This window comes from Rousettus aegyptiacus, unplaced genomic scaffold (genome assembly GCF_014176215.1).
Source record: "Rousettus aegyptiacus isolate mRouAeg1 unplaced genomic scaffold, mRouAeg1.p scaffold_m13_p_5, whole genome shotgun sequence".
NCBI lineage: Eukaryota > Metazoa > Chordata > Mammalia > Chiroptera > Pteropodidae > Rousettus > Rousettus aegyptiacus.
Window position 1 is genome coordinate 18,730,160 of NW_023416308.1, and position 72,089 is coordinate 18,802,248.

Here is a 72,089-nt window from a genome sequence, read left to right on the forward strand (position 1 = left end):
CACAGCAAGTCAGAGTCCCTGTCCTCATAGATACTAGAATCTAGAAGTTCTCAGGAAGGCATAAAACAAGTCTTTGTGGAAATACGGGGCGTCATAAAGGATCATAAAGATGTTCAGAGCTTCACAGGTGCAGTCGGAGGCCTCGGTCCACTGAGGGTCAGACAGGAAGGACTTCCCCGGGAGCAGTCATCCTCCCTAGGGCCTGGGGGTGAGGGGGAGGGCCTGTCAGGTGGGAGGAATAGCACGGGCAATGGACAGGGTGGTGTGGGCATGTCCTGTGAGGCCCTCGCAAGCCAAGCTTTAGAGCAGGTCAGGAAACTAGGAGGGCGTGAGAGGGCACGGGGTCCTAACTCTCCATTTTGCAGGTGGCCAAACTGAGGCCCCAAGGTCACCCAGCAGAGACTTGAGCCAGGGTGGATTTTGGTCGGCTCTCTTCCAGCCCAGCGCTGTCCTTGTGAGAGAGCGAGTTCACTCCAGGCGGGAGGTGTTCAAGTCGCCAGCCGAGTGGCCTGTGAATGCTGCCAACAGCCCGAGGCAGGAGGTGTAGGGGTCCCTCCACGGAGGAGGAAGCTGGAAGCTGGGGCTCCATGGGTTCCGTCACAGCTATCAGCGAAGGAGCTGAGATTCAAACCAGGAGCTAAATGCTGGAATCTGGGCTCGTGCCCTGGGGAGAGGGTGCACATAGAAGGGGAGGGGGTGGTATTGAAGGGGTGGCCAGGGGCAAGTCGCCCTTTAGGCAGAGGTTTTCCTTCAGTCCTTCCTGGGCCATGAGTGTCGCCCTCAGGCCTGGCTCCCCTCTTCTTTCTTCCTCCCCATTGTCTCTGGATTCTGGTTCCATTTCAGAATCTGACTTCACATGGCCCGGGCCCTTTTGTGCAAACTGCAAAGCCCTTTTCTTTGTGATTATAATTTTTTTTTTTTTTTTTTTGGAATCCAAAATCTCTTGACAGGAAAATCGGTGCTGGAGGTTGGAGAGGCTTATTTCCTCCTCCATGCGAAAGCCATTACGGGCTGTCCGGGCCGGAGCCCACGCATGTGTGCGCACAGACGGTCCAGCTCCCTTCCCTGTGCCTTGGAAAAGTGCGTCCAGCTGTCAGCCTGGAGCCGGCCCGGCGGAGGTAATGCAAACCAGGCCACGCTGGGAAGCGTTCTTTAATCAGGGCTCATGTCCGCCCAGTCCCAGCCCTGCTTTCATCAGGTGCCTGCCCTTTCACTTGGGGTGGGAGCTTCTTCATGGTGGCTGCAGATACAGCAGGGGCCTGGGCCTGGAGGGCCTGGAGGAGGTGTGTGTGTGTGTGGGGGGGAGGTATTGTGGGGGGAGCTTCCCGGATGGTCCAGGCCCCTCTGGATTGTCAGGTGAGTGTGGGCAGGGGGCGAGTGTGGGAAAGGGGCGAGTGAGTCTACAAAGAAGGTACAGGGAGGAGGGATGACTTAGGAGAGAATGGGAGGTTGAGGATAATGGAGGGGGAGCAGGAGGAGCAAGGAAGTGGAGACATGGAGAAAAACACACAAGGAGAAAGAGAGAGAGAGAAGAAAGGGACAAGTAGGGATATAGGAAGAGGGATAAACTGAGGAAGGATTGAAGAAGGGAGTGAAAAAAAATGGAGAGAGGTATACAAAGAAAGAAGAGCAAGTAAGAATGAGAGAAGAGACAAATAAAAAAAGATCCCGAGATTATTTTCCAGAAGTGTATCGGGAGGTGGCTAGAATCTGGGGCCTGGCCTCCGAGGGGCCTGGGTTTGATTTGCTCACTAGCTATGTGACCTTGGCCGAGTTCCTTCCTCGCCCAGACCTCGTCTCCAGATCTCAAGTAAACTGAGTGTGCCGGGACTTTGGTCTCTGAGGCTTCTCCAGGGAAGACCAAGGAAGTTGAAAAACGGGTGGGAAGAAGCCGGCTATGCATGAACGCGTGATGCTTGCAAAGGAAAGAACATTATTTTGTCACAGAGCCGGCCGTCTTTCACGGCCCACGGAATGGAAGGATTTCTCAGCCCCACAGGAGCGTGCTGCAAGTGCTTTCGAGAGAAGTTTGATTTCTATATTTACTTTGGTGCTTGTCCTGACGTCTAGCAGCTAGAGACTAGCTGCTTCCAGGGTCGACAAGACCGTATGTGTGTGCACGTGCGTGTGTGTGAGCGTGTTCATAGTCACCACAGGTAACACTCCCATCCCAAGATCCCACAGCGCTCGGAGTCCCCCATTGTCCCAGAGGACTGGATTCTTGTCCTGATTTGGGGAGAACCTCTATGAGCTATCAAGGCTCTACTGGTACCTCTAGCCGATGCCTGGGGTGGCCCAGCCAGGCCTTTGCCATCTCCCCCAAGGCCAGCCTCCAAGACCTAGAGGATCCTAGTCTAGGATAGTACTGAGGACAAGGAGGGCGGTGAGACGTGGAAAAGGGAGTCCGAGTTTGGGGCCCTGGCTGCTACCCCAGCTCTGGGCTCCTCTTCTTCATCTGTGAGATGGACCTCAGCTTCCTAACCTGTGAAATGGGCCTGACGATGCCCGCGGGCTGCCTCGCAGAGCTGCTGCCAAGGCGAATGCAGCAAGATGAGCTGCTCTGACCCCTGCCCCTCACCGCCCAAGCCCCTGAGCTGTCCTGCTTGTGGTTGTGCCCTACCTCTAGCCGGGGCCACGGCTGTGTGCTTACCTTGTAACCCTGTGCCCAGCGCATAGCAGGTGCCACCAAACATCAGTGCTTGCCCGCTGTGCCAGCTTCCTCTCGCCACGTTAGGGTCCAAGAATGACCATGCCTCCCGTGACCTGGAGACACGAGGCCAGGGTTTTACCCCCATCCCTCCACCAGCTCTCCGTGAGACAGTGGGTGCAACACCTGAAGCCTCAGTTTCTCCATCTGTAAGATGGGTCTAGGCATGGCTGTGTTGCCCACCTCTCTGGGTCGTAACGGGAAATGTGGTGCTCCGTCTGAGGTCTGGGGAAATTCATTCTCACTGCTTGTAGGAGCACTGGATCAGGAGTCTGGAGATCAGGGTCTGCGCCCAGACCGGCCACTGAGAATCAGTGGAATGTGGGGCCAGTCGGTTTCCCATGGGGGCCTCAGGTTTCCCATTTGGAAGTAGTTCACCTCCTGGTGTCTCCCACTTCCCAGCCCCCCGTTGCCCACTGGCTCCTGACTCTGGCCCCACGGCCCTAGCTGCCTTTTATGTTCTTATCTCCCCTCTCTGTTCAGCCCTCAATTCATCCCTCGGTGGAGGTCATGCATGGGAGAGGGGTCTCCCCCTCAGGCCCGGCTGGGCTTTATCTGTAATCTAATGCTGGCCCCAGGGGCAAGGGGTCAGGGCACCGCTGGAACGAAACAGAAGGCTATCTAGTTGAAGTCCTGGCAAAGAGAGTTGGGGGAAGGGGCCCTTGTTAGGGTGGAAGGAAAGACAGTAGTGGGAGGGTCTGAGGCCACTTTGTCTCTGTTTCTCAAGGGGGGGGAGGTGCCTCTCTAGCTCCAGGCCTATCTGTGCCAAAGTCACATGGCTTTGGGCAACTCATTCCACCTCTTGAAGCCTCAGTTTTCTCCCCAGTAAAATGGGGTCAGGGGAAGATCCAATGAACCCTGTATTCCTTATGTGACTCGGCAAGTCCTCAGCTCTTATATTTCACCAGAGGCCCCGAGTGGTGAAGTCCTAGCCAGGGAGAGGAGGTGCTGGAATTTAAAACAAGTCCTATGTGACCCCAAAGGCCCTGCATTTGCTTTCTGTGGTGAAGTGGTACAAGTTAAAGATCAAAATCCCAAATCAAGCTTTCCCTTGGTTCCAAGAAGAAGGTGAATCGTCTCCCACTCCACAGGTAAGAAGATCTCCTCTGGGCTGCTTGCTGTACCTCTTCCTTTGGCAGCTTGCAACTTTCCCAAAAGGTGGCGCTTGCAATCGCTCATAAAGGAGCTTTATAGAAATGACCATCACGAAAGAGGCAGTGAAGGGCATTTTTGGCAGTGGGAACAGCATATGCCAAAGGCACAGAGTCATGCAACAGGACGACATTTGTAGAGAAGGGGGTATGGTAGTTTTGTGTGTTGGGGTGATGGCTACTTGAGACAGTAAAATATGAGGGTGAGTCGGGAGGCAAGTCAGGCTGGAGCACCTTTCCGGTTGTTGGTTGATGGTTTAAAGCAAATTCCTTTTTAGAAAATTCTTCCTGGGGCTGGGTAAATATGCAATTCCTGGAACAAGTCTGGCCGAGACTAGTTTAGAAGTGGGTGGCTATGGGAATAACTCAAGCATGAGAGCAAGGTGTTCAGGTGAGGTAAGTTCAAGCCCAGAGACATTTGGGGGTGGAAATACGGCAGTACACCTGTAAGTGGAAAAGGTGATGGAGAGGCAGGAGTTGAGGGCCTGGATTTCTGGCTAGGGCCACTGGGTGAGGTCGAGCCTTCTATGAGATGGGGCTTTGGGGGTAAAGAAGTGAGTTTAGCTGAGTACTTGTCACGTTCGCAGAGTTGGCTAGCGTATCAGTTATCTATGACCACAATAACTCTGTGTGACAATGGCCACTAAAGCTCAGTGGGTTTTAGTGGTCAATGTTTATGCAGCTCCTATATTCATGAGGTTTGGCTGCTCTGGGATGGGCCCTGCTGATCTTGGCTGGGCTCGATCGAAGTTCTGGAGTGGGTTGGCTGCCAGCTGATCTAGGCTGGCTTCACCTGGCATGACCAGGGACTTGACTCAGCTCCACACATCCCATCTTCCAGCCTGAGCATTGTTCTCATGTTCTCAGCAGAGGTGCAAAAGAGAGGGCAAGTCCAATCGTGCAAGCAATTTTAAAGCCCCTGTTTGCATCTCGTTTGCTGGCGTGCCATTGGCCAAAGCAAGGGGCTGAGCCCAGTTAGAGGGGGAGGACTCTGCAAGGTCGCTTGGTCAAGGCTGCGGATATAAAAAGAGGTAACGAATTGGGGCCAATAAGGTGGTGGCATCCAAGACTGGAGATGTGAGGCGACTTAAGACACGGGTGAGGAGGAGGTTCCCCAGGCCAGTGGTGTGGCTAAAAGGAGAGCTGGACCCCTGGGCAACCCTCTCCTTCCTCTTTACCTTTCAACCCTCCTCTACCATCTCATGAGAGAGAAAACCTTAGAGCTCAGGAGGCTAAGGGAGGCCTCATTCGACATGCACACAGTAGATGCTCAACAAAATACCAGTGGCAGGAACACAGCTAGGCAGGCTGGGTGACTAACCCCTTGTCTGTCAGTAGGCAAACTGGTGTTAGTGTGCACTGTGAGAGGCTATGAAAGCTGGCATGGCCTACCCAGGAAGCACCCACCCCAGGCCCTGCTTTGAACAGCCACGATGGCACCTTTCCAGACTAGAATGACGTTTGACCCGAATGAGCTCACTAGTTGTCTCCAAGGTTCCAGACCCTTCTGATATATCTCATTCTATCCTCCCGATGTCCTCAGGAGGATGGAGATATCATCCCCATTTTGCAGGTGGATATCCTGGAGGTACAGCCAAGCCCAAGGTCACACGGCTGGCAAAATGGCAAAACCTGGAGTCCAGTTCAAGATGCCCAAATTTTGGCTCTTCCTGTCACAGCCCTGGGCCATGCTCTGGGTGGCTTGCTCCTTTGTCCCACAGCATGAAATCTGTGGTTCTCCTGGGGGATTGTTTAGTCAGGCTGCACGCCTGGATGACGACCCCCCACAGAGCCACACAGCCCTCCCCCTCAGTCAAAATGGATTTCCTTGGAGGGTATTTTTTTTTAAGGAGAGAAACAGCAGGAAAATCTCTCCCCTGCTGCTTCTTGTATTTCCTTTATAGTTTCCTTTGTTCTATATTTAATTTTTTGTTTTAAACCAGGTTGAAGAGAGATGGGTGCATCACCGATGGTTATTGATTTATTATTTATGGCAAATCATACATTGCTTTAATCGCATCTTCTGTCCTTTTCGTATTCTACATAGTTGAAGGACAACCCAGAGAAATCGTTCCAGGCATCAGAGGCTCTTGATGACGTTTCTATTCATTTCTACATGGCAACCTGTTGGAATAAAACCACTCTCACTTTTTGAGGTGTGCCGGCTCTAGGTTTCCTCACAGGGCAGAGATGTGAGCCTGGGCCTCGGCTAAGCAAGTAGAATGAGCCTGGGGTGACCTCTCCTTGATGTGACATGATGTGGCCTTCAGACAATGCTAAAGGGCGTCAGGAGGGGTGTCTGCATATTATCCCCATGGTTAAATGGCCCCCAACCTCTGTGTCTTCCGCTTACTCTGCTTCTTTCCCCTTCCACATCTGAGGGACCCCAAAACTTGCTTTGAGGAGCATCTCCCTGCCACGTCTTCCTCCACACCATTCATAACAAAATAACGACTGTCTTCTGAAATAATAATACTAACAGTAATATCAATCTACAACTAAGATCTGACATTTATTGAGAGCCTTGCTATAGGCTAATGCTAAATGCTTTATTCAATCATCTTAATCATATCGAGACCCTCGTGGTGAGTTCTTTGATTATCCCCATTTTACAGGTGAGACACCAAGGCCAAGTTGAAGTGAAGAACTTGACCAGGGAAGTAGTGGAGCCCGACTACTTGCTCTAAAGCCTGAGCTTATCTAGCAGTCTGTCTGGCCTCCGTGGAGGACCAGAGGAGGCAAAGGGTGGACCTGAAGGAACCTGAAGGGATTCGAAAGTTCACTCTGCAGGCACCTGATATGGGGCTGGCAGGCTTCCTCGCCACTCCCCAAAGGGTGTGTGCTGTCTGCCACTGGGGTAGGTCAGGGCACTGGCACCAGGGCTCTGTCCAGGGTGCTGTTCACTGCAGCCATCGCCCCTGTGAGAGGATTAAGTGATCACATCTGGGGCTGGTGGCAAGATGATTAGATTTACATTTCCAGCATCTCAGATGACGGCATGGAGCTCAGCCCTTCACAGACATCTGAAATCAAATTCTCATATGAATCTTCAAGAGAGTAGGCAAATGTGCTGGGTTAATTAACATGGCTGCATATTCTTTGTCACTCCAACCAACAAGAGGTGAGGTATATGTGCCTCCTTTTGAATTTGGGCTGGTTTATAACTTGCTTTGACTAATAAAAAGCGATGAAAGTAATGTTCTGAAACTCTTAAAGCCAGGTCATACAAAGCTCTGTGGCTGCCACCTGGACCTTATGGAATCTATGCTCTCGGTGCTCTGAGCTGCCATGTTGTAAGGAATCCCAAGCCACACAAAGGGGCCCTGAGGGATGAGATGCTTGTGGAAACAGAGAGAGGTCAAGGAGTCCTGAAGGGCCACATGTGTGCATGTGTGAGTGAAGAGGCAAATTTGGAAATGAATCCCCCAACCCTGCTGCTCTAGCCGCTGCCTCACGGATTGGAAATAAACCGTCCCTTTGAGCCCTTCCAGATTTCCTGACCCATGATACTATGAGCAAGATAAAATGGTTGTTTAAACCATTAGCCTTGCGGGTAGCTGTTCACACAGCCAAAGGTGACTGCAACAGTGAGTATCATTATTGCCATTTAAGAGGTAAGAAAAATGGCCTTTGGGAAGGGAAGGAACTGTCTGGGCCACACGAGTGGAATTAGAATTCAAGGCAGTCTGGCTCCTTAGGCCGTGCACCAGTCACTCTAGAAATTTATAACTTGTTCACATTTATTATTATAAATAATCAAAAATTGAGATAAGTCAAAGCAGAGGAAAGAGAGCAATCTTTGTTGACACCCCCAGCATGTGATAGAGACTGTTGCTGGGTGTCCTTCCTCTCACTCTTTGCCTGTGATGCTATCAGATGATTTATTGAGATATAGAGAGGCTGCAGATATGCACGGTGGTTGAAATGGAGATCAGGGGCTCTCAGGCTCTATCTCTCATCGTATGGCTTTAATTTTTACATACAACTGAACTGATATAATTGCAAAGACTGGGAGAGGCTAGGTAGAGGACTTGGGCCTACCACTTGCAGTCACTGCTATGGATCAAACTGTGTCTCCCCAACATTCATGTGTCGAAGCCCTAACACCCGAGTGTGATGGTATTTGGAGGTGGAGTGTTTGGGAGATCATTAGGGTTAGATGAAATCATGAGGGTGAGGCACTCATGATGGGATTAGTGCCCTTATAAGAAGAGATACAATACTTGCTTTCTCTCTTCCCGCACCATCCGAGGACACAACGAGAAGACAGCCGTCTACAAGCCAGAGAGGGCCCTCACCAGAATCCAACATGCTGGTAACCTCTAATCTCTGAATCCCCAGCCTCTATAACAGTGAGGAATAAATTTTGTGGTTTAAGACATTCAATCTATGGTACTTTGTTATGGCAGCTTGAGCTGACTAAGATGCTCACCAATTAGTCACACATACCCTGTAGGGTCATATCTGTTGGTGTCCCTCATCCTTATTTCAGCACAGTTGGATGTGTTTATGTTAACTTTCTTGTCCATTTTACAGAGGAGAAAACTGAGACTCAGCATCTTGCTGAGAGGCTAACAACGGGTCAGTGAGAGAGCTATAATTTGGACCAAGTTTCCAGTACCCTGAGCCATCAGGGACCATCCCAAGCCATTGTTTCCCAAATTATGTTCTTCAGATCATCAGTCATGAGGGATTCTGTGAAAAATAAATTTGGGAAAAGCCATACATGTTGGTTCTCTCTGGATGGTCAGCGAACATGAACATAACAAAGGCATTGACTAATCTTGTGGGAGAGACAGCAACCTTTAGTGCGTTTATATCTTCTCACTTTAACATGAGAAAGTAATTGTATATACCCTCAAAGCTGGCTGTGAAAACTACAACCGTGGCCATATACTGGAGATTTACCACGTGGTGGACCTTCGCTAAGCCCTTTATGCGCATGTGCCTCATTTAAATTACATGAGATGAGGTAATGAATGTGAAACCCCTTCGCAGCAACATGTCACATGGCTTTTCATCACTAGGGTGTAAGTGACTGAAACCACGGTTGTTAGCAGCGAGCAGGTCCTTCGGGGACACTGGGAAAAGCGGCTGGGCATCGGGTACGGTGTGCAGGGGATGGCATGCGTGAGGAGCAAAGGAGGAGTGAATGACGGAACAAACACCGAAAGATGTTGCTGAGATTTGCAGACGGGGCGCTGCCTTTTCCTCCTCTCTATATGGCAGAGAGCTCCAAGGTCATCTGTGCTCTGACCTTTTATTAAATGCATTTCACCAGGAGAAGCTAGAAAGTGAAATTCCCTATGTTTGCCTGCAGTTTTTGGTGGTAAAAAAAAAAAAAAAAAAAACAGAAAATCTGGTTCAAAGTAGCTTAAACAAAGCAAACAAACAATCAAAAGGACTTTACTGGCTTCCATAGCTGAAAAGCCTCTGTGCAGAATAGGCTTCAGGTACAGATGGATCCAGAGGCTCCATTCAAGGTGGTAGATATGGCCTCAGCAGGCCTCACGTCTTCATTCTGCATCAACCCAATGCCAACGGATGGCCTTCTGGTAACTCTCACTTAAGGAAGAAAAACCTTTTCTCAAGTCTCAGCACATCCCTTTTCATGGCAGGGGTCCCATGAGGTCCTATGACTTTTTCTGCACCAATCTTTGCGCCTGGGAGAATGGAGGAGGTTGATAGATTTAATCCAGTCATGTTCCCCACCTCAAGTGGAGGGTGGAGCCATTCCCGCCTAAACACACACACAGGGCTGAGGATGAGATGCCTGTGTGTCAGTGGGGGAAGCATTTCCCCAAAGGAAACATCTGGGCGCAATTGGTAGGGGAAGGAGGTAGATACGAGGATGGTGGTCAGCAAAGTCCCACTGCAGTCCTCAAGGGAGCTCCTGATCCGTAGCATCTGCCCTGCTCCGGAGGGTCCGAGGGACCAGATTTACCTCGTTCCATTCTCTTTGCCCCAGCATTAGGTCATCTCAACTCCGCCCACTGTCATCTTCCCACCATCTCTCCCAAATGGCCCCAGCAGGCCCGTTTGTCTCTTCTCAGATGACACTTTACTTTCCCAGCTTCACACGTTTGCTGCTGCCATTGCCTTTGCTCTCTGCTTTTCTGATGATCTCTCCCTTTCCCAATGCTTTCCACTCCTCAAAACCCTGTCTAGATGGCACCTCCTCCATGAGGTGCTTATGGAGAAATACTCTCTCTGGGGCTCTCAGAACACGATCTTTGCCCCAGAATGTGGCTCTCACAAGGGTGGGAGCTCATGTGTCTGGTTCACCATTGTGTCCCATATCCAGGACACCACCTAGCCCATGGGATGTACCCAAGAGATACTAGAGGAATCAGTGAGTAAATCCCTTTTCTCCCCTGTTGCACCATCAGAATCAGGAGACCAGAAATGCAGGAAAAGGAAAGAATATAGGTAATGGAATCAACAGATTAGGTTGGAATCCTGGCTCCCCCGTCTATTAGATATGGACTCTGAGCAAAACGCCCTATCTGAACTATTCTTTCTATATATGCAAAATGGCAATGATTATACTCCCCAGGATGACGCAAAACACTTGGTCCATGCTGGCTCATCATCGGTGCCCATTGATGGAAAAGAGCCTATGGGCCAGGGGCGCCTTACCCGGAACAACGAGAGAAGTTTCCAACACAGTGTCTTTTAGAATCCACGCAGCCATGGGCTCCCCTTGCCAGGTTTGGTTTGCACATATGCTGAAGATAGCAGTGCTGAATATGGTGATTACAGGCAGCCAATCAATTAGCCCGTGTTCAGGAATCTGATCATAGCAGTCAATTGGTGATTGCCAATCTGCATATTTATTCAGTGTCATTAATTATGCATCGTGTGGCATTAATCCCCATAATATGCATGTGTGCATGTTGTGGAACAGGGCTTCCGTCCTGTCCAGGGGAGGATGCTTGAGGAAACCATCGGAATGGTGTGTATGTGTGTGCGGACACGCTTCATATGTTGGCAGCCAATTGGCATTAGCCAGATCGAATCCTGCCTTTGCATTGGCCACAGAAACAGGGCCTGGTCTGATTCTTTACTTAAATCTTGGGCTGTAAACTGGTGGATGCGAGGACTGGTCCAGCCGCAGATGTGTTTTATTTAGCCCGAACACGATTTTTTTTTTTAAATGGATACAAAGTTTTTAGTGTGGGCACGACAGTTGCCATAGTCCTCACTCCTCCTCATTGTCTCGCACGCCACCTACTTTACTCCCTAAATTTCATGCCTGGCCTCTGCGGGCATTTGAATCAGCATTTCCTCGGCATTTTAAAAATTATTGTTTTCCTAATAAACTCTTTTCGACATTTTTTTTCTGCTTTTCCCCATCCCTTAGCGAAAACTTAATAGCACAGATAAATTAGATATCTGTTTATGTACTGTATGAAAGATTTTTGTCCCTAAAGAGCAAACTTCACCCCCGTTGGGAATATCTGTCTAGGTTATAAGGTCTCCGCTTGCCTCTGGTGGTTCCCATGGTGGGGTAGGGATAGAAAGGGGGTTGGCAATGAGGTGATTTGATCTAAATAATAATTTCTCTCTTATATTCCATTGGATCAACACTCCATATTGGCCCCTCTGTGTTCCTTATTTTCCCTTTAACTAGCTCTAGGAAGTCTAGATTCCATTCATGGGGTCATGCTGTTTCAACATACTCCTCCTCCCACAAGAGTGCCTAAATCCTCAAGAACCAGGTCCAATGTCCCCTGCACCAGAATCTTTCTGGCCAATTAAAACAACTATACATGAATATTTTATTGTCAGAGGAGGAAGGCTCTTAGGGAGTCACAATTTCTCAACTTGTATTTTCCAGATGAGCAAATGGAAGCTCAGAGAGGGCAAAGGACTGGCCCAAACCTGCACAGCAAGTCAGCAAGAGGTAAAAACCATGACCAGGTTTTAAGACCAATACCTCCAATCCACCTCACTTATTCCCTAAGGTATATTTATTCATCCTTGCATCCCTTGGGCCTGGCACAGAGGTGGTGCTTGTGGGGAGTCACAGTGCACATCAACACATTAAAACATTAAAAGCTCTGACAAGTCCTACAGGAAGACAAATAATATTAGTTTTGTATAGCGTGGCTTTCTTTAAATTTGTTCGATCACAGAGTGTGTTTGTGACTGTAAAACTTACTATGCGCCATGCATTTCATCAGCAAAATATATGACTGTTTATAGTCTTAAAATAGCCCCAAACTGGAAACGATCCAAAATCCATCAACGGTAAAATATATTCAAAACTTTAAATGGTCTTACTATGGAATATTATACAACAGTAAAAATGAATGAGCTATAACTCCTTACAACAACATAAATGAATCTTACCATGCAATGTTGAAGGGAAGAAGCCAAACACAAAATAATAATGCCATGGTTAATATTATTACGATTATTATTTCGTTTATATAAAATCTAGAAATAGGTAAAACTAAATCATGTTGTTCTCAGGTCTAAAGAAAACACAAGGAAATGATCACCAAAGTCAGGAAAGTAGTGAAATCTCATGGGGGGAGGGGAGAGAGTAAGCTGTTGGAGGGGCAAGTAGGTGCTTCTGAGGTTCTGTTTCTTGTCTGATGGTTACAGGGGTGTTTGCTTGATAATTAATCACTGAATAGTGCAAAACTAGATTTCTCTACGCTTTGCTGTGTGTTAGTTATATTTCACAACCAAGAGTACAAAAAAGGTAGTGCTGGCTTTGGCTCAGAAATGGGCCGTGGGGCAGGAATGGAGGCTGGGAGGCTAGGGAGGAGGCTGCCGTAGCCACCGAGGCGCGAGATGATGGCGGCCTGGACTGCGGTAGGGACGACTGAAACGGAGAGAAACAGAGGGAGTCTAGAGAGATTTAACATGATTTAGTGACCCCAACATGCTCATCGATCCTGTTTTTTAACCACACCCTCCAGGACCTCTTCGCCACAGTACTTGGTCATCAGAACCAGGAGGCCAGAAGGGCCTCACCGAGCATACCTGGCAGGGAAGAAGATGTGGAGAGCATTGGAGGACCCCATGGAAAAGCAGTCAGGAAAAGAGACAGGGGGATTGAGTGCAAAGAGAGAGTGGTGAAGAGGCCGTCCCTCATAGCTGTCAGCATGGGGGCCCCAGGCGCCCAGCATCCCATTAGCTGTTTCTTGGGATTATTTTATTGGCCAGCGCGCACAGGTAGGGTGGCAGGCTGGCCAGGATGACCTGTGCAGATGTGGTCGGAGTCAGGAGCAGCAATCAGCGGGTGGACCTAACCCCAGCCCCCAGTCCCTGAGCAGCTCTTATTTTCCAGCGCCTTCTCTCTGCCTCTCGGGGATGGCCACAGTGTTTTCTGTCTGGCCGGCCAGGCCTGGCTGTGCTCAGGAACACAGGCCCCTTCAGAGGTGCCCCCCAGTCGGCCGAGCCGTCCGAGCCCTGACAAACTCTTGAGGGAAGCGGGCGTCGTAGCCCCAGCTGTGTAAATGTTTTTGGTTTTCCTGCTGAGGCTGGGTGTTGAGTCGGTGCCAAGACAAGCCTCGCTTGAGTTTTCTTTGGCAAGGCAGCCCAGCTCAGGAATGTCAGGCGAACTTTCCAAATGGGATGGTTGTCGGTGGGACCTCAGGCTGAAAGCTGAGCCCTGGGTACACTCTGCCATCATCTAATTATTGCATCCCCAATTAGAGTCAAGACGCTGTGGCCCGGCCTGGTCAGATGGGAGCCATTTTCTCTGGTCACCCTCCTCCTTCTTGGAGGGGCTGGGGCCATGCAGGGGGTGCTCTGTGGGCTCCTCAAGCGGGCATGGGTGGGACGGTGGCTTTCGGCATCCAGAGGGGTGATGGAACTTTCATGAGATGGCTGTGAAGTTGGGAGAAGGGTCCATGTAACCACCGTGAGCTGTGAGTGATTTTTCTTGTTGAACTGCTTTTGGTTGACTGTCACTTGGATCTCTCTTGGTTGATCTCACAGAGGAGAAACTCTAAAGCAGGGTTTTCACACACGAATCCTCCCGGGGCAGGCAAACTACCTAAATGAGCGAAACTGGCCAGGAGTGAGGCAATACAGAGGGGTGGGGCTGGGGCTGGGGCTGGGGCAGCCGGGGGAGCTCACGCCTCGTCTAGCGGGGCAGATGCTTCTCAGCTCCAGACAGCTTTGGCTCTAAGTGAACGTGAATTTGATATGGCCTAAATTTCTGACGTTCTAAGAAAGACACAGAATCTGTATTTTATGTGAAATCTCCAGATCTTTAAATGTTGGCAACTAATTCAATTTAAAAAAAAATTGAAGAATCACTGTGTTAGCCAAACAAAACACATCTGGGAGCCGGATGAGGCCTCCAGACCACGCATGTGTGACCTCTGGTCTCTAGCTTCCTGACCGATGACTGCAAGCTGAGTGAACAGATGGAAATGACGACCTCACCCACAACAACAATAACAATAACGAAAACCTTTTGTCTGCACTCTGGGCTGACCCAGGCGTTGTGCTGAGCACTTTGTATGCTTCATTTAATTCTCACATCAGCCCGATGTGCAGATATCATCAGGCCCACTTTACAGATGGGAAAGCTAAAGTCTCAGAGAAGAGATGCAATGTGGCCAAGCTCACACGGTTCATAAGTGGCAGAGCAAGAACGGGATCCCAGGTCTGTCTGACTCCCAGCACTGGGCTGAAGCCAAGAGATTTGCTTTTGTTGTTGATGTTATTGTTTAATGAATTCACTCATATGTTCGACAAACATGTATTGAGCTCTTACTATGTGCCAAGCACTGTGGTAAGTGCTTTGCAAAGATTAAATGAGGGAATATATGCAAAGTATATAGAGCGTGTAGTTAGCGTTCGGTTTGTTGGCTCCTATTATTATTACTATGATCAAGATGCATCTACCTACACAGGGGGTGTCCTGCATGGGTCAAGGGGAGTACAGTGGGGAGGTGGCTGTACGAATACGAGTAATGTGTAGCCTCTTCTTCTGGAGACACCCAGCCTCGTGGGTCTCAGCTGAATGTGTCCAGTGACTCTCTCCATAACCCTGGGACTGACCTTCTCATCTCCAGTCTGTGGAATGGGCAACAGTGTGGCCCCAATCAGAATCACGGGGCAAAGAAGCTCAGCTCGTGTGGCAAAGCTCTAAATGGTGAGTGGCAGGAGGTGGCCTTGCCATCTCAGTTCCCCAGGAGACGACAGCGATGCTTGTGAAGGTGCTCAGCCCTTTGGAGGGTAGCGGGATTGGGGAAAAGCCAGCCAGCCAGCCCTGCAGTATTGGGGAGGCAAAGTCAAGGTACAAGAGTGGCACCAGCTGAGGTCTTGAGCCCTTCTCTTTGGAGTTAGGGGAGTTTTGACAAAGAGCAACCTGACATTTACAGTTTGCAAAGCACTTTACAGTTTGCAAAGCCTGACTGTGAATTCAGCCCTCCCCTGCTCATAAACATTCACTGGCTCCCCATTGCCTCCCGCATTGCACATAGTGAGCCCTGGATAAAAGTATGAATGAGTGAGTTCGCCTGAGCAAGTGAACACCACATATCTGCAGGCAGCCTCAGGCTGGGCAAGGCCTTATTGGTCCACCTGGTCATGGCTCCGTCTCCATGTGAAAAAGTAGTTTGGCCTCAGACAGAATTCCAGGAGGCCCCCAAAGCTGGTGATACCCAGTAGAGAGGCAAGGCAAACCTGAGTACTGACTTTCTGGTTTTATTTTGGTCCTATTTCTTGACTCAATTTTCTGCTAGGAGAGTGTCTCCGTCAGCTCGGGTTGCTTTAACGAAATACCAACTGTGTGGCTTATAAGCAGAAATTTATTTCTTAACGGTTCTGGAGGCTGACAGTCCAAGAACCAGGATGCCAACACAGCCAGGTTCTGGTGAGGTCGCAGACCGCCAGCTTCTCATTGTGTCTTCATATGGCAGAGAGTCAAAAGAGAGGAAGCCAGCTTTCTCCTGACTCTTAAAAGGACAGCAATCGCATTTATAAGGACTCTACCCTCATGACTTCATCTAATCCTAATTACCTCCCAAAGATCCCACCTCCTAATACTATGGGTGGGGTAGGGCTTTAACCTAAATTTTGGGGGGACACAAGTATTTAATCCCTAAAGAGAGTGAGCTCATCTCAGACCTGGAGCAAACACCAATCTCGATAATGACAATAAAAATTACTTGCATTTATTGAGAGCTTATTATGTGCTGGGCACAATGAAATGTCATTGGATCCTTACGTTTGTCCTGTTATTCGCACTCCACAGAAGGGGAAACTGAGCCTCAGAAGTCATGTAGCAGATGAGTGGTAAAGCCAGCACTTGGACCCATGCCCGTTTGCATCTAGCTACTGCTTTTACCAGCACATCCTGCTTACCCGCAGTCCTCGACAGAGCAGACGTCGTTGCCGTCCCCACATCACAGGCAGGAGAAGAGGCCCATCCACAGGGCCCCAGCAGTGTGGCGTGAACCCAGGACTCAGATCCTCCTCCCAGCACCAGCAGCCCACAGCCCCATTCTCCTGCCCTAGTGGGTTAAATGAATGGCTCCCACCCAACCATCAGATGTGATTACAAGCTGATCAGACATGAACTCTCCACCTACCACGGCCTATAGGGGCTAACAGAGACCCCGAGGCCAAGGGCGTGCACGGGGGTGGGTGCACAGCTCCTACCCAGGGTCTGTTCCAGAGCCCAGTGAGCCTCCAGAGGTAGGTGATTTGGAATCAGAACACATGGCTCTTCCAGGTATGTAATGAGCAGGGAGTGAGCTGATAGATATGCTAATTTCATTATTCATGTACATAATTACAATCTAGAAGTTGGCAGCTTTCTAGGTAATGACAGGAGGGAAGGGGAAATTTACCTAACTTTTGTAATATATGTGTGGTATTATTTAACTCTTAAATGAAGATCGGGAACCTAATTCATTCTACCCGGCTTGTGGATGTGAGACAGTGAAGGTGAACTTCACCGCAGCTCTGCTAGGTAATCCTTCCTTCCTTCGGCGAAGATCTACACTTGCCGGGCTTTGTGCCAGTCTGGAGGTTGCCACAGCGATGGAAGCTCAGTCCTTCCCTGGCATCTCATGGTGAAGCAAGAATTTGACAGCACTGTGAGAGAGGGACAAGAAGGAGGAAGAGCAAACAGCGAGAGGGCCTGGGGGCACAGAGGGAGAGGGAGAGAGGGAGTCAGGGAGGGCTTCCTGGAGGAGGAGCCATCTGCATTAGACTTGAAAGGTAATGGGTAAGAGTTATCCATGCTAAGAGTGGAAAAGCATTTGAGCTGGGTCATCGGGGGAAGAGCTTGGGCAAAGGCCAAGAGGTGAGACCAGGTGGCATTTTTGAGGATGGTGGTGGGCTAGAACAATGGGAGTGGAGAGGTGGTATATAGTTCTGAGAATAGGAGTCTCGAGATTCAAATCTTAAAGTCATATGTGTGCAGCCTCAGTAGGAACTCGCGTGTGAGGAGGCTGAAGTGTCTGGGGCCCGTCATCCCTCCCATACTTCCCACTGATAACACCTGGGAACGGATGGTGGGGGGAGGGGTCTTTGAGGCCCATTTGGTGCCCACTGGCCCGTGGCTGGGCAACCAGCTGGGGCAAGTAGGACCCAAGCACTGAAAAGGCCTCCAAAGTGAGTTTGGAGCCTGATGCTGTGAGCCGGGAGGGGGCACGGTTCCGGAGTGGGGCCCCTGAGGTCCCCAGCAGCCTGTGAACAAAGCCAGCTTTGGGCTTTCACCCAGCTGGATATGGGGGCTCTGGTTCCGTTGGGAGTGTGAAATTCTTGATTAGGGCCACAGTGGCCTGCCCCCTCCCCAGTGTTGCTCTTCCTGCCCTCTCCCCACTCTTTGGGGAGAGAGAGCAGCTGCACAAACACAGGCCAAGGCAGGGAGGCAGCCGAGATATGAGACGCGGTCTGTCCAGCAGCCCGACACCCCACACTTGCGCCCCATGGACGCTTTCCTGGGAGAATACGTGTGCATGCGGCAATTACGAATGTGTCGTACTGGCCAGCGGAGGATGGGAAGGTAACTGTGGGTGTGTGTGCACGTGCATGTGTTTCGTGGTTGTATATGCTGGGTGTGCGGCTGTGTGTGGAACATATGTTAGGATGTGAGTGTATTGACTGTGCATGCACGCAGGTGCGTAAACATGAATGACTGGGAGTGTACATTCATGTGGGTGTGTACGTTAAGTATGCACACATGTATGTGTGCGTGCACATGGCAATTAGGTTGAAATGAACACGTGAACATGCGTGGGATATGTATGCACACGCATGATTATGTTAGGCAATGTATATAAAGGATGGATATACATGTGCCACATGTGTGATTGTGTTGAGGTGTGTGTATGTGGACGGTATAGGTGTGTATGCATACGTGTGTGTGATTGAGTTTTCCATGTGTGCATAAGGGATCAGCGCATGTGTGCATACATGTGAGATTGTGTTGGCCTGTGTCTGTGTGTGCGTATAAATTATGAGGTGTGTGTGTGGGGGTGGTGGTGGTGTGCACTGGAAGGAGAGGGGTTTGTTCGTGATGTCGTGGTAGAAGAAGTACTGAATCAGGTCCCAGCCTTTGCCCAAGCCCCAGAGTGACAACCACATGGAATGTACCCACCTCCTGGGGTGCCCCCTGTACAACTGCCTGGCGTCTCCCCCATTACTGACCCCAGTTCCTCCCTCTGACTAGTCCTGTGTGGCTGCGTTCCTGGGAGGGGACAGTTTGTTTTTCTTCAAGTCCATCTTTCTCTAATTGTTTCCATGTATTTCCCTTGATTTGTAGTTTGAAACCCATCCCCACCCTACTCCGCTCCCCGACCCAGGGCCTAGCTCAGTTCTGGGAAGGCAGATGGGGGGTGCGTTTCATTGGGCCAGGAGAGGCTAGGTGAGGACCTTCAATGCACTGGGCACCTGATGGGGTCACTGACACCCCTCCAGCCACCTCCCAAGTCTCGCTTGATAGCCAACACTTTATAAAACAAGAGGACACTGGGAATTACTTTGTCTATTGATGAGACAGCTGCCTGAGGGTCTCAGAAGTTGAGCAGCCTGGAGACCAAGCCAGGATGAGAACCCAGATCTGATTTCAGAATCCAGGCTCTGTCATGCCTACAACGCTGCCTCTCGGACCCACGTCACTGCCCCCTTCTTAGCTACCCATCCTTGATAAAGCCTTCTTCTTCGGGAAAGGGGCAAAAATGAGCAAACGGCTGTTAGGCGGTTCAGGATGAATTTGTGGTAATCCAGGTTAAAATGGAGACCGAGGGAAATTTATAGGATTCCACTTTCTGCATCTCTCTGGATCCCTCATCGAGCCAGTAATATATTCCCCCTTCTTGCTAACACACTTTTTAAAATGTTAATAGACTGTAAATTACTTTTCTTTTTATACTTCTTAAAATAAGCGTTTCCTCTTGTAGATGGAAGACGACGCTGGAGTTACGGGCTTGGTTTTATTACTGTTGAGATGAGATGGACTGTAGAGAGCTCATACAGCTTTTATAGGAACTATTTTATTTATAAGAATTTTCCTAATGTCAGATGGATGTGACATGCCTGGCTTCTTTCTGCCCGGTCTGGAGAGGAGAGGAGAATTTAGCTTGGCTTGGGCTGGAGTTGCATTTCTTCACCCTGTTATAAGAGGAATTTATTCTTTAGCAGCTCTAGTATGATAATCTTCCAATTTCTCACTTGCATACTTCTGATGACGGGGAACTTACTTCCTATCCAGAGCCAGTCTCCAGTGCAAGCTGTGACTCCTCCTATACTAACATCTACTTACTGGTCATAGCTCCACTCTGAAACTAGAGAGAAGCTCTCCCCACTGAACATCTTGGGAGCCTCCCAGAGATTCGAAGGCTGCCCCCATGCCCCATTTGGGAACTTCTTTTCTTTGCATAAAATAGCCCCCTGGTTCTTTAAATAGTTCTCTATCGCTTTCTCATCTCACTCCTCCTCCAAAATGCATTCAGAATTCCTTTCTCCAGGATCAGAAGGACTATCCTAGCTTCTCTTAGTTACCAAGACCAGTATTTCCTGTTACCACTTCTGGAATATCCCCCATGCTGGTCATGTTTGTAAGGATTTCATGCTCAAATGACTTTTGGAAAGGCTGGGCTAAGGGAATAGAAGCAGGTTCTTTTGCAGCAGGACTTAGCAAAGCCTTTGTATGATTCATGCACACTGTGACTCCCCAAGGGGGTAAAGTACGCAGCATTTTATATACACAAGTGATTGGAGCCATGGATTTTCAAAGGGCATCCCAGAGGGTGTGTGTACCCAACACAGTTTTGGCATAGCTCTAGGGTAGTGAATGTCAAACAAAGGGATACTGCCCATTAGCTCTTAGTAAACCAGCATGTGGGTTCTGTCATAGTACGTCCCTACGGTGGTATCCGTTTGTTGTGGGTGGGTCGAAATGGCACTTGTGGAAGCCGGCACAGGGATACGTTCATATCAAATTCTCAGCGTGGTCATGTGCACCTTGCCTCCTCACTCCAGGCTCAGTTTTCCCATTATGAGCAATGAACAAGGTGAATCAGATAGTCTTTTAAGGTCTGGGGAATGTGGGTTTGGGCTCATGGAACAGTCATGTCAGAAAAGGAATCCAATTCTGCATGTATTACTTTTGAGACCTTGGCAATGACTTCCCTTCTCTGACCTTCAGACTACTTTTCTGTGATCTGCGGCCTATCTCAGTGCCTTCCGAACAGAGCAGATGGTGTCTGAGACCCGACACAGAGGAAATGCTAGAGAAAGGCCGATGGCTCATTCACAGTTTTTAGAAGGCCTCATCAGGTGCTATCTTTTCCTGAGCATCCTTGCTCCAGCCAGGCTGAACTTCCCACATGGCCTCAAACATGCTAAGCCTGTTCCTGCCTCAGGACCTTTGCGCGCAACACTCTTTCTGCCTGGAACACATTTTCAGGCTGTATCTTCATGGTGCATGCTAGATGTTCAATAAATAATGCCTACACTATTGTGAGATGAAGGTTCTGGGACCACCTAGGTCATATCCATAGTCTAGGAAGGCCTGAAATATGCCCTTTGTCCTGCCTAGAGGAAACAAGCAGCCCCTCCCATAATCTACCCCCAAATTCCCATTAGAACAGCTCCCCGAAGCCCCTGGGCAAGGAGTATGTCAGCTGTGGGGTTGCTGGTCACCCAACCCAGCCATGATTCCTGGTCTAGGTCACCTCTGCAAAGTGCAGATGACATGATCAGAGCAGACTGCTGTTCCCTTTCTCATTTGCTGATGCTGGCTGCCAATGCCACCGGCTTATTTCCTTAAAAATGATATTCCCGTAATTGTCTCCAACCGGATGTGATGCTGGTTCCTTATTCTTTCTTTTCAACTCATTAGAGCACATGCAGACATCGCAGCTGAAATAATTGAATGTCTTCTTTAAACCAACAGGCTGGAAGGAGGTGGTCTTGCCTCGCCTGGGTCGACAGGCCTCCTAACATGGTTTCATGAGACTAGTCTAGGGAACACCCTGAGAACAGGGCAATGTCTATGTCTCCGGAAGCCTCTGCTCACCCAAACATTACCTGCCAATTCTACCATTTGTTGCATTTTTGTGTTGAGGGGCATTGGAGTTGAGAGGCCGATGACCTGGGTTCAAATCCCAGCTGGGCCACTTTCAGGCTGTGTGATTATGGGCCAGTTGCTTAACCTCTCTGTGCCTTAGTTTTCTCATACATAAAAAGTGGAGGTGGTAGTTGTATCTCATGGGTTATAAGTAGAGCAGGGTCTGCACATAGTAGGAGCTGTGTCAGTGGCCACTATTACTGTCAAAGGCCCTTTTGGAGGGGAGTCATAGGTGCAGTGGGGAGGTAGATTTCATGGGGGATCAGTGTGAACTCTACCTACTTTGGGAATTAAATTTTTAAGTTAACTTTTTGACCCTTCAGGCTGATGCTCCTAGAAATGGGTGACTCCCATTGTGGCTGCAGAGAAACACAAAGTTCAAAAGACAGAACTCGTGATCAGAAAAGCTAAAGCAGCCAGAGTCCTAGGAGGTTATTTGGGATATCCCCGTGGCTTTTTAAGTAGGGGAACTGAGGCCAAGAGCAGAGTAAGAACTTGCTCGAGGTCATGCAGGTAGATAGATGGTGATAAACTCAGTGGAAACCTAAGACTTAATGAAAAATTGCCATAATAAAGAAGGCGCATTTATTGAGCACTTACTATGTGCCGAGTGTGCCCCTTATACTGTTTCACTTAACCCTTACCATAGCCCTGTGAATGAAGTAAGTCTGAGTACTGTCTCCATTTCTCAGATGAAAAAACTGAGTTTCTGAGGTTCTGAGCAGCATTCAGCTTGCAAGAGCAGAATCAGGACTGCAATCCCGGTGTGTCCAATCCAGAACTGGCATTTATACCCACTTGGCTCTCTGATGGGGAGCTTGGAGGCTGGACTCCCTTCTGCAATTCCACAGAAGATCTTTTGATTCTTTAGGTTTAGTATGTGGGGGCTCTGGAGATGTAGAGCCAGGACTACCAGGGGGAGACCTCACTCCTTAGCAAGAACAGGGTATCCTGCAAAAACTCCTCTCCTGACAGGCAGTCTCAGGAGTCTCTCTTGGCAAGGAGGAAAGCAGGGAGGTGCTCCCTACTCTTGCATGGGCTGGACCACTGGGGGTTTCCTTCCGCCCCAGCTGCTTCCCCACGCCTCTTCCTGCCCTATCCATCCCGGATGCCTCAGTGGCAGTGGCCATCTCTGCCAAGAGCCAGACTTCTTCCCCTTGTCAGCGTCATGGTGAAGAATTTTTCTGTTCTCACATAACTGTCTCAGTATGCATACAGCCCTGAGTCAGGGATATTGCACTGATGGGTCCCTTAAGAACTATCAGTGTTACCTCTGCCATCACCCTCATCCTCCAAAGGATGCTGGCATGTATGGGGATGAAGGGGACTGTCCTCAAAGAGATGGTTGAGGCAGGGAAGAAATTTTCTCTATTTTTCACGATATCCCAAAGTCTGATGGCAGCGCCCGGACACAGCAGGCTGGGGAAGCATTGCCTGACCTGCCTTCCTGTCCATGATTGCCACTTCCACTCCCTTAGTCTCCATCTCCCCACCGCGGACACCCCGGCGTACACCAGCCCCTCTGCAAATCCCAACCAGGCTGATTCCTTCTGTGGCAGATAAATGACTCTTAATAATTAAATAAGTATTGGTTTGTTGAGCAAAAGAAGCCTTGAACTTTCTGGAGGAAAGCACTTCATTTCTCGGACAAGTGTGACTCAGCTGGTCTGAGAACTAAAGACGTTCTCAGCCTCACTCTCTGCGTGGCTGGCTGGGTACTAACGTCAGAAGGAGGAGGAGGCATGGGTGTATCCAGCTTCTGGGGCGGTGCAATGGGGCAGCTCGAAGAGCACAGGACCGAGAGTCCTGAAGCCCAAACTAAAGTAAATAATAATAATAACAACAATAGGACAGCCATCTGTTATTGAGTGCTCATTATGTGCCAGGCACAGTAGAAGCATCTGATGCTCACAGCCTCTTGAAGAAGAAATTTTCTACTACTCTCAATTGCAATTTGCAGAAGGTAGAAATTAGGCTCAGGAAGGGAGTGACTAGCCAAGTCTCCTGCCGTCCTGTGAGTGCAGGGGCCATCGGAGTCCTGGCCTGTCTGAGTTAGCTTCATGTTTTTCAGCCTTGTGGTCTCTCTTGCTTGGTCTATCTCAGGTTTCTGCAATGACTTTACTGAGTGACCTGGGGCAAGTCACTTGTCCCCTCCACTTCCCTTTTGAGCACTGAGGGTGCTGGAGCAGATGACCTCTGCCCCAGGGCAGCCCCCTATGTGTGGGCATGCAGGAAACATCCATGTTTCATGTGTGCAATGGCTTACCTCCCTATATTCACACCCTATGGACCTTCTACACTTGTGCCAGCAGAGCATGCAGACTTGTGAGTAAATATTTGAATGTGTGTGGGATGCAGGTATGTGCCCGGCTCATAAGACCCGGTCAATTCTCACAACTCCCCTAGTTCCTGGCCCAGTGCTCAGTGCACAGTGGGCCTGCATGAAGCATTCGTTGAATGACTGAGTGAAAGACTGTGCATCCCCGGGTGTGTCTACCCATGAATACATGTGGGCCGATACGGGCACACCCATGCATGCAGCATGAAGACACACACATAGGTGTGAGGTGTGAGTGGGCCTGACCACGGTGGTGTGAACTCTGTTGAACTCATCACTGCATGAATCTGCACCTGCATATTTATACAATCATCCCATGAGGCAAGGGATGTACTCACCACTTGGGTGTGAGCTGGGTGTCACCTAGAGTGGGGGCCAATGGAAAATGTGCCAGGGTGGGGCTGGTGGCTCTGAGTTCACGCAGGTCTGTGTTGGACTCCCAGCTCTGTCATGTGCTTGCTATGTGACCTCAGCCCCATGGCTTTCCATCTCTAAGTCTTTGTTTTCTCATCTGTAACATGCGGCTAATCTCCACACCTCCCAAGTAGAGATGTCGAAGAGTCGTAGTAGGTTGCTCAATTCATACATTTTTTGAAAAGACCCGTACCACCTGAGTTCGGTGGAGACTAGGCCCCTGAAAACTCCAGCTTAGAGAATGCATTTGCAGGTCCCTATACTTACGGTTCTCAAGGTCTCAGAGAGGAGACAGGGATTAACTAAGGCACTGCTCCGTAAAAGTTCCAGCCTCCCAAGGGTTAGTCTGCGGGGAGCGGAGACTGTCTGCTGGGAGGATGAGGTTGCAGATGACAGGAGGGCTTCCCTGAGGAAGTGGTACTCTACCTGGAATCTGAAAAATGAATCACATGTAATGAAGAGGGGGAGAGAAAAGCATTGCAACCAGTGAAGACAGTGTGTGCAAAGGCCCTGTGGTGAGCAGAAGCCTGGTGAGGGTCAGCCCTGAGGAAAAAACAAGTTCCATGTGTTTAAAGGGAGAGACCGTGTAGCTTAAGGGGGCCAGAGTGGTTAACGCTTGTGGCTCCAGTAGGGGGTTGGCCTTTATTTGAAGATTCCAGAAGCCATGAAAGGTTTAAAGGATGTGACAGGCTTAGCTTACAAAGCTTCTTCCGGCTACTCCAAATGTGGGTGGATGATGGCCTCTGGATGGAAGATGTATACAGCGTATCCTTCTGTGTCAATGGGTCCTGTCCAGGACACCCCCAGTGGAAGGCTGGGGGCCTGCACGGCCTGCTGGGAGGCACGGAGCCAGGAGCTCCCCTCTGGTGGGCTCATTTACATGATCCCAGCTTAATTCTCCCAGGGTATGCAAATGTATGCAAACCACAATCCAGGAGAGGCAAAAATAGCAGGGCGCATTAGCATCCCCCCTAGGAATATTGCTTTATGCAAACGACGTGCTTGGGGCTTGCCGAGTGGGCAGAAGTGGAAGATGCCAGCCTGAGCGCTCCAGGGAGGCCACCCTCCTGGCCTTTGCTCTCCTGGATCCTGGCCAGGCCCCTCCTGTGAGGGGAGGACTCTGGGGGATAGGGGCAGGTGGTGGATGGAGGGCCCTGGCTACCCAGTGTCCAGGGGCCAGGTGGGGTCTTCAGGGTGGGAGGCCCCCTAACGCCATGGCTACCGTGACCAGCCCCGGCCCCCATCTTCTGACCGTCTGGTCTCCTTCCCTCCCCTCCTCTGCTCCAGTCTTCCCCACCTCTGCTCTCTTTATAACCTCACCTTCTTCTTTGCTTCTGTGATTATTTTTCCCTCCTCTTCTCAGCTTCTTCTAGCCTTTCCTTTTTTGTGGCTTCTCTCTGCCTGATCTCCTGGTCCTTGTCCCCTGAGAAATTACTCTAGTTGTCCTATTGGTGACTGTCTCACTCTGGCTGAGTCTCCATCTCCAACATATCTCTCTCAGTGTCTCTGTCTGTCTGTCTGTCTGTCTGTCTCTCTCTCTCTCTCTCTCTCTCTCTCGGACTCCTTGTCCCTTTGTCCCTGTATGTCCCCACGATTTCCTGTCTCTCCTTGTCTCTGTCTCTTACTCTTTCTCCCCTTCTGTCTGTCTCTCTCTTCATAACCACCTTTCATTTTCCTTGTCTTTCTGTCTCTGTTGGTGCCTCTTTGTTTCATTTTAATTTGTTTTCCTCTCTGCGTGTCTTTCTGCTGCTGCCTTTATGCTCTCTTTTCTCTCGACTTCATTATCTTTCTGTTGTTTTTCCTCTGTAGTCCCTCTCTTCGGGCTCCGTCCTTGCCTCTCCCCTACATCCTCTTCCTTCAAGGGGCTTTGGAGACCATTTCAGGACATGCAGCCGCACTGGGCCTTTTGGAGAGGTGCAGGGGCCACTTCACCACGAATTCCAGCGGATCCCAGACCCCTGACTCAGCCCCATCCAGTTAGCTGTTTGTTTTGGGAAGGGAAGGGGTCTTCCTAGGTCAACTGAAGCCAGGTCTGGTCGGGGGAATCCTGGGGAGAGAGATCAGAAATCAGCTAAATTTTCCCTGGGCAGGAACATATCCTGGCAACAGACATTCTCTGGCTGTGTGACCTCTGCAAAAAGCTTCTTCTCTCTGATCCTCAGTTTTCATCTCTGTAAAATGGGTTGATACTGGTGTATAAGCCTTGGAATGGTGGTGGGACTGGCCCGATGCACCAATACTGTTTACATAGGTCACACTCAGTAAACATTATCGACGACTGTTATTATCATAATCATCGCTCCCGTATGTCCACTTAAGCTCTCTGTGACTCGGCGTCCTCTTTTGGAAAATGGAGAGACTATTTCTCATGTCGCCAGGTGGTTACAAGAGCTGGATGGAGTAATTGCAAACTTGGCACATAGTAGGTGTTCAGTTAGAGGCTTACTTTGTTTTCCTCCTTCTCGCACTAGCTGCGTAACTTTGGCGAGGCGTGCCCGCCCCTCTCTGGGCTCCAGTTTTCTCATCTAGAATGAGATCAGCACAGAGCACCCTTTCACCCCAGGTCTTCCCTCTCCGAGCTGACTGGACCGTGGCTCCCAGGGTGGCTGCCAGTCGGTGGCGACTCCACAGTGCCACCAAGTGGCCACCCAGATCAGCAGGGAGCAGACGTGGGGTCTGAGTCTGGGGGCGGGAGTGAGCCTGACCTCTGTGACCTTACCTGAGACCGCAGGCCCATGACCTGGAAGGAAAGAGATCTGCCGAAGGCACCCTGATGGGAGAGGAGGGCCAAGCCCAGAGTTCTGGCCTGTGGTCCTGGACCTGCCCCACACTTGCCGGGTGATCTTGGGCCAGTGCCCTTGCCTCTCTGTGCCATGCTGTTCTCCCCGCATTAGACCAGCTCAGAGACCACCTCCCATGGCCGTATCCTCCATATCCTCCCTGTGGCCAGTCCAAAGCTACATTACCTCCGCGGTTCACGATTTAATTACGTGCTTACTCTGCATTCTGTGCAGCGTAGAAACCACGACGGTGACAATGATAATAATAGTAATTGTTCGCCAGGCCTATTCTAGGTCAGGCCTTGTGCTAGGCATTTTGATCTACACACCAGCTCATCGAATTAACATGAGAGAGAATTTTCCAAGCTCTTCAGAGAAATCGACTTGTTTAATCCTCACAGCAAAGTGAGGCTTAGAGACAAAAATTGTTTTTTTTTGTCATTAAATTCATTCACTATATATTCGCTGAGCACCTACTATGTGCTGGGCACTCTTGCTCAGCACTGCGGCCCTGTGATGACCTGCATAGCACAGTCGCAGCTCGTGTGGGTTCGCAGTTTAGTGTGTGTGGTGGGGGGACACAGTGAGCCAAGAAAACAGCAATGAATACAAACTTGGGAAACATTATAAGAGGTCTAAATAGGGAACAGTGAGCGGGAACAGTGATAGGGAAGAGTAAAGGAGGCAGGGTAATCAGAGGAAGGCAGCCCGGAGTACGGAGGACGTGGTGCTCAAGTCGAGGTCTGAAAAAAGATGCGGAGCCTGCAAAGTGTGGCAGCCAAGGGAATGGCCTGTGCAAAGGCCTTGAGGTAACGACTAGCGTGTTCCATTGAGAAGCTTACAGGGCGCCTATGGCAACCCTCAAAGCCAGGACCCCTTGCACATACCCAGATACTGGTGGGCCCTGCAGTTTATAGATGCAGTTCTCAGGCTCTGAGAAAATCTCCGGGGAGCTTTCAAGAAATACCTATATCTGAGCACCACTCCCCTACGCCGCCCCGTCCTCCCTCCCTCCGGCCCCCACACTCACCCAGGCAATCTCATCAGACTCTTTGGAGGTGGGGCCGGCTCAGGTAATTGTTTTCATCTCCTGGGTGATTCCAGTGGGCAGACTGGGGATCCCTGGGGGTTTTGCTTAACTTTTCTGACCCAGGAGTTAGGGGCTGTGCGGGGAGGAGGGTTTCTTTTGAAGATATCATTTGTCAGTAATTTCCCTCTTTGTAGGTGCAGTTCTGCCCCTTGGATAAGTCTCTACATGGAGTCCTGGCTTATGTCCCAGATGCCATATGACAATGGTGCTAATAAGTTAACCATAAGGACCTCCTGGGGGAGTATATGCATCATACTAAGCCTCACGGAACCTGGAAAATTCTCCCAAAGGGCGACGTAATTGGACTCCTCTGAGTTGTGTCCAAGAACTCTTTCTCCGGCTATTACTGACCCCCGTGGGACCATCAGGTTGGAGGATGAGACTCAGGCCACATCTGGGCTGGGGGAGAAAGTGCAGAGATGGATTGGCAATGTCTGCCTTGGATGTAGTCTGGGGTTCTGAGTAGCCACTGCTGGTTTACTCTGGCTGCATTCAGGCCTAGCACACGGGGTCACCTCCGCCTCCCCCGTCCTGGAGATAGGAAGAATCTAGGCCTACGCCATTGCTTGATAACTGTGGAACCTGGTGAGGTACTAGCTCTTAGAGCTTTGTTTCCCCATCTGTAAACTGGGGTCAATAATTACATTGGTTTGCTAGGGCTGCCATAACAAAGTACCACTGACTGGCTGGCTTAAGCAACAGACATTTATTTTTTTATAGTTCAGGAGGCTGGAAATCCCAGTTCAAGCTGTTGGCACAACTGGTTTCTTCTGGGGCCTCTCTCCTGGATTTACAGAAGGCTGCCTTCTCCCTCCATCTGCACAGGGTCTGTTCTCTGAAAATGTCTGTGTCCTATTCTCTTCTTCTTTACCTTAATTACTTCTTTAAACACCCTACCTCCAAATACAGTCATATTCTGAGAGACTGAGAGCTAGGATTTCAACCTGATATGTATATGAATTTTGGTGGGATACAGTATGAATTTGGTGGGGGCCACAATTCAGCTCATGACAACAATGGAGCATTCCTTCACCTGGTAGGCGAGGTGGAGACCCTTCGAAAACTGCCCATCGTCAGCTGCAAACCTCTAGGGAGCGACGGCGATGTGTCAGGCACCGTGCTGTCCCTTCCAGTTGTCTGTTGCTGCACAAGAGACAATCCCAAAACTTAGTAGCTTAAAACACTGATACTTATTTTGTTCATGGATCCGCGAGTTGGGCAGGGATCAGCATGGCCGACTCCAAGGCTGAGTGAGAGTGGGAAACCTCCAAAGGCTCGTTCACTCACATGCCTGTGACCGATGTGGGGTTCAAGGGCTGTGGGCTGGGACTATATAGCTGGTGCTGTTGGGTGAAACACCTGCACACGTGGCCGTGGCCTCTCTAAGTGGCCTGGGTTTCCTCACAACGCGGCGACTGGGTTACAAGGGCAAATGTCAGAAGGGAATGCTCGGCGGAAGCCTCATTACCTTTCATGACCTTGTCCCGGAAGTCGCGCACTCATTCAAGTGCATGCAGTGGCAAAGCCCCTCCCGCTTTCTAAGGAAGGGAAGTTAGTCTGCCTTTATTTCTCTGCAAGCTCCCGAAGACGATGCTATAGGCATTTTTGGAAAATACAATTTGCTCTCGTTACAGATGAGGCAGGCAAGGCTCAGAGGAAGAAAGACCTTGCCCAGGCCCACACAGCATAGGACGCCCACCCTCCGATCATCCTTGAGACACCCTTAGATTGGATCCAGTTCCCAGTGAGGGCTGGCAAGGTGGCTTTTCTTCCCCAGGTCCCACACAAAGGCCTGTGGCCAAGCCTCCATCTGGCTCGTAGAATGGATTTGTCACCAGGAGAAAAATAACTGATTTTCTGCTTATTTTTTCGCAGCTCCTTATTCACATGTTGCCCAGCAGGGAGTAATCAGGACTCCTGGTCCTCCTGGCTTACTTGATTCAGCCAAGACCCCTCCCTCCTCTCCCTTCTCCCCTATTTCTCCCTCCCCGGGTTTCTCTCTTTATCTCTTCAGTCCTCTCTTCCTCTCTCCAGGCTTCTCCCTCCCTCTCTCTGTCTCTCTGTCCATGTTTCTCTCTTCTCCACCTCCCTCCAGTATTTGCACCCCACTGACAGCTTGCATTTCATTTCTGTCCCCTCAAGGGCGTTACCCTCAGGGGAAACAGGCTGCTTACTGCCTGGACACCAGAGTTCTGCTCTGCCCCAGCTTTCAATTCGCCACGCCGCATCCAGGAAGGGGGCCGGGAAGGAAAGAGTCAGCTGCTTTACTTGCTTATTTTATTTACGATTTTTTTTTTAATCGAGGTGATATTTATATGACATCGAATTGACCATCTTAAAGTGAACACTTCAGCGGCACTTAGTACATTTACGATGTTGTGCAACCACCTACTTTATTGAGTTCCAGAACATTCCAGTCATTCCACAAAGACCCATTAGGAGTCACTCTCCATCTCCCCACCCCTGCAGTTCGCTAATCTATATTCTGTTTATTTGGATTTCCCGATTTAGCACATTACACATGAATGGAATCGTGCAGCATGCGACCTTTTGTGTCTGGCTTCTTTCACTTAGTATAATGTTTTCAAGATCCATCCATGTCGTAGCATGTGTCAGTACTTGATTCTTTTTTTATGGCTGGATAATATTCCACTATGCGGATAGACCACATTTTGTTTATCCACTCATTCGCTGGCTGATGGACATTTGGGCTGTTTCCACCTTTTGGCTATTGTGAATGATGCTACTACGAATGTGTGTGGACAAGGATTTGTTTGAACACCTGTTTTCAATCCTTTTGGTTATGTATCGAGGAGTGGAATTGCTGGGTCATATGGTAATCCTATGTTTAACTTTTTGAGGGTCTGCTAAACTGCCTTACTGTTTTACTGTGCGGACCTTAATGATTTCTTTAAAGGAAGCACGTTGGCATCCTGAAACTTTCTGTCTATTGTTCTCTTGTCCATTTATATCTGAGGCTAGGCAGGGAAACCTTGAATTATGTAAGATGTTCAGTGGATGGGGCTGGAGGGTCAAAATTATTCATTCATTCATCCATTTGCTAATTCATTGGTAAAACATTTACCAAGCAGTCACCATGTGCCAGGCCCTGTGTAGGGCATTAGGGGGAGATGGATAAATAAGATAGAGTCCATGATTTCGATCTCAGGGTAGGAGTGTAACAGTCACATAAATAAGCAGTTAGTAGAGAGTGTGGTACTGTTCCACATAGAGGCTATTTATGGTGTTGAGGAAGCACTGAGGAGGAAGCCGGGCCTGGGAGGGCCAGGCAAGTCTTGACCGACGGGCACCTCTCTGAGCTGGGGACTGAAGGATGATTAGTTCTTCCTAAGGCAAATGCAAGGAGGGTCACTCCGGGCCTAGGGGACAGCATGAACCACATTGAGGAATCTGCAGTTATGGTGAGTCTTAAGTGTGTGGCTGAGGCACAAAATAAATCGGCTGGGAATAATACTGAAATGGTTAGTATGTTGTTAAAAAAAAGCCAAAGTCTATCAATAATATGCTAAAAGTAATATGCATATTAGAGCTAATATGAGTTCTAATCTTTGTGTGGGAACCATCAAAAGATTTAAACCTGAGTGATTAGAGGCAATTAACGTAGCCTTCACTTCTCTGTCTATAAAATGGAAGAATTGTAGTAGCTTGTATCTGTCAGGATAAACTGAGTTATGATGCAGTAACAAATAACCCCATAATATCAATGGAATGAAATAACAGGTTTGGTTTCTGGCTCTTACTACCTGCCCATTCATTATAGCTTGGCTGGAGATCCACTGTATATTTTTATAATCTGTAGCTTAGAACTTAGGTGGGCAAAGCAGTCGCCTTCCAGAGCACAGCTGGTCACTGAGACAGAATGAAAAGAAAAGGAAAGACTAGCAGCCCTAACGTTTTCGTGTATGAAGACTATGACATATGACACCAGAATCAGACCCCGGGGCTCACATATCTCTACGTGGGCAAGAAAGTATGGTTCTACCATGAGCCCTGGGAGACAGCAGGGTATATGAGGTGGGCAACATGAGTGACCATGGCCTGGGTCCACTCTGAGTTCCTTCCACGTTTACAAAAACAGAACTTTTGCTCGGGGATGTTCACTACCGCACTGGACGCAATGGCTTAAAGCTGGAAGCGGCCAACATGTCCGTCAATGAGGGACTCATTATATGCTGCTACAGGCAAACTGTGAAGTACCGCACAGCTATTTAGAACAAAACGAGGCACTTTTATTTGTTAAATGGAAAAAAATCTCCCACATGTATTGTTAAGTTTTTTTAAAAATCACCCCAACATGCATAACGCGGTGCCTGGTATGATCTGATACATTTTAAAAAGAGAATCGTATATGTAAAACATATGCATATGACATGTATGATAAGCGTATATGTATATATGTCTCTCTCTACGTATAAATATGATAGTGCAGAATGAACAGTTTTTGGAAAGATAATGCAATAACAATTAATATTAATTACCTCCAGGAATACGGACCGGGGAGGTGATTTTGCTGTTTAGTTCATTTCTATATCCCCAGAGTCCAGCACATTGACCTTTTAATTGGATACTCTTCTATGCAGTTAGAATTTGTTTTAATTGTATGTGACTATAAAACACAGAATTCGATTTTTTTTTTTTTTTTTAAAGACAGTGCCATAAATTCATTTTCTGATCTTTGTCTCCCATTGGCTCTGTGAAGAAACCAAGGCTTGGGCTCACTTTTCTCTAAAGACATACAAAGAGCAGGAAATAAGTGTAGCTTTGAAAAATCAGAGAAAAACTGCCAAGTCAGTTCTATTAAAAAAAAAAAAAAATCCCGAAAAATAAACGAGAGTATACGGCTCGAGTTCTCATGCCGCGTGGATATTAGTCTTGTACGGCGGCGCTACGCAGGCCTTCCTGCCAGCCGTCCTTGCTCGCCTCCCTGAACGAGCCTGCCAGGGGAGATGGATCACTCCTGAGGATCCCCCCACTCCCTGCACTGCATGGGGGTTCAATTAGTGGAATCTGTCCCCGCCTCCCGCAACAGAACAGCATCGGGCATCTGCCCGACCCTCCGCCTCCATCTGCAGCCCGCGTGTGTGGAAGAAGCAATATATTTTTTAAAAATCTTATTTGTTTTAATTGCTTGTGTGCTGATTTCTTGCCAGCCCCCCCGCCCCAGCAACATCGGAACCTTGCTTTTCTCTGAGAATAATGTTCTTGCCGGGAAAACAGCTCAGCTTCACTGATTCATGGCAACGGGTGTAACTGCAGGGATTCAGGGAGATGGGGTCTGTCTAGGGGGGTGTTGAGAGATGGGGCTGATGGCTGATGGCACCGTGACCTTCATCATGGCAGAGGCGAAGAGACGTCACTCAGTACCATAGAGCCCCTCACTGGGTCCAGACAGCCTCCGTTCAAATTCTGGCTTTGCTCAGGCTCAGTAGTGTTAAGCCTTGGCCAAGTGACTCCCCTGCTTCCGCCTCACTGTCCCATCTGAAAAATAGGCGGAGGGGTGTGGGGGTGTGAGGGGGTCGGGCGGAGCGGTTGGTTAATAGCAGCTACTTTATGGGGTTTCCCGAGCACTTAAGGAGGTAGAGAGTGTAGAATAATATTGAAAAGTGTTCTCTATGAACATTTTAATACTCTTATCTCATTGTCAAGCCACTTTCCGATAGACCAGCCACAAACGGAAGAGCGATTTTGAAAACCAACACAAGTATCTCAACACAGATTTGTATTCAGAAAGTCAACAGTCGACTGTCCCGGGTTTCATGGACATGTACATAATGTTGGACAAAGGACTGCAAAAGCTCTTTCTAAAACTTAAATTTAGGTAGCAGTTGAAAGAATGACCATTTGCAGAGGGCCTGTGTGCTATGCACAGTGCAATTTGTGTGAATGAGGACTGCAAACCACCCATCTAGCTTTGTAGGATCCGTGAGCTAAATATGTTTACATTTCTAAATATTAAAAAAAAATTGCAAAAGAATACTATTTTGTGACACCTGAAAAGTATATGAAATTCACATTCAGTGTTTACAAGTAAAGTTTTATTGGCCATATCCATTCATTTACATTTTGTCTAAGGCTACTTTGCTGCAGCAGAGACTATCTGGCCTGCAAAGCCGGAAAATATTTAATAGCTGGCCCTTTACCAAAAACGTTTGCTGACCTATGGTATCTTTCACCGCGTTGAAGAGTCAGAGCAGCTCTGTGGAACTTGTTATCATTATGAACTCATTTTATAGGTGAATAAACCGAAGCTTTGAGAAGCTAAGTTATTCAGCCTCAGAGCTGCAGAGAAGGTGGTTAGTGAGCAACATTGTTAGTATCCCCATTTTATAGGTAAAGAGACTGAGGCCTGCAGAGGATATAGTGACTTGCTCACGGTCATCCAATGAGTGAAATAATGGCAGAATCCTGCTCTTAAGACTGGTATTGTTCTCCTTTGTTCTCACCTCTCCCTCATGGTACTTAGAGGTAAATATTCCAGAGAAATCGGAAGGGACTGTTGGTGAGGGCCGGCTGATCCTCACTCTGAGACGTCACACGCTCCTGCAAGCTTGGGAACTGAAGCAGGGCCGCTAACGGAACGGGGAGCGGGGTGGGGTGTTCTGGGCCAGGCGTCCAGGAGTGAGACTGGGGAGAGGAGAGTTGGAGGAAGAAGAGGATCAGGATGCTTACGTCTGTTTCCTTTCCAGTTTCTTCCATGGACTCACTGTCAATCTCTCAAATACGTATCTGCCCATCGTTCCAATAATGGCAGCAGGTGCCACTGGGGTACATAGATCACATGTTCTTGTCACCGCTTGGTAAACACCTAATCACTTATGTCATAAGTTACATTCTCTAAGCACAGGCTCTAAAAAGACAACTCCTCCCCAAGGAGGACGGCACTGTATTTTGGCCTTAAAATGATTTCGATTCAGGGCCAGCCGAAATGCCCATGGAGGGAGGCTTGATGTGAGGGTCTGCACATGGAGACACGACTCTGCGGTTGATGCACAGAGATGTGGAAGCACGAATGATGTGGAGAGATGCTGATGCTGGATTAAAGAATATAGAAGACATTTTCAAAACTGTGTTCCAGGGTAATCACGTTCCTGCCGCAAACATGTTCATAAGCACACGTGCAGCAAAGGGAACAGGTTAAGGGCACAAGCTTGGTAACAGGCAGACAGGATCTGAGTGTAGACTTTGCCTATGAGCCATTGACCTTCACCTCTTGAGCCTCCTAGTTTCATGACCTGTAAAATGGGGATATAGAGAGTGCTACCTCTCAGGGTTGGTGATGTTTATATGAGACAATATGTACAAATGTTTTGTCTAATCATTTTTCATCAAAAAAAAATGAAAGGAAGAATGAAGTCTATTTGTAAAGGTGGAGAACTACTGGCCAAAGCCAACCTAGGTATATTTGGTCAGGTAATTGTGGTCCAGAGAGGGTGCGTGACTTGCCCAAGGTCACACAGCAAGTGAGGGGAAGGTGGGGACTAAGACCCAGGGCTGCCCTGGAACGTTTTCTACCAGATCTCATTTGACCTCAAACCACGGTTTTCAGGGAGAAGCATCCACCACAGGAATCAGGCAGGTCCATGTCTCACCTGGTTCAGAGTGGGGTGCTATTAATCCTGTTCCATGGGTGAGACAAATGTTATCTACATCACGATTGTAAAGACTTACTCACTGAGCCTTAGTCATTTGCCCATGACATCTCATTTACTCCTCACAGCAGCCTCTGCTGGATTCTGTTTTCATCTCCCCCCATGAACCCCTTAAGCTCAGCACTTAGTAGATACTTAGCAAATATCTGTTGACTGAGCTGTTCCCACTAAGAAAACCTCCTTAGCCCCAGAGTCCAGGGCAGAAGCCAAGGCCCAGGGAGATGAGCATTAAGTCCAGAGTCACAAAGCTGGTTTCAGGTCTGTCTGACTCCAGAAAAAATTCAAGCGAGGTCTCCCAGGGTGAGGATGTCCAGACACCTAGGCCTGAGCAGGAGATGGGTGGCCACTGGAACTCTCCTCCCAATGAGGAAGGACTTTAAGAGACAGCAAGAGGAGATCAGGGCAGACACATTTTTTTTTGACACAAGGCACAAAAAAGAGAATATAATTTCCCCTTTTTAGCTGGTTGGGGGGAGGTCCTGCTATGAATGAATACTTTGCTTTGCAAAATCCAAGTCCCTCTGCTCTGGGGCCTGCATTGATATGCTAATGTGAGAAGCCCCAGGGACCACCTCTTGGGTCTCTTTGCTACCAGAGCATTTGTGGAGGCTCCTTTGTGCTGCTCTCTGTGTTTTCTGTGTGCATGTGACAGGGAGAGAGGCAGAGAGACAGAGAGCAGAGATGCATGCACAGGTGGGGGGCCCAGGCAGGAGTCCTGAGAACCCGATTGTATGTAATATGCCTGTAGGGGATGGGAGAGACCAGTTGTCCTTCAGAGATAGGAATAGCCTTTCAGAGGGAGAAATGACCCTTGTGGCATGCAGGGAGTATTTCAAGGTTCATGTACCCTTCCTTCCTTCCTTCCTTCCTTCCTTCCTTCCTTCCTTCCTTCCTTCCTTCCTACCTTCTTTCCTTCCTTTCCTCCACCCACCTATTTACTCATTCAGCTATCCACCCTCCTACCGACTTAATTTGCCATCTGCCTACCCTTCCACCTACATACTGTACCTACTTAACTCCACATCCATCTACTCATCCGTGCACCTACTCTCCCATCCATCCATCCATCCAACATCCATCCATCCACTCACTTCCTCCTCAAGCCACCCTTCCATTCACCCATCTATACCCCTACCCCAACTCTCTGCCCAGAACACACCAGCACATGTATGAAGGCTCAGATGGTTTCGAGCCAACACCATGGAGGGTTGTGGCCTCTGAGGCTTGGCTCTGCACCCTCTCTGAACCACTGAAGCCATTCTAACGGGAGAGGTTGTGAAGACAACATTTCCATCACTGTCCTCCCTACCTGAGCAATCACAAAAAAATCTCTTAACTTAGTGGAACCTCAGTTTTGTAACGTGGAAATGGACATAAGAAGGACCTTCACCTGATTAAGTTGCCGTGAAATCAAACAAGATAACGTTTGTAAATGGATTGGAAAAGGCACTGCAAAAAGGAGAGGAGTAAGCAAAAGCAGGGGCCACCATCCCCTACTTGCAAGGTCAGACCATTAATTCATTCAACAAATACATACGGAGCACATACTGTGTGCCTGGCTTTGGGCTCAGCACTGGGAATACAGAGGTGTCAGAGATGAACAAGGAACTTACTTTCTCCTGGGAGGAAACAAAAAAGATCTACAGAAAGAAGAGCAAATTATCTTCAGAAGGGGATAAGTCTGAAGAACCTTCAGCAGGTAAGAAGATAGGTGATCAGGGAAAGCCTCCAGGAGGTGCCATGTGAGCTGAGAACCAACTAAGCAACAAGAAGAACCACGCTGCCAAGTTGTGTAGGGAATAGAGATCTAGAGTAACTGGGACCAGCGGGGGAAGTGGGCCAGTAGATCAGGGAACTTGCCCACCCTCCCTCCATTTAGGGCACCTTCACATGGCTTCCATCACATTCCACCCAGTAACTAATTACCAGTGGCATCTCCTCTGCTACCTGGGGGAGCAGGAGCCTGCTGACTTGTTCTCATAATTCTCCCTTATTTTAATGATCTGCATGTCAAAATTATGTCCCCACATTTCAAGGCCTCTGGGTACCAGGTATATTTCTCCAGATCCCAATAAGTAAATAGAGTAAATCCACGTGCTTTCAGGGATTTTTATGAGCCAGTCTGCCAGGGAAATGGGCTGGTTGCCTCAGAGGGCTGAGCCGATGGAGCTGGCGAGGTAATTAGCTACTGAGTTATGGGGGCCACTTGAAGTCTAATTATTGAGAGATCGGAGGCGCCTGCCTCATTTGGGTCCAGATTTACACGGCGCTGGGCAGGCTCCTCGAGTAGGCATCTCCGTGGGGATGCAGATGGAAGGGAAGCTGGTGGGTCTCAGAGAAGGGCGACTTGGAGGTGAACAGTCAGAGGGGCATTTAGAATGGGGTGTGTCTGGGCCGGGGCCGCAGTGCCCCCTCCAAGAGCCATCTCAATTCCTCCAGCAGGTTCCTGCAACCCTTCATATGCTACGCTTCCCCATTTCGTGCCTCTGGTGTAGGACAATCCCATGATATCTATTTGTTCTCAAGTCTCTCTCCTCTACTAGTCTCATTCATTCATTCATTCATTCAATAAATAGAGAAGGAGCTCCCACCACGCTTCAGGGTTTGATGTAAAGGTTCAAAAGTTGAACTTTATTAAACTGTGGGTTTGACAAACAGTTGGTGGACAATATGTATGTGTTGCAAGAATACAAGTGTGCCACCTCAGTGACCTAAGACTTTGCCCTGCTCACCACTTAAATTCCAGGCTGTACAGGTTTAGACTGTGTGTGTGAGCACGCACACGTGCACGTGCGTACTGAGACACAGACCCAACTGAAAGGCTCTCACGAGCGCTAGATATTCAGGGCATTCAATGTCCCATTTGGTCGCTGTCACCTCTGTTTTGGAAAGCTGTGACAGCCTCCTCCCTGGTCTCTCACCTGCTCCCCTCCCCACTTGAATCCACCCCCCACCACACGGCACCCAGGATGAGCTGCTGAAAGTGAGGGAGATTGTGTCGTGCCTCTGCCCTAACTCTCCAGTAGCCCCTCCCAGGGGAGGAGCCAGCATCCCAGGATAGTCTACAGGGTCCTGCATGATTTGACCTCTTACTGCTTACCCCCCTGCCCCACCCTCGACCTGCTCCTGGCACACAGGTTGGTGGCACACTGTCCCACCTCTGTCTGTGTCTTTGCATTCAGAGTCCTCTGCCAGGAGCGCTCGGCCCCCAGGTACATGCCTGCTTCCTTCCCTCCTCTCTCTCATGTCTCTGTTTGACTAAACTCTTTATTTCTTCTCTGCTCTATTTTTCTTCTTAGCCCTTATCACTACCTCTCATGATACATATTTATTTCTTCCTGGATTATTGTCTGTCGCCTCCCCATCTCCTCCTAGAATTTCAGCTTCATAAAGTCAGATGTTTTGTTTCTATATTTTACTGCTATATTTTCAACACCTAAGACAGTGACTGGAATGTGATAGGTGCTCAATAAATAATTTTTTTGAATGAATAAATGTACCTGTAATCTACAACAGCTAGTGCAGTAGCTGGTACACACAGGAGCTAAATAGTTGCTCAACTAAGTGGCGGCATGTGAATGGAAAATACGCTAAAACAGGTTAAGTATTATTCTACCTTCATGATCAAAGAGCACAGGAGTGTAGAAGGGTTTTTAAGGGGTGGAGAATCTCTCAGGGACATTTTCTAAGAGCTAATGACACTTGAGCTGACTGATGAAGTTGAGCAGGAGTTTGGCAGATGGCTCGTGAGGCAAAAGGGACCAGAGGAGAGAAATATCACATCACTTAGAAGACCTGACAGTGCTCGGTGTCAATATCAGAAGAAGGGGGGAGGGGCTCAGGCTGAGACAGAGACCTGATCATGGAGAACCTTGAATATCAGATTAGGAATTAGAATTTAACCCTGAGGGCTCTGGGGAGACCCCAGATGTATGCACGCAGGAGAGGGACATAGTCATACTGGGATTCTAGAGAAATCTCTTTGGTGCTTGTGGAGACAGCACTATGGGAGCAAGAAGGTCCAAGAAGGAGGGAATAAGGGATGATTTGAGTTGGTGACACTTGGGGATCAAGGAGGGGGATAGGCCGGGATCAAGGAGGGGGATAGGCCTGCCAGGATGCTGCAGATAAAATCCCTATGTGCTACAGAAAGAATACAAGAGAGACTAAAATTGCATTCTCCCAAACCTGGCTCCTAACCCAATTAACCAGATTTTTAAAAACTGTGATCGCAGCCCCTGTCCTTCTCCCCTCCTTTCTTTTCTCTTAAAATTTTTTATTATATATGTTTTTTGACAGCAAAAGGCTTGACGCGCTGTATATTAAGCAGAGTGGCAGCTGTGATATCGCCAAGTGAAACAAAATACAAAATTTACAGCAGTAAATTCTTCTCTCTTCAGGGTGGTTAATTATCTTAATTACTTTTATTATCTTTTATCTTTTAAGATCCTAAATTGCTTATTTCTGCCTCTCCCGCCAAAGGCGACCACATATCTTTTATTGGCGCCTGCTGAGTAAAGACAGTCATATGTATATCTTTCTGGTGGAATTTAAAGGAACTTTGATTTATACCTGACTTCAATTTGTGATTTTAATTGTACTAACTAGAGAAAACAAAGTTCTATGAAATATTGACCGACAGCAGGAAACACACACGCATAACTTGCACGCGCACACTCTCATATACCGCATGCTTGCACGCATGCATGCACGCACATATACAAACGCGCACACACACGCTCCAGAGCTGACAAATGCCTTTCTTTTCTTTTTTTTTTTTTTTTTTAAAATACCTCCTCCTCTCTCCCCTGCATTCTTCGTGCGACATGGGGAAAACCATTATTCTCAAGCAAATCTTAACTTGCAAGAGAAGAATTACAGGCCTTGCAAACTGTCACACTTTCCCGGGAAACGGGGAAAGGTGATTTGGTTTGAAATAAATCCATTCACGGTTAATATTTTAAAGCCAAGGGAAAAAGGGAAAAAATCACCAAACTCCTAGACATGGGGATATTTTAGGCTGAGGGATTTTGTGATAGTTTAACCAATTAAAGGGGGGACAGTAATGCAGCCTGAGCTGGAGGAGTGGTGGGGGCGCTGAGGGGTCCGGGACCCAGGGAGTGATTTCCTTAGGGGAAGGGAGCACCTTGTGGTCAGGACTCAGTTTTGAGACAGATGGTTTAGGGGCCACAATCCTATAGTCAGACCTCGAATCCAGACGTGTCCTGGAATTTAGACTTATTGTCAGAGGTTAGGAAGGGCATTGTCCCCAGAGCAGCCCTCTGGGATGATCACTCTAGAATTGTAACTCAAAGCTACAACCTGGAACCCAGGTAGATCTGGGTTCGAATCTTGGCTTTGCAAAGTTTGGGCTATGTGACTGCGGCATGTCACCCAGCCTCTCTGTGTCTGTTTCCTACACAATGCGGATCATGATAATGGAGTGTCCCTTCTTGGGGTTGTTGTGAGGATCTACTAAAATGATAGCCCGTGTCCGATAACATGAGCTCTGCTATCCCCACAGTGTATTGGGAAACTAAAGCTCAGAAAGGTCAAGTTGTCTGCCCAGAATCACACAATTCGCTCAGGAGAGATGATTATATCATTTCACTGTCCCTTCTGATTCTACTGGGGTAGGGGATGGGGCGGTCAGGGTTCTGCAAACTCAGGCTAGGAAGCCTCAAGACTAGTGGGAAGGGAAGCGAGAGGGAGACGCAGCTGGGAGAGGGCAGGGGCGGGGGTGGAGAGAAATCTCTGTGGTTCCATCACTGAGAGCACCTGCTAGGGCGAGGGGAGGTGGCATTAGGGAGGGACAGGTGTCTGAGCTTGGGCTGCTGTAACAGAAATGCCATGGACTGTGTGGCATATACACAGGGATTTATTTCTCACAGTTCTGGAGGCCGGAAGTCCAAGATCAGCCGCCAGCACGGTCCGGTTCTGGTGGGAGCCCGCCGCCGTGCCGCAGACTGCCGGCTGCGTGAACTTCTGGTTGTGTCTTCACAAGGCGGGGAGCAGAGAGAGGGCACAAGCTCTCCCCTGACTCTATTACCAGGACACTAATCTTGTTCGCAAGGCCCCACCCCTGGATCCTCATCGTCCCCCCAAAGTCCTCACCTCCTAATGTCATCCCGTGGGTGGAGTAGTGTCTCAACATGTGAACTTGGGGGGAACACACACACACATTCAGTTCATAAAACAGGTAACGCCTTCCTGCCCCTGTCCAAAGAGAGAAATATCAAGTTTATGATCGTTTAGGGGAGGGTTCTTTGAGTTTCATTGAGGCTTGTGGGACCGGGGCCCTGTGTCCCCAAAGTAGCACCCCAAGGCTGCCCAGTGATGAACCCTCGCCTCGATGGGGGGCGGGGGGGGGGGGAGGCACCTGCCAGTCCCTTCGTTCCCTCTCCCTGCCACTCCCTGCACCTCTCGGGCTTTACCTCTAGGTGTCTGTGGGTCTTGGTGAGCTGATCCTGAACTTACTCTAAAAGTTCCACACCTCACGTGCCCTTTCAGTCCCACGTAAACTGAGACGGCTGGTCACCCTCTGTCTCGAACGTTTCTCCCTCAAGAATTCCCTTGACCTGCTGTTTCTGTGTCTCTGTCTCTCCGTGTCTCCTTCTACCATCCTTCTTCTTTCTGTATCCACCTCGGCTCCCCAGCTTCACCCCTCCTTCTTTTTCTTGCAGACTCTCTGCCTCCCACTCTTCGGCAAGAAAGGCACTGTATTTACATCTCTAGAGGAGCAGGGTGGAACCAAGTCCAGAGACAAAAGTCCCGCAGGAATGAGGGGAGGCTGGGGAGGGGCTGTCTGGGAGGCGGGAAGAGGCTCACGGGTCAGGGAAGTGCCCGCAACTAGAGAGACTTTCTAGTTGCTCCAGGTTCTACACGAAGCCTGCTTTCTCACACTTTCTTTCCCATGCCGTGCCAGGGAGAGACGTGGATGTGTGGGTGCATGCACGTGGGCGGGAGCATGCAGGCTCTGAGAGGGAGACCATTGGAGAGACCTCTCCCGCCGGAACAGAGAGCCTGACGCCCTTCTGCTAGTGGCTACCTGATGCTGAGAACATCCCCAGGACGGAGAAAGATGCAGTGGGAGACGCTCGGGGACAAGGAAAACAGGATTCAGGGTGGACCCGAATTCAGGACCTCTACGGCCCCTGAGAATTCTCTTGGGTAATCAGTCACTTGCCCCATGTGGCTATTTAGCACTTTGCAGGTCGCAAGTGGGATGGACCTGAAAACTGAATTTTAAATTAAATTCGATTTTGATTATTTAAATCTAAAAATGAACACTCAGTTCAGTTATCTGAAACTATTTGTGTGTTTGGAATAATTTGTCCATGTGACTCTACAATTTCAAATGAATTGAGAGATGCTCTAAGTGTAAAATACATACTGGATTTCAAAGGCTGAGCACCAGAAATGTGTGTAAACTGCTTACTTGATCAAGAATTTTCAATGTTGATTGCGTGTTGAAACAATAATAATTCCGATATATTGGGCTATAAAAGATTATAAAATTCATTTCTTGATTTCTTTTTGCTTTTAAAATGTGGCTTCCAGAAAATTGTAAATGACATGTGTGACCCCATTATGTTCCTCTTAGACTGGGCGGCTCTAGACTTGAGGACTGTCCTTGTCACCAAGAAAGTATTCCTCTGTTCTATGGTGCTGAGACATGAAGCCACCTTGTTTGTGGTTGCTTTTTGCCTCTTGCTTGTTCTTTTACTGTAGAGAAAAGAAAAGAAAGCGTTTCAGACAACTGAAATTTACAAGTTTTCGAATGGAAGGACTAATGAAACCTCTGGCTGGGATTCCTGGTTTCAAGGCCCCTCCGACCCCTGCCCTGGGGGCCCTGACCTGCCCATCCACACCTGTTCCTGCTACTCCATGGGGACCAGGCGTCTGGATTGAGAGCCGTATTCAGACTCTTCCTCTGACTGCTGGCAGGTGGCTCATTCACAGAGAGCTGGTTGGGTAAAGTTCCTAGCAGAGAAGGGGTCTTGTGTCTTCATTTCCCAGGTTGGTGTGTCTTTGCTAGGACTCCTGTAGTACCCGGGGAAGCAGAAGGGGCTTGTAGGTCCCCAGATAGATACCCTTAGCCCAGGAGGAAGCTGATGGTCAACAAATTTGCTCTGAGTGTCTCCTACGTGCTATGTGCTTCGGCAGGCACAAAATGCGGACAGGTGCTCTACTATACCCCGAATTTGATGAGGGGACAGATATTGAACATTACACGGCTCAGAAAGACTGTATCAGTTGCTTACATGCATTATCTCATCTACTTTTCACATCAATTGCATCAGGTGAGGTTCTCCTCATTTCACAGAAGAGGAGCCTGCGGTCAGAGTGGTGGGAAGCTTTGCCCAGGGTGTGTGCACATTGGAGCTGAGGTTCCAAACCTGGCTTGTGTGGCTCCAAAGGCCTGCAAGCCCCTCTCTGAGCTGCCCTCCGAATGCTCCCAGAGGAGTTGGGATGAGAGGTGCCCGCTGCCCTCTGTGACTGTGCCTCATTCTAGACCTGCCCCCTCACCCAGGTCTCCTTCATGGCATTCTTGGACTCCAACACACCCTACTTTTAATCGAAGCTCTCAGTGAACCAACGCGTATTTTTAGCCTGCGCCACCTCTTGGGATAATGAGTCTCATACATTTACTTCCCACTGAGTAAAGCACTACAGCACTTTAATTTTTCCTAAAATGCCTGTGAGTGTCCCCAGGAGATGTAGGTAAGAGGAGAGGTGACGTTGATTCGGCTTCTCCCCACCATGCAGCCTCAGTCTCTCTGAGGGCTGGCTCTGCAATGGAGCCAGCATCCTCACTCTGGGTCCCTCGTGGGAGGCTGTGGGCAAGAGACTCCGCCTCACCAAGTCTTGCTTTGCTTCTGTGGAAATAAGGAGGAAGAACAAGGACACGGATCCTGTAGGGGGCGGGGTTACTCCTGGAGGGCGTGTGAAGGTGTGAAGGAAAGGGAAGCCTCTCTGGCCCTCTCAGCTTTGGCATGGCTGCATTTCACAGGTGCACATGGGACAGGGAGCACTATTTCTAGTTGTAAAATGCATAGGATGTCAGCCGGAGTCCTCATGGGGGCCCTTCTCCCCCTGTCCTTGTCACCTCCATTCTCCCTTGCTCACTCTGCTCCAGCCCCACTCATAAGCCAGGCATACTCCTGCCCCAGGGCCTTTGCACTGACTACTCCTCTTGCCTAAAACACCCTTCCTCTCGATACCTGCTTAAACATCTCTCTTTCCTTTCTTCTAGATGTTGCTCAAATGTCACTTTCTCATTGAGGCAGCCCCAAACCACCCTGCTGAAAATCACAAGTCCTCTCCCTGTCCTCTTCTTGCATTTCCCCTACTTTTCCCTGTTTTTTTTTTTCCACTGTAGTGTTTATCACCTTCTAGCAAACTCTATAATTTACCTACGTAAAATATTAATTTTGTTTATTTTTTTTCCAACTCCTCAAGGGCAGGGATTTTTACCTGTCTTGTTCCCTGCTGTATCCTCAGCTTCCATAACATTGCCGGATGCACACCAGGTACTCAGAGAGGTGTGTAAAATACACACATCTTTTTTCCCTCTTATCTGCCCGAGTATTGAGTATCGTTTGCAGGTTGGTAAATGTCATTACGTAACAAAAACCACAGTAACAGTGTGGTTGTGTGAAGACATTCATGATCAAATGTATTCAGTGTTAAACCAGTTTCTTTCAGGAAGGTGTTACTTTGAGCAGGGAGCATCAGGGAATACTTTCAGAGAAAAACCAATCTAGACCCACCCACCCATTTCACAGCTTAGAAAACTGAGGCTCTTGGTCTTTAGGTCTTGACCCAGATCTGGGTTTCTAACAGCTCTGCTTGGCTCTCACACCCATGTTGTCTCCCCACCGCAGACTCCCCCATTCAGAAGAGGTTTCAAAGCCATCGTGTTGGTGGCCAAGGACTGTAGGAGAGAGGGACTTCCCAGAGCACAAAGAGAAACCCCAACAAATGTGGAAGGGAGATCCTTGGATTCGAGTGTGGCTCCCCTTGTCTGTGGTCACATTTGGAGGCATTCTGGATATTTAAAAAAGATTTGTGATTTTTTTCTTTTTATTGCACAGAACTAAATGGACTTTAATTTTAAAATGTCTAATTTTGGAGAAAATGATCACGACACTGATAATTGTGTTATGTGCTGACCAATACTCAGGCTGGGCCTCAGAACCTCATGCCTTGATTTTGTTCTAATTTCCATTTTACAGATGAGGAAACTGAGGCTCAGAGGAGGAGGCGATTTATCCTAAGTCACAGGGCTGGTGAATGGAAGAGTAGCGATTCAGCCTAACCCGTCATCTTCTGGAGACTGAGCTCTTTATCTTTATGTGGAAAGGGGTAGCCAGCAGGGCAAGCACCTTCTCCTACCCCTCCCCCACCAGCAAGAACACACCCCCTTCCCCGTTCCTCAGACACACCCAGCACACCCCCCTTGCAAAGCTGTTGCACTGCTGTTCCCTCTGCCCGGAACTCTCCTTCGATCTGCACAGGGCCGCCTTCCCCTTCTCGTGGACATCTTAGCCTAGATGTTACCACCTCAAAGACGCCTTCGCTGATTGCTCCTCAGACTTTCCCTCCTGGCACCCCATTTTCTTCCCTTGATGGCACTGAACTGCGTCAGAAATGTTCAGAAACCCTATACCTGCGTCCCGTGCCGTGATTCTCCACCCTAGCTGTGGGAAGTTTCTCCTGTGGAGCTTTCAAAATACTGATGCCTGGACTCCACCCAAGATTAATTAAATCAGAACCTTGGAGGGGCCAATGGGGACCTGGGTTGGTTTTAAAAGCTCCTCGGGGGATTCGACTGTGCAGCCAGGGCTGGAATCACAGCTGCCGGAGGTCGCTCATGTATTGCACCTTTATGGCCCCCGGTGTTGAGCTTCACTAACAGTGGAAACCATGCATCATGCCCACAGCTTTCCCCTCTGAGGTTAGCACCTTGCCTGGCTTATCCAACCCGCCGAATTTTTGGAAATGATTTTTCAGCAGAGGCCCCGACGTGTACAACTCGGCCACCACCTAGTAATGTCCCCATCTTCCAGGTTAGGAACCTGAGGGTTGAAAACAGGAAGCGACAGGGCCACGAGTCCCAGTTTGGATTGGAGGCGGGTATTAAATAAACCTCGGGTAGGGAGAGCACCATCTATTTGTCAGTTCAAAGACTGACAATTAAGATTTGAAAAAAAAATGGAAGAGAAATGAGTGTGCTTTGCGTCTCTCTCTTCGGAAATGAATGAATGAATGAATGAATGAATGAATGAAAGGACCGCGTGCCTTTAAGGCAGTGAATGGGGAAAAAGAAATAAAGGCGCCTCATTCTGTGCGCGCTCCTGGGCTTGTCTGTATTCCTGTGGCAGCTCAGCCCGCATAAACATTCGGCACACAGCACTTGCAGACACTTTTTAATAGAATCGCTTAAAACAATTAATTACCAGAGTTTTCATTCAAGCTGCAGTGCAAAAGATACGCAGGCAATAAAAGGCATTTATCCGCGGGTTTCTCGAGGCCTGTTTGTTATTAAGATGTAAATTAAATCATCACAGATGTTCCATTTTTTAATCTAGGCCTGGGAAGATCAGGGCCAAGCGTGGCCTAAACGGGTTTATTTCATTACCCGCACATTCATTAGAAACCCACTGCCTTATTGGATATCATTTTTCTTGGGTGCCTTTTCCCCCCCTCTTCTTAAACAAATTATCAGGATAATTTGTTCATTTCCCTCTCTATTTGTTCTTAAAGCTCACCAACCCTGGGGTAGGGGCTGAGGGCTCTTGAGTGAGGGGCTTGGCTTGAGGTCCTCTGCCCTCCTGGTGGTAGGAGAGACTCAGCATCTACTTCAGGCGAGGAGTTGGGGAGAACTGCCTGGAAATTTCTGGAAAACCATTCCCTTCTCCAATGGCGTTACATTGAAACACTTGGCTCTAGCCTCATAAAGAGTTTAATTTCTGAGTTGGAAGGAGCTGTCATATGATTAATAACTCACCTCCCCACACACAGAGCCCCCACTCTCTACCCTGGTCTCCATGTGAAGTTACCCAGCAGCCTTTGCCAGCTTATTTCTGCCTTCCTGTCTGGACTGTGAGCCTGGCAAGGACCAAGGCTGCATCTTTCTTGTTCACCACTGGATGCTCAGAGCCTAGCACAATGCCTGGCACATGGTAGGTACTCAATTAAAAAACAAATGCATTTTAACAGTTGCTACTGAAGTGTCTGGCATGGTGCTCAACACATCCAATCTCATTTAACTCTCCCACGACCAAGAAAAGTGATACCGTCATTATCCCCATTTAACCATGAAGTCACCATGCTGCAGCAAAACGCAGAAATTTGCCCATGACCATGACTGGCAAGCAGAGAGGTTAGAACTTGAGCTTAGGTCTGGCTGCCTCCATACCCCTATGATTTAACTCTTCACTGTTCTATAGATAGGCACTGAGTGTTGAGTCCAAAACTCACGAGGGGGTGTAACACGTTATTTAGTGCCAAGCACTGTGCTAGGTGCAGAGAAGTGCTCAGCACAGCCTGGGAAGGCCCTCAGAAGAGTGCAGGCATCACCGTTAGCATCGTTTGGTCATCATTCAACATCCCTGCTTTGTAAATGTTGAGGCTGAAATGCCACCATGGAATGCCCGTGCTGACACACTCCAGGCCAGCCACACAACTGCAAGGCCCGATACAAATGGATGGTGGAGGGACCCTTGTTCAAAAAGTATACAAATTTCAAGAACACGACGGCAGAGCATTAAACCACAGTCGGGGCCCTCGGGGCCCTGGGTGAGTGCAGAGGTGGTGTTCCTGCGAAGCTAGCCCTGCCGTGACATCCAGCTCACCTCACCAACTCTTTCTACCATGTACTTAAAGGCAGGACAATCCTGGGCCTCCTAACTTCTAGGCTTTCCCTGCTCCACCTCCCCGACCCACCTGCCCTCTTGCTTTTTCTCTATCTTCATTTGAGTTTTCAGTTTAATTAACCCGTCATAGGTTTGTGTAACTCTTGTAAACAGGGGAGGATCAACCCATATGGTCACATGCTGTCATGATCTTAGATTATTTCCTTGCATTTCTCCAACAGCCAAATGAAGTAGATGTCCCTATTTCTCTTATGTAAGACAGGAGACAGACATGTGGAGAGAGGTGCTCAAGGTCACATAGCAAGTAGGTTCCAGTCCTTCTCTGTGTCACTGGTAGCTATTGAACTTGCTTCTTTATAAAAAATAATCTCTTACAGACAGCTAACACTCCAACAAAGTAGAGGCAGAGCGATTCGTCTAAAGTGGGAATGGTGTTCGAGCCTTCCCCTTCATCCGCAGTAATGTCAGGTTGAGGAGGAATGTTTTTTTCTCAGAAGCATGTTCTTTGTCAAGTTCAAACAGTAGGAGGCACACGAACTTGGATCTGGCAGCACCCCTGAGCATCTTCTCTGCTCAGAAGTCGGGTTTGCTGGACCTTTAACTCTTAATGCCACCCCTTGGGGCGAGGGCCGCAGCAAAGTGCCAGGTTCATGCAGACCTTCACCTTACCCAGGGAACTTAGAGCATCCGAGACTGTCAGAGCAGGAAGGTTGTAGAGCGAAGGAGACTCGAGAGGGGAAAGGACCCCACCGAGCTGCGAAGAGAAGACCATTCCTCAGAGGCACTGGCCCAGATACTCCCCTCCCCTTCAATGGCGCTCTGTGTACCGGCGCGGCGGCTGCCTGCTGTGAAATGATCATTTTCTGCTTTCTGCCTGTGCATGGTCTCATGTTTTCATCAAGTTCCGAAGAAAAAGAATGGGAAAATATCGTAGCTTACATCCCTTCCCAACGTGCTGCAGAAATTGCCTTTTCACAAAAGTCCTCGTGGTTTTGTGAGTATTTTATGGATTCTCAGGGCAGCGAGACCCCTGAAACACGTAGCCTCACGCTCCCAAACCTCCCTGTCTTCAGGAAGTCCAGAAAAATGGGGTTGGGGTTCCGAGAGTGAGCAGCGCATGTGGGAGAAATTAGATGGGGAGACAACTTTTGGAGAAGGTAGTTAAAATCACACATATGACTCCAGAGGCTGTTAGAATGAGGTGGTGCCACTGCCCTGGGGACTCAGAGAAAGCCCGGTGTTGTGCAAAAAGCCACAGGCTTTGTAAGGGCACTGACCAGCTTTCCAGTCCCCTCTGTGCAGGCCGAGTGACCTCGGGCGACGGCCGGGACCTCTCTGAGCCCGTTCCCTCATCCATGAAATGTTATTCTGTTCCCACCATGTAGGGGTGTTATGAGGATTAAATGAGGGGCTGCTTAAAAAGACCCCAGTGTGGCGCCTGGCACACAGCATGCTCTCAATACAGGACAATTTGCCACCAACCCACCCCATTTCCCTTAAGTCACATTAGGACAAAAAATAAGTCTCATGAGATTAAAATCTCTCCCTCTCTCTCTCTCTCTTTTTTTTTTACCTGCCCTCCTACCTCCCCCAGTTGGGTAAATGCTGAATGTATAAATAGTTTAGGAAAAGGCTTGGACACATTCCTGCATAATTGCACTGTGGAGTTATTAAGGTAAAACACCTGCCATAAGACACTCAGCAGGCTTCTGCTCGCATGTCCCTGGGCTGCGGGGCTGGCCTCCTTTGTGGGTTTGTGGCAGGCACCGGGAGAGCCAGGCCCCGGGTGTGTGGTCTGCCCAGCCAAAGGCTTTTATCAGTATGCAGAGTTAATTGAAGGATTAAATTGTTTTCTCATTGAATTTTTCTTTTTCTTTTTTTTTTTCAAAATCGAGTCACTCTTAGTTTATTTCTTTGCATTTCTCCAACAGCCAAACGAACCTTAAAGAACAAAGTATGCACAGAGACACACATGTACACATATATGTACATAAATGCGCAAAAATTTTATTATGTTTTCTGTATTTTATTACATATATGATAAAATATATTTTAAATCCTATATGCATATATATGTGAACACATATATCTTTTATTATATATTTTATATAAAATGTTTTATTACATATATATGATAAAATATATTTAAAAACATAATTTGGTACAAGTCAGTATCTATCTCACTGTTCTTAACTGTTTTGCTTCTGGTTTTCCAGCAAATCAATCAACTAAGAATGCTTAGGAGATACAACAAAGCAGCAAGAAAAAACAAATTAACAAGGAGTGGTAAGAAATAGAATTAGACTGCAGAAGCATATTTCTTTTTTTTTTTTTTTTTTGCAGAATTGTCTTTATTGAGATGATGTCATCATGAAACATTAGCATGAATTTCGTTCCTTTGAGTGGACTGTTCATGAACTCTTTCTTTTTGTCCATGAAATCCCATTCGATAAATTCCTTTCAGAGTTCAGATTATCGGTCAAGATTAAAGACTTGTTTTTACAAGAATTTTGCAACTTCTTTTTGAATGCATTTATTTTACTTTATTTTTGCTCAGGCCTCTAGAAAGTTCACAAAAGATTTTACTTCCGATGCCAGAAAATTTTTATTTATTAATTTTTTTCTTTTGAATTCCCATAGTATTAGTTCTATGAAATGAGTCTTTTTACTTTTCTAAAGAAGTTTCTGAAATCCTTGTTTTTCCCGAAAGCAATGGGGTATCAATATTATTTTATAAAGTAGAAGACAAAGAATCAGATTTTTCTTTCCTTTTTAATATTTTCAGTTTAGTTTTTATACAATTATTATGCATCTTGCCTCACACGACACTCTGAGATTTTCGTAATAGGGACTCTATGCCAAAGTCTCTTCCTTTGAGGAAGTCATCTAGATGGAGACATAATATGCCTTCTAAATAATGTGAAGTTCTTATGTGCCAAATATATATGACATTAGATCTTTTGAAAAGCTGGAGGATTCCTTTACTTTGAGGGTGAAGTCTAGTTGGGCCAATGGAATAGAGGCTGGGGTGGGGCTTGGATTGAAGAGGGTCCTGAGCCATCTATGCAGAGTGTAGACTCAGCCCACTCGCAGATACTTACGATCCTGTAGAAAGACAAAGTCTCAAGTCCTCTTTGCTGCTGGTCTGCTACTTTAGGTCTTCCCTAGAGATGTTAGGATGCTCAGTGGATTTGCGGCCACATTTCAAGTTGTCCTACTTTCATCCTGAAGGGCAGAGAGGACAAATTCACTGGGTCCTGGGCATGTCCCCTTGCTGATCAGGTCTCAAGGCTTTCCCTGGATCTGTCTGACAAGCGCCAGCATTGATGGTCATGAGAAACCTTGAGTGCCTCTGGGACCCCTGGGCAGGTTCTGGAAGCACCTCTCTTCCTCTCCCATTTTTCCTTCTGTTTCTCTTTCTCTGTCCCCCTTCTCTTCACCAGCCTTCTCTTTTCTTTCCCTTTTTTTTTCCTCTCCCAAATCGCTTCTCTATTTTATTTCTTCTCCCATCTTTTTCCTTCGTTTTTCTTTCCTTCTCTCTTATCTCTCAGTTATTTTTCTTTTTTCTTTTATCTGGTAGTTTTTCCCATTATCCTCACATTTTCTCCTTCCTTTCTCTGTTCTGTCTCTCCTCATTCCCCCTGATTTCTTCCCTCTTTTTTCCTTCTCTTTTCTCATCACTTCTCTTACCCCTCACCTTCTATAACCTTCTCTATTTCCTTTCTGACCCCTCGTCATTCATTCTTCTTTCAATTTCTCTTTCATTCTATGCTCTTCTTTGCCTGCCTATCTCCTCCCACTTCTCAAGTCTCTTCTCTTGTCTTCTCTCTCTCTCTCTCTCTCTCTCTCTCTCTCTCTCTCTCACACACACACACACACACACACACACACACACACACACACTTCCTTACTTCCTTAAGGACATGGCAGGGGAGCAGAGAACTCAGGACCCAAACATTTTGTGACTTTGGTAGGAACTGAAGGCACAGTGTCCTTACCAATCTGACAGACCCAAAAAGAAAGAAAAATTTACCAAATCTCACAAGCACTCTTGGGTGCTGATGTTCCTGTGCTTGACATGGGCATGAGGCACAGTGAGGCCGTTCCATTGATTAGCTCGAAAGGGAATTACCTCTTCCCCCGGACCTGTCGGCATTTCGACCATTATGAAAATGATAGGATACTGGGAATGAAACTGTCTCTCTAGGCTACTGGATATCTCAGTTTAGCAAAGTAACATGTCTGGTTGGGTTTTAGAGGCCAGAATGACTCGGTGGCTGAAGGTCCCACGTTTTGAGGTTTCAAAAGATGGGAGGCGCTAACATGGGCACAGGGTGGACTGAATGAATAGATGATGACTGCCTGTGGGACTGTGCCCTTGACTGGGGACACCAGAGGCCAGCACTGGGCTGAGTAAACGAGCTCACTGTTCCTCCTGTCCTCACAGCGTGCAGGGCTGGCAACCCTCCCTGTGTAGGCTCCCCTTCTCTGCTCCAGAGACTTCCCAGCTGTCAGGGAGCTGGTTGTGGAGGTTGGAGGGGGGGAGCATTAAGAGGCAGGCCTCGGTCTGCCATCTGGGCTCATTGTCAGGTCTATTCATTTTATTCTTTCTCTTCATTTATACAACAAATATTTATTAAGCGCCTATTGTGTACAAGGCACTTGGCAGATAGCAGTGAATAATGACAAGGACCTGGCACTCAAGGACCTTAAATATAGCTGAAGAGATCATTTCAAGAGAGCAGAAAGAAACATAGCAAATGGGTCTGGACGTGCACTTACCTCTGAGCCAGCAATTTTACTTCAAGGCGTACACCCAACCTTCACACACCTGTATGTTCACCAAAGCTTCACAGCAGCAGCAGTCATGATAGCCGCCCACTGTCCGTCAGTAATAGAGCAGATACACAGATGGTCATCCACTCGCATGATGGAATATGGTGGGTGACGTGCAACTACTCGCAGAAGCACGAGTAACTCTCACAAACGTAATGTCGACTGAATGACGTGAGACGCAAGAGAGAATAGACCGCGTGGTTCTATTTTATAAAAGTCCAGAAGAGGAAAAACTAACGTGTGAGGTGCCAGGCAGCCTAAGGGTTACCCCTGAGTGGAATGGGGTATGAGGAGGCTTCTAGGGTGCCGATCACAATCTATTTCTTCATCTGGGTACTAGGTACATGGGTATGTTGATATTGTGACCATTCTTTGAGCTGTACGTTATGATGCACATGATGATGTGTGCCTTTTTTTTTAAATGCTTTTGTATGTTATATTTCAATTTAGACATTTTGTTGAAGAAAAAGCAGATCACGAAGGACTTTCGGTAACATGGTGGACTGAGCTGGTGCTGATTGACTCCTCTCCCAGCACAAACAGGTAGAATTCTGGATACAACATAGTACTAAAACAGTAGACACAATGACAAAAATGTTCCTAGCATGACCTAAGAAGCAAAATTCCTAGGATCCAGAAACAAAGACAGAGATGGAAGTCAGAACCACATGAGAAGCTGACATGAAAATCACCTGCTGGGGTCGGAGCAGCTGGGGTCTGCGGTCCTAACACCACAGGAGGCCAGGGATGCAACAAGGTAGAAGGTTCGTAGAAAGTCCCCACTCACCTCCCTGCCACCTTGGAGAAGTGCTCCTGAGTCACACGAACTTAAAAAAATATTTATCACCACCCCTGGCCCAAAGCAGCAGATAGGAAGGACCCTGGCAATATGGGCTGACGGTTGTCATCAGCTGTCATTAGGTGTCAGAAAAGGTTTCCTGGATCGCCCTATTGCAGTTCATTCTTTGTTCCTAGCATGAAAGTTATCACTGGTAATTATTTTATGTGTTCACTCATTTCTTTTCTCTTCATTAGAGCCTCGGCTCCATGAGGCACAGGGTGGACTGAATGAATAGATGATGACTGCCTGTGGGACTGTGCCCTTGACTGAGTCTTGTTCATGGCTGTATTCCCAGTGCCCAGAACAAGAGTTATTAGTAGAGTGATCAACTGTCCTGGTTTTCCAGGGACTGTCCTGATTTTGGCCCTGAAAGTCATGTCCCAGGAAACCCGAGTCTCTGGCCTAATGGAATGGCTGGACACCCTAGTTGTTCTAGTGTCTGTATTTTGAAACGAAAATGACCCTGTTAAATTTCAATTATCTGGTCTAAGAAAATAACCACTATCATTTAAATAGAGCTTTGTTTTTATCAAGCCCCTTTACATACATACTTAAATTAGTTCTTGGGATCATCTGCATCCTGCTGGATCTACAGACTCTTCAAGAGTAGAAGGGCCCTCACCTATTCCCAGGTGCCTGGATCTGCAGTGGCCTTGCCCTTGGCCTGGTGAGGAGCTGGAAAAGCCCCAGATCCTCCTCCTCCTCCTAGTTGCTGAACTCTGTAGTCAGCTGGCTTTGTATAACTTTCTCATTTTGTAAAACCTGTGTCGACTAAGAAAGCACAACAAGAGAAGGACAAAAAGCCAGGCAAATTGCTTTATTAACTGAGCTAAAAGGCCCAGTAGGTGAGAGTCTTGCTACCTATCAGGTAATTAGCCACCTGGAAGCCTTCTTTGTCCAAGGTCTCAGAGAAGAGAAGCCCTCCTTTGTCGCAAGTAAGCAGCCCATTTTCCAATCAGTGACTATTTGCCCCATCATGGGCTCACACATTTGCTGACGGCAGACCTGCTGGGTGGGAGAGGTGAGTCTAGACATACAGTCCCCAAAAACCTGGTCATCTGGTGTCAGCAGAGATTGAGTGGGCACCCTAGGCTGGGCCCTCAAAAGTATTTGTAGCCAGAATAGAGATGGGGGGGGGGGGATTTAGTCATTCAAGAGGGTGACACCTCCTTGTTCACAGCTCTCTCTGGCTCTCTATGTCCTTCTGAAACATCCACACCAGCACTTTTCCAGCATAAATGTGCTTTCCCAGGGGAGCTTATTAAAGTACTGATTTTGATGTGGTGAGTCTGGATGGGGCCACAGTTCTGCATTTCCAGAGAGCTCCCAAGTGGCACGGTTGCTGCTGCCATGTGGACCACACTGTAAGGAGCATGGTTTACAGACTTCCCTGGGTGGACTCGGAGAGAGGGTTAAAACACAGACTCTGTCTGGCCATCCCTTGCACCTTGGCTCAGAAGCCCCCTCTTCCTGGCATCCTGGGCTGCTAGGTGGCCCTTTGCTACTCTCTTGCCCTTGCCGAAGGCCATCACAGCGTGGATGACACTGTGTCGTAAATACCCGTTTATCTGTCAGGCCTGGGCTGCTCCTGGAGGGCCACCTGGGCCCTACACATTGTGACCCCATTGTCCAGCACCGGGCTTGGCAGAGGACACCCATTACTTGGGTTTGCCAAACTGAACTGAATTGTGTACTCTGCTCAGTAACTACAGCTGCATAACCATGTCACTGTTCTTAGCTTCACTTTTCTCATCAAAGTAATAGGCAACCTGCATCTCCTACGCACTGTTTGGGGTTTACACAGGAGGTCGTGCTGCTCCTTTCTCTTTTTTACTTACATTTGTTTGAGGTATAATTTACATAGAGTAAAAGGCGCAGATTGCTGGATGCAATTTTATGTGTGTCTCTGTGTGTGTGTGTGTGTGTGTGTGTGTGTGTGTCTTAGCTCAGATTGCCATAGCCAAATACCATGCACTTGGTGGCTTAAACAGCAGAAAGTTATTTTCTCATAGATCTGGAGGCCGGAAGTCTAAAATCAAGGTACTGGCTGAGGTGGTTCTCGGTGAGAACCGAGAACTCTCCTCCTTCTTACAGCGTCTTCCCATGGCCTAGAGAGAGAGTGCTCTGTGGTGTTTCTTCTAATAGGACACTGGTCCTAGTACCTCACCATGCTTATGACCTCATCTAACACGAACTGCCTTATAAGGGCCTTATTTCTAAACATACTCACATTGGGTGTTAGGGCTTCAACATATCAATTTTGGAGAATGCAGTTCAGTCTACAGCAATGCCCAGAGAAGGCTCGTACCTTGCAGACCTGCCAGGAGGCAGTGATGTGACTGACATCAGTCCTGGGTAGAAAAAGAGATGATGTGTTCGAGCAGGGGTGGAGACACATAGTCAGTTGTGCAAGGTAGGATGCAGGGTGACAGCTGGGGGCTGCAGTGGAGGTGCAAGGAGGAGATGAGGGGACCTTGGTTTGGGGCTGTGGTGTTTGGAGAATCAGGTCCATGGGAGGGGTTGGAGATGGATGAGGCAGGAGGTGAGGGAACAAGAGGAGCGAGGACACGTCCTAGCCCTCTAGTTAGAATTGGTGGCACTTAGCCATCTGGGGAAGACAAAAGGGAACTGGGATTTGGGCAGAGGTGCGAAGTCATAAGGCTGGATGAGTTGGGGCATGTTGAGGTTTAGGGGTCTTGGACTTATTCAAGCGGAGATTCTGTTTGGGGCTGGATTGTGTTCCCACAAATTCGTATGTTGAAGTCTAACCCCTAGTACCTCACAATATAACTATTTGAAGGTAGGGCCTTTAAAGAGATGCTTAAGCAAAAATGAGGTCATTGGGTTGGGCTGTAATCTAATTTGACTGATGTCCTTATAAAAAGAGGAAAATTGGACACACACAGAGACACCAGGATTGCATGCACAGAGGAAAGATCACCTGAGGACGCAAGGAGGAGGGGACTAGCACCTATAGACCAAGGAGAAAGGCCAAACCTGCACCACCTTGATCTTGGACATCCAGCCTCCAAAACTATGAGAAAATACATATCTGTTGCTTAAGCAACCCAGCCTGTGGTACTTTGTTATGGCAGCCCGAGCTGACCTATGCAGACATGCAGGAGGCCAAAGCCCTTCCTCAGAGATGCTATGATTAACCATAAGGGAGGAACCCCAGGCTGAGGTCTCAGGAGCCCTCATTGACTCCTCCCAAGTTACTCCCAGCCCAGCACATTTGCCTCAACTGTGTGAGCATCAAAAGATTTCTAATCCGGCTGCCCTGAAGGGGAAATCTGAAAGGAGCAGGATAAAGTCAGACGCCTGACTTGGAGGCATCTCACTGTTCCCTTCACCTTTCAGTGCTGGCAATGCCCAATTCACATTATCTCCCAAGACCCATGTCTTCACTCCTCACAGACCCCAAGGTGGCATTCACGTGAATCTTTGCTGAGCTGCTCAGATTATGCAGCGGGGAGAACAAATAATAAAGAGGAGAGAAAGAGAGGGGAACGTGGGGGGGAGAGAAAAGGGGCGGGGAAAGAAAGAGAGAAAGCCCAGCCTTCCATTTGCATCTCCCACAGATAGGATGGAGTTGAGGATGCTTGTGCTCAGGGAATCTGGTTTGAGAGCACGAGCTTTTCCAGGGGGATAAAGGGAACAGCTTCTTGTATAATGAGATTGACTCTTAAATTGAAAGTGCTAGCTCTTGTGCTGCAGTTCAGACTCCCCTGCTGTGCGTTTATTCCCAAGGCTCTAACATTAAGACATCGTACATACAAGCTGGGAGCATTCAATTAGATTTTCTGTTATTAATCAGTCAATTAAGCTGCAATCTCTGGGATATACATTTTCACTCTTAAAGAGGTGAGAAGAGTGCCTGGGCTCCCACTGGGGTTTGGAATGCCAGCCTGGTGTGGAGGGAGAGGCCAGGGACCTGAGGACTTGGGAGAGGAGAGGGAATGGAATGGAGTAGCAGGGGAGAGTGGGACCTATCAGAAGTGGGGATGTTTTGGTTCTGGAAGCTTCTGGGAGGATGACAGTTGAGGTTTTCCTGTGGAGGAAATGCCAAGTGGAGACCAGGCAGAAGGATCAGGATCTTTGGAGTCTGGGAGTCTTATGCAGGGACTAGGTCTGGCAGGTGAAATATGGTTTCACTACCCTGAGCCTCGGTTTTGCCATCTGCAAAATTGGAAATTCTAATTCCTATTCCTGACTTCTCCCTCTTTTGCAAGATGCAAATCCAATAGTATAATGGATATGGAAACCTTTTGTAAACTGTGACATTGCTAGAGATGGCATGAAAACGTAGTAGTGGCTGTGATAGGCAAAATAATGACACCTATGTGTAAAAATTGAGGACGGCAATGGTTCCCTTGAATGCACAAGATTGCTACATACCGAATGGCTAATAAGCACTTTATTTATTAATTTCTTTGGATGGTTCCAAGAAGAGAATATTTATTCTTTCCCTGGAAAATGTTTCTGAGCTTACTCCAAGAGATGGTTTCTCAGACTCACAGCACCCCATAAAGGGATCTATTCTATTATCATATAAGCAATAATTGGGCAGGATTGAATTGAGGGTGGAGAAGAAGGTAAAGAGATTTCTAAAACTTTTCATTACAGACTCAAATTTTATTTATATTCATAATGAGTATCAACCAGAAGAAAGCTGTCAATCTGTTGATGACAGTGGGTCCTTAAAGGAAACAGATAAGAACAACTAATAATTAGTTCATAAATCAATTGCAAGTAAGTGTTCAGATTTGTGATTAGCATACAAGTAATTTGTTGTTTGACATTTTTAAAATTAAGCATTGGTGTAATTAGCACATAAATCATTTGCACATGGGTGTTCCTAAAGTGTCTGGTGTGTAATTAAACATAAATCATTTGTATTTGGGGGTTTCTAAGGTGTTTTATATGTCATTAACATATAAATAATTTATACAGTAGTGTTTTTAAAGTGTTTGTGTGTAATTAACACATGGATTATTTACAAATACGTATTTCCAATTATTTGCTGTGTAATTAGCATGAAAATCATTGGTGCATAGAGTTTTCCAAAGTATTTAGTGGGCAGTGAGCACATATTTAATTTGTAAATGAGAATCACTAAAGTGTCTTTGTAATTAGCACATATACCAGTTGTATCTGTGTACATTTAAGTTGCTTTACTTGTAATGAGTGCACATATCGTTTTGTGAATGAGCTCTCTTATGTGACTTATAATTCACACAGAAATCATTTATCAATGGGTGTTTCTAGAGTACTTGATTCATAATTAACATATATGCAATTTGTAGATGGGTCTTTAATAACTGCTTGAGAAAAGTTCTTCCTCTCTTAAGAGATACTCTTTTATCCTGTTTACATTTGCTTAGTAAGCCTAATTGCACTTGTAGAAAGAAATAATTTATTAGTTGCTGAATTTTTATGCCTTTTCACTCACTGAAAATTTAGAATGCATATCTCTATTCTCAAAAGGTTTCATGAGACTCTGCTGTTGGTTTAAAGAGACCAAAATCCTGGTGCTTTCCTAGAAATTCAGGTCAAATCTCAAAGCCCGTTTCATTAAAGTGGAGCTATCCCATGTGTTTCAGAAGATCATAGAGTGTCCTGTCTTGGACATAATACTAGGGATCTGATTAAAATAATCACAGGCAACACCAATTTATAAATTAATATGATGTTTATCCCAAAAATGAGGGTTAAAATTTCAAGCACTTAGTGGATACCAGAAATCATCTTAATTGCACTATGGAAAAAAAAATCTCAATTATAATAGCCACCCTGAGAGGTAGTCACTGTAGTCCCAGCATTAATCAAAAATACAACAGAAAGAAACATCCCAGAGTTTAAAAAAACTTCAGAATGTGTCTTGAAAAGCATCACCACATTATATATAAAATAATAACAGGATGACTATGACTAGCTGAATCTGGCTTTGAATCTTGAAGGTAAATAAAAAATTCTATGAGACTCTAGACAGAAAATATTAAACATTAAAAGAATAATTTTACCTTTAAAAGGCTAACATTTCTTTTCTGCAACAATAAATGCCCTCAAAAAGAAATATTAAAAGATAAAAATTGTGACCCATGATTTTTATACCCAGCTAAACTGTTTTTGACTAATAAAGCAAAAAGAAAACATTCTTATACATTTAAAGATATGGGGGAAAAATATATTCTCATCTACACTTCTTGAAAAAAAAATTACTTGAAAATGTATCCAGCCAACAAATGGATGAACTGAAATTCAGAATTTAAGAATGGCTAAGTGACAGTAAGAAAAGACTTGCACATAAACTAACTCTTGGTTTGGACTCAGCAAGCAATTCTATCTGAATAATGTAGTGAACAGTCTGGTCCTGGAAAATGAAGAGAAGAAGAAGCGCAACTGAGGAAAACGCTACGTGGCTGACTTCTCTCTTAGAACAGGAACACATAAGTGGTAATGTATAATTCAGCAGGATTCCTGAGGTTGGGTCCAAACTCAGGGATGAGCTTATATTATATTCCTTCCTCGTTTTAGCCGTTAGTTTTCCCTTCTAACAGAAAGGTGACAATAAGCACAATGATCATTTAGGGTATGTCCGCTCATAAGAAACTCTCCTTCAATATGAAGAAAGGCTTGGAAATTACATAGCGCCCAAGCTTTGCCAAATCATGTGTTGTGTTCATAAAGTAGCATGCAGTATTTGTACCAGTAATGCTATAATTGGCTTCAGATTTTTCTTTAAATAAATAAATACATTTTATTTAATAAACACATTTATCAAATAATTTAATTTACAGCAATTTTTGTTAAATGAAATTAAATTAATTATTAAATTTCTGATGTAATAAATTTAATTAAATATCTTAATTTAAATTTGATATTTTATTTTATAAATTTATTTCTAGCACTAATTTACATAACCACTTTGAATGGAAATTCCTCATCACCAATCATAAATAGAAGGCAGCCATAAATATAAAAACACTGACAATGTTGAATTTATTGAATTTTGTCATTAACAGTATACAAAGTTTTTTGTTGTCATTGCAAGTTTGTGTTTATTTTTTTTCCTCTTTTTCCTTTTTTTTTTTTTGGTACATTTTAGCAACTTTGAAATTGGGATGTAACTTACAATGAAGGATCTTTTACAATTCATTGGAATATTTTTTTTCCTTCCTAAGAGGAATGCAAAAATAATGGTGCCTCCTACAATCGTGATGCCTTAGAGTAGTAGAAATACAGTCGTACTATGTTTTTCCATGTAGCTGGTCAGGTACCAGGTCTTGCTGAACTTTCTGTCCTAAAGACTACTTGCTGCTGAAAAAAGGGAGATTAGCAAGTGCTAGAGAGGTGTTAAAAACAGAGTAGTAACAAGTGGGATCTTCCCACATAATCAGAAAGATTGAAAGAGATTTGTGGAAGCTTCTGTTATCCATGGGTCAGGACTACAGAAAGCTCAGACCACCTTTGCCCCAGAAGCAGCTCTTCACAAGCCCAGTGGGGAGCAGCGATGTATAGAATTCTGAACAAATCTCCCTCCCAACAGCAATCTTTAAAAGAACAGAGCCAGATTTAATTGGCTATAGCCTCAGCTTCACTGGCCAAGCCAAATTTGTCCAAATAGGAGCAGATCGTCCCTGTGCCCATAGAACAGGATGTATTCATATACTTTTAAAATAAAACACCACTGGGGCTCAATTATCTCTTTAGTAGTGTCAATGGAGAAGCCAGCTTAAGGTGGGCTTTCTAGGCTGTGGCTGAACATGAGCAGAGTACTGGATGGTTAAGTCCTACTTAACCCAGTGCTTACCACTACCTGGAAACATTGATGACTCCTAAAACATGACCTTTCTGTTCCTTTTTGTAAATGTTTCGGAAACATTTACATAGGATAGGGGCGGTAGAGGGGAGCTCACTGGGACATAGAGGGCACAAAAACCACATGGCTTGTTCTGCGTCCACAAAAGCAGAGCTTCAGATAGAGTTAAAGGACCTACTTATACTAGTCGAGAATTCAAGACATTATTTTTAAAATATAAAATGGCATTGAATGACTTGAGTTACTGGGCTTTGTTTAAGTCGAGAAAGACAAATGGTTGTCCAGGAGTAGATATTAAGTGACATCAAACTGCTAAACCTGTTGCCTTCTGCCTGGAATCTCAAAATGATCCAATGTTATTGTTAAAAATATATTTATACACACACACACACACACACACACGCACACACACAGTATGTATTGATTATATGTTGAATATATATTTGAACAAATATATATTGAATAATTAAATAAATTGAGCATGAATAATATGTTGAATAATTGAATATATAGGATAATTGAACATAAATAATTATATGCTTATAAGTTATGATATACATTCATATTACAATGATGTATGATATATAGTATATATCACATTCACAAAAAGATAGTGCAAAGTTTAAAAAAAGTCCCACAAAGTTACTAGAAATAAGGCCCTTGTTAGTTGGATTCATTTTTTTCTTTTTCAGGTGAGGGAACCCTAAGTTGACCTCACAACTTGCAAGGACCTTATCAGCTTACAATCCCTTATTTTTACTTTTTATGCCTACAGCACCGGGTCTTCCTATAGGTGGTCTCCCATCCAAGTACTTATCCGGCTCAACATTGCTTAGCTTCTGAGATCAGACAGGATCAAGCTTGTTTAGGGTGGCATGGCTGTTAATTGGATTCTAATGGATTATTTCCACTCTGTTCTTGTCTCTCTTTCTTAAATGTTTGACCATGAGTGTTTATTGATTTTAGAATCAGATAAAAAAGTAAGACAAACATAAGAATTGATAACATTTATCTATAAATATTAAGGATGTTTTTAAAAATCAAAGCAGCAAAAGGCTGTTTACTTCTGGATGACAGATGTGGGATGATTTTTATTTTTCTCAATTTTTAATATAATTAATTTTCCCACTTTTTAATATAATTAATTTTCTCCCCTAAAACAACCACAAATTCTTGTTGTAATGGCAATGGTAACATTTTAAAAGGGAGTAGACACAGGTGGATTCAGCTTATCTGAAAGTACTCCACCTCAGACTTCCTAGTCATATGAACAGATTTATAAATAATATGTAATGTATAACATATAATATGCAAAATACATAATATATAAAAAGGTACTATGTAATGCGTGCATACATAAACACATACACACATATGTTTATTGATCTAATTCTAAATGAATTTTATAATTACTAACAGAAAGAGTCCTAACTAATACACTTGGAGCCTAGGTTGGACTTCATCTTTCTCTAAACTCATCCCTAGGTCCCTCTCAGCCTAAACTGAAAGACCCCTTAATGCAAGTCATTTTTAATGGTTGCTTCCAAATGGGCTCTGCTGAGGGAGAGAAGCCTGTAGTGAGTCTGGGAGAAGAGACTACCAGATTAAGTTACAGCTGCAGGGGAAAGTGAACCGAGCATGTTCTCTAAATAAGCCCCGACACAGCCTAACTGAACATCTCAGCTTTATTCCTCCTCGTTAGCTCTGACCTCTCTCCCCTCGCCCAGAGCTCCACCATGCACTCAAACCTAATTTGTCCAAATAAAATCCGACTGTTTTGCAAGCACAGGTGAAAGAGACATATTTGAACACATCTTTAAAGCCAAATATTATATACACACACATATATTACTGGAACACTTCTTGCTTTATGAGATTCAATTGAATAAGAAGAGTAGGAGAGGAGATTTTATTTCAGGACTGATCCATTGTTGTGTGGCTTAAGGTAAATTCCTTGCCTTTCTTGAAACTCTCAAATGGGTCAAGGTGATCTACAGGTGTTCCCTTCCAGCACTGGCATTTTTGACAGGCATGAAGGTGTTTACTTACTTCATCCTACCACTTCATTCATTCATTCATTCATTCATTCATTCATTCTAGCTTTTGAGTGAACAAGCAAGGTGGTGAGGTAGGAAGGCAAGTATAATCAGACAGATCTGTATTCAGATTCTTGTTCTGTGACCTTGGACAGCTTCTTCAAAGTCCTAGAACCTCAGTCACCTGCTCTGTGAAGTGGAGATAGCATTACTATGCCAAGTGCTAGAGAGAGATGATCCATGCAATGGGCCAATTGGAGGGCCTGGTACTGAATACATTTCTTGATAAAACTAATTTCAGAGCCCCTCTTCGCATTCTTTATTTCATCAAAACTTGATCATACAAAGGTTCTGCTTCCACTCGAGCTGGAATAACAGGGCCCGGATTTACCCTCCCATCAGAAAAAAAATTTTTTAAACATATGAAGCAATGGTTTTTAAGCTATTGAGCTCAGGCAACAAAGGAGAGTGATCCCAGAGAAGTAACAAACCAGTGAGATGAGCTCTACAATCATTACCCCAGCTTACTGCTTGGGGAAAGATTCCAAGCCACGGCACAGGGCAGGGAGACCCAGGCAGGTCAGGGTGCTCTTAAATTGAGGAGATGGAGCTGGGTGTCCAAGAAAGCTCCAGTTTGTAGAGCAGAGTACCAGAGAGGAGAGGAGTGCACATAAAAATAGCTCCAGAGATTTGCAGAGGGTTACTCTTGAGTATTTGGCAGAATACTTATCAGAAAATGCTTGTAAGAAAATGACTTGAGATGAGGGAGAAGAGTACCCTAATGGGATAGATAGAAGAATACCCAGGAATGACCCCTGTTCTGTCAGGTAGAGCTCTCAGAAGGGCATTGCCTCTGTACTGCAGGGCAATTAGTCTTAGATCAAGCCCTTCTCTGGTCCCACCAGCCAAAAATTAAAAGCATGACCTGGAAGAATCAAACTGTTTCGAAGTAACTTAACTGCATCAAGGAACAAAGCTCAAAAATATTTATAGAAATGCAAAAAATATCCACAATAGCTGGCATTTAATCAAAATTTAATAGGCATGCGAAAAAGCAGGAACACATAACCTATGAGGAGGAGAAAATTCAATCAATTAAAACAGACCTCAAAATGGCAAGAACAATAAAAGTGCTTTTATAATTATCTTTCATATATTCGGTAACCTGGAGAAAAGATCAAGCCCATTAAGTGGAGACATGGAAGATATTATAAGAACAAATTTCAGAAACGAAAACGTCAATGTCTGACATGAAAAATATACTGATTGGTGTTAATAACAGATTAGACATTTAAGGAGAAAGGATTAGTGAACTTGAAGACACAGAAATAGAAACTATTTAAGTTACACACACACACACAAAAGAGTATTTAAAAATTTAACAGGGCAGTAGTAAGCTGTGGGTAAACTTCAAGCAGCCTAATACACATCTAATTGGAGGTTCTGAAGGAAGGGAGGACAGAGAAAAATCTCTGAAGAAATTATCATTGAAAAATTTCCAAATTTGATGAAAACCCATGTTAAAGAAGCTCACCAAACTGCAAGCAGAAAAAAAACAAACAAACAAAAAATTACTCTAAGGCAAATAATAATTAAAAGCCTAAAAGCAGTAATGAAGAGAAAATAATCTTAAAATTATCCAGAGGAAAAAAGAGACATTACATACAGGTTAAAAAAAAGATAGGAATTATAGCAGCTTTCTCATCAAGAACAATTCAAACCAGAAGACAGTCAAGCAGTCCCTTTAAAGTATGAAAAGGAAAAAAAATGTGCCTAAAATTCTATATCCAGGGCAAATATTTTTCAAAAAGAAAGGTGAAATAATTTTTTTTTTTTTTTTTTTTTATGAAAGAACACATGAAAGCTGGAAGAATTGCTCTATGCAAAATGTTAGGGAAGCACTTTAGCCAAGGAAATGACATCAAGGGAGAGTATGGATGTATAATGGAGTAAAGAATGCTAGAAATGGTCACCGTACAGGGGAAATCTTTGCAACATTGCATTAGGCAAAAAGTTCTTTGAGACAACACCCAAATCATAATCCATCAACGAAAATATTGATAAGTCGAACTTCGTAAAAATTAAGAAATGCTCTTTGAAAAACATTGCTAAGTGACTGTAAATATACATAGACTGGGAGAAAATATTTGCACAAAGCATATTTAATAAAGTCCTTTAATTCAGCATATATGAAGAACTCTTGAAACTCAATAAAGAAAACAACAAAAATGCCAGGTTAAAACTGAGCACATGCTCAAAGTTGATACTATGATTATCTCAAAAGAAAAAGCATAGTTTAAAAAGTGACCAAAAACTGTTGAATAGACATGTGAGAGAAGAAGATATACAGGTGGCAAATAAACATAAGAAAAGATGCTCCACATTATTAATCTTTAAGATTACAATCTTAAATACAAATTCAAACCACAATGAGATACCACTGCGCATTTATTTTGAAAGTCTGTTTAAAAGGCTGTTCATACCAGGTGCTGACGAGGATATGGAGAAACTGGAACTCTCATCTGCTGCTGTGGGGAATGTAAATGGCGCAGCCTCTTCAAAAGACAGTTTTCAGTTTTTAAAATATTTAAAGATACAGCTACCAGACAATCCAACCATTCTACTCCTAGATACTCACCCAGATGGAAACATATGTCACTATAAAGATCACACCGATATTTACAGCATCTTTATCTGTAATAACCCTTAACTGGAAGCAATCTAAATAATGTCCGTCAGCAGGTGAATGGCTCAACAGGCAATGGAATATTACTTAACAATGAACAGCAATGAGCGATTGATACTTGCACAGACTTGAATGGACCTTCAGGGTCTTATGCTGGGTGAAAGAAGGCAGACACAAAAGATTGCATGCTGTACATTCCATCCATATAGAATTCTGGAAGAGACAGTGTAATCTGTAGTGACGGAAATCAGATCAGTGGCTGTCTGGGTTGGGAGGTGGCGGAAGTGAAGAGGGGAGGCAGGGAGAGATTACAAAGGGACCGAGCAGACTTCTGGGGGTGACGGATACATCCATGATCTTGAGGGTGGTGGTTATTTTATGGTGTAGACATATGTCAAGACCAATGAAATAAGAAAGAATTTAAAAAGTAGACAATCACAAAAGTAGACTCTTACTCCTGGCAATTTGTATTCACTGTTGCCCCTGACATGAGGATCACACCAATTTCCTCCACCAAAGTCCAACCACTTGGCATATAGTGAGCAGAGCTGAAGACCTGACCATTCACACCAAGTGGATCTGAGTTCAAGTCCCCACCATACCTCATGTGTGCTGTGAGAATGAGAACATGTTATTATAGTTCCCCCCCCCCCTTATCTGTGGTGTCACTTTTGGAGGTTTCAGTCACTCATGGTCAACTACCGCCTGAAAATATTAAATGGAAAATTCTAGAAACAAACAATCCATCGGTTTTAAATCGCACTCTCCCAGGACATAAATCATCCCTTTATCCAGTACTTCCCTACTGTCTGCTCTACCCACTTGTTAGTCTCTTAAGAGCCCTCTTGGTTATCAGATCAACTGTTGGGGTATCACAGTGCTTGTGTTCAAGTAAGTCTTATTTTACTTAATAATGGCTCCTAAACACAAGAGTAGTGATACTGACAATTCATATATGCCAAGGGAAAGCCATAAAGTGCTTCTTTTAAGTAAAAAGGTGAGTACAGCACAATAAGATATTTTGAAAGACTGAGAGAGACCACATTCACATAGCTTTTATTAAAGTATATTGTTATAATTATTCTATTTTATTATTAGTTACTGTTAATCTCTTACTGTGCCTAATTTAGAAATTAAACTTTATCATAGGTATGTATGTATAGGAAAAAGTGTATATTGGATTCGGTAACCTTCACGGTTTTAGGTCTTGGAACACATCCTCTGTGTATGAGGAGGGGCGACTGTATTTAACTTCATGGGGTCTCAGTTTCCCTTTCTGTAAAGTGGGCACATGAATAGACACCCGGATGTTTAGTACCACATGTGAAATGATGCTGGGGCTGGGCCTGGGCCTGGAAGACGGTGGAAGCTCTTACTGTTCATCTCATTGTCCCCAGGTGAAAGTGACGGCATGTACCATTAAGCACAGAGCCACTCACAGGTGACAAGAGGCCACTACACAAGTCCCAGGGACTCTGCCCCAGGCTGCTGTTGTCCATGGTGGCCATGTATGGCTGAGGAGAGCCCCTTCCATGCTCAGCAGTCATTGCTGGGTCCTCCTTCCTACTCAGGCATCTCTGAGCACATGACTGGGCAGCATGACTGTCACTTGCCACCTCTGTTCTTTGAGAAGACATCCTGTCTCTCCTGGGCACTTGAGCCTATCCTGTGTCTGAGTCAGGGTCCAGGGTAGTGTAGGCAGGTAGCGAGGCTTTGGCTGCTATGAGAAAGTAATGAGAAAATATATGGACAGTGCTTTTGTAAGCATTTAGTAAAGAGCTATTATTATTATCATCACAGCATTTAGGATGGTGACTATCTGACCACCTTCACCTGGACCTGTAAGAAGGGGCTTGGGCTTGCTCTGGTGGACAAATAGGGGGATCCTGTGCTAGCCGTATGTGTCCCAGGCACCACATGGCAAAGTCCATGGAATGGAAGGATGGATAGAGAAATTCTGGATCCACAGCAAGAAGCAGAATGTTACTTCAATTCTCATATTCCAATATCTTAAATCCTTAATCAAATCTATAGTCTAAAATCAAAAGACTGCTGCATGCTAAACAGAAGCTTGGGCCCTGGCTGACATGTGTGCATGGTTTTGTTCTATGAAGAGCCAGGTTGGCTGGAGCAACAACAAAAATAACAATAAAACATCCGACTAACATCTGTTGAGTCTATCCAGTGTGCCATGTACTATGGCAACTGGGCATCACTCACATTGACAGAGAAAGCTGGGGCTCGGAGAGGTGAAGTGACGTGTCCACTGTCACAAGCAGATAAATAGTGGGGCCAGGTAAAGCCTCGGCCAGCTTGCAACGCCCACTGCTTCTCATCTGTCCCAGGGTGCTCCCTTCCCCTCTGTCATGCACCTATTGGGGACTTTGGCTTTGCCTTTAACACAGCTATTGCAGCCGGTCTGTGCGCCTGCAGCCGCTCTGCCCTTGAACCTGACTGGCTCCTCTCAGGAACAGGGAATTGTCCCTGGGCAGACATAGTGGCCTTGGTATTTGCTCCAGCCTGGAGAATAAGGAAGCTTTTGTGGAATGCAGCTGTCACTGTGGGAGACCGTGAGACCCATGGGAGAGGACTGGATGGGGTGCATCAACCAGGGAAGAAGAAATGGGGGTGGCCGGAGACCAAGGCTTCTAGAGTAGCAGGGGGGAGGGACAGAGTTGGAAGGAGATGGGGAGAGGGAGAGCTGAGCACGTGGGGCTGGTGGCAGAGTCAGTAACATCGGGACTCTTCACAATGGCTGGGCCTTTGCACATGCTGTCCCCTCCACCCAGAGTCCTCTGTCCCCATCAACACATACTCCTGAGGTCACAGCCCAGGCCTCGCCCCTTCACTGCAGCCCACCCCCCTCCCCGGACTTATTTCTTTCTATATCACTTATTACCCTCTTGAGCATTATATATTCCCTTTTTCTTTCCTTTATGACTTGTTTTGGCCATTGCAGAAATGTTCTCACTGGTCTTTTATCAATGGCCACGGTTTTCCAATCTTCTGATCTCCTGTACATACATCTTTGTCCACTGCCTGGTGACTTCTCTAGGATGAAAACATTGCTTATCATGGGATTGTTGAATCAAAGACACCCAGCATCTTTCCAACACCATACTTGACGAATTAGCCTTTGTTCAAATCAGAGGAGGCCTGTCGAAGTGATTTGTACAGACTTCAACAGACCACTTTGACTTACTCTCTTGTTAGACACAGTGTGGCCTGAGCCCAGTGCCATGGTGGAAGATTGGAATGCTGGTCCCAAGCCTTTGGCCCTCCCTGTACCCATGCCCTGTACCATGTGACTTTGCAGTGCCCTCCTACACTGACTCTGCACCTCTCACGTGGCATGCTTTGGCCAACGAGATGTCAGCACGTGGGATGCAGACAAAGGCTTGAAATGTGCTGGCATGGCCGTGCTTGCTCTCTCCTGACCCCCGCTGTCACCATGAGAAGTACATGTATGAACAGAACCAAGATGACTTACTCATCCCAGCTGAGGCCAGCCTAGATCAGCCAGTAGCCAACTGAGTCCTGGACATGTACATGATCCCAGCTGAGAACAGCAGACCACCTAGACACATGAGCAATACAAGCCCATTTCTGTACACTACCAAGGTTATTTGTTACATAGCATTATATGTCAATAGATAACTGATACATCAGGCATGACAGTAAACCAATTTGTTTACAATCTTGCTGTTCTACCAACATCAGGGACTGTTGTGGTGACCTGTACAGACCTGGATACATTATAAGATAATTCTGTTGGTATGGACATTTGTTAAACTTTTGGTTCTGTTCATCAACTGGGGGACTTGCCACTGCTTGTAGGATGAGACAGAGAACAGAATAAGATTTTAAAGGGGAGTGGAGGTCTGGGGCCCTTGAAGGAAAACATAGGTGATGAATGACTTCAGGCCCATGAGCACTGAATTGTTTTAGACTACCTGTCATCCAGGCTTACTTCCTGAGGTTAGAGATTTCTGATGAGAGTGAGCAGAGAAATTCACTGACCACAGCTTTGCAAAAAGCCTGCAGTGGTGTGGTGAAGCAGCCAGGTTCTGGGATTAGGATGTCTCTGCGTGAGTCCCAGATCTGCCATTAATTTCCAGTGTCACTTGGGGCTGGCTTTCCTTTCCTTTTTCTGGGGAGTGGGAACACCAGCATCTAGCTCACAGATGCTTGGCCTCAGCCTAAATTTTCATCCTGGGATGCTTGCACTGGACCCTTGGCTTACTGGGCTCCCTGGCAAACCTCTTCCTTGCTGGGTGATCCCGTTTTTAAATGGTTCCTTGGAGAAAGCCAGATAGGAAAGCCAGCTTTGGGGCCACCATGTGCTCTCCATTTGTCAACAAGAAAACAATAATAAGAGCCACAACTTCTGGAGCTCCAACGTGGGTCATCGCAGCAGTCCTGTGAGGGGTCTATGACACTATCACTCCCATTCTCCAGGTGAGGAGCTGGCGTCTGGAGGGGTTGCGTCACCTGCCTACAGTCACAGAGACAGTAATAGGACTCAGGTCTGTCCATCCAAAGTCTGACACCGTTTAGCCACAACTTGCACCAGTGTAGCAGAAACTGAGTTAGGCATGTGGGAGCTGTTGGGATAAAAACAGAAGTCCCTCCCAAGCAAATCTCACCCAGAGCTTGTGATGCAGGACGGAGACAGTGGTGTGCAGCTTAGTCCTCTCCCTTCCAGGCTCTTTCCTCTCCTCTCCAGATGCTCTGGGCCTTGAGGCTGCCTCTGGGAACAGTTAGGACAGGCTGAGCTATACTGCAGTAACAGAACAATTCCCCAAGCTCCGTGGCTTAAGACAAATGTTTTTTGCTTACACTGCATGTTTCCACGGGCGGGCTGAGACTCTGCTCAGCACTGTCTTCTTAGAGAGACAGGATCAGCTACAAGATTTCTGGGACTCAGTGCAAAAGGAAAATGCAAAAATTGTTCAAAAATTGCTAAGAATTTGAAAATGGCAATCAGAGAATTAACCCAAGCTCAGAGTCCTTCTAAGTGTGGGGTCCAGGGTGACCGTACAGGTCTAATACCCATGTGGAAGAAGGAGAAGAGAAACCTTTGGTCCTCCATGGCCTTCTCCGGTGTGTGCACCCTGCCTGCCTCTTCCTGCCCTTCCTGCTCTGTGTCCAGGTGCCAGCTTTCCTAGGATCCTGAGATGGCATATTATAGCCAGGAGGTCACAGCCAGGAGACACTACTCCCACCACTCCCTATCCTTCCCAAAGAATGAACCCACCTCTGGTGCACGTACACATTCTC

The 72,089-nt window shown here is 46.7% G+C and overlaps 2 long non-coding RNA genes across 2 annotated transcripts; one reads left to right on the plus strand and one right to left on the minus strand.

Annotated features, from left to right (window-relative positions):
- Positions 1 to 13,557: 13,557 nt before the first annotated feature.
- Positions 13,558 to 16,414, plus strand: LOC118602896. The gene is made up of 3 exons (XR_004950962.1): positions 13,558 to 13,745; positions 14,825 to 14,983; positions 16,088 to 16,414. It is a non-coding gene; the product is annotated as an uncharacterized LOC118602896 (long non-coding RNA).
- Positions 16,415 to 19,432: 3,018 nt separating this feature from the next.
- On the minus strand, positions 19,433 to 28,507 carry LOC118603011. The gene is made up of 3 exons (XR_004951104.1): positions 27,978 to 28,507; positions 24,435 to 24,600; positions 19,433 to 19,455 (listed from the first exon to the last, which is right to left on the minus strand). It is a non-coding gene; the product is annotated as an uncharacterized LOC118603011 (long non-coding RNA).
- Positions 28,508 to 72,089: the final 43,582 nt, after the last annotated feature.